This window comes from Hordeum vulgare, chromosome 4H (genome assembly GCF_904849725.1).
Source record: "Hordeum vulgare subsp. vulgare chromosome 4H, MorexV3_pseudomolecules_assembly, whole genome shotgun sequence".
NCBI classification, from domain to species: domain Eukaryota; kingdom Viridiplantae; phylum Streptophyta; class Magnoliopsida; order Poales; family Poaceae; genus Hordeum; species Hordeum vulgare.
In genome coordinates, this window is record NC_058521.1 from 504,977,537 (window position 1) to 505,049,625 (window position 72,089).

At 44.6% G+C, this 72,089-nt stretch overlaps 4 protein-coding genes across 4 annotated transcripts; 3 read left to right on the forward strand and 1 right to left on the reverse strand.

Moving 5' to 3' along the window:
• Window positions 1-14,311: 14,311 nt before the first annotated feature.
• LOC123446708 lies at window positions 14,312-15,470 on the forward strand. Its single transcript, XM_045123265.1, has one exon. The coding sequence runs from the start codon at window positions 14,411-14,413 to the stop codon at window positions 15,287-15,289; it is 879 nt and encodes a 292-aa protein (XP_044979200.1). The 5' UTR covers window positions 14,312-14,410; the 3' UTR covers window positions 15,290-15,470.
• Window positions 15,471-20,472: 5,002 nt separating this feature from the next.
• Window positions 20,473-21,619, forward strand: LOC123446709. Its single transcript, XM_045123266.1, has one exon. The coding sequence runs from the start codon at window positions 20,495-20,497 to the stop codon at window positions 21,398-21,400; it is 906 nt and encodes a 301-aa protein (XP_044979201.1). The 5' UTR covers window positions 20,473-20,494; the 3' UTR covers window positions 21,401-21,619.
• A 2,748-nt stretch (window positions 21,620-24,367) lies between these two features.
• On the forward strand, window positions 24,368-25,687 carry LOC123446711 (proline-rich protein 4-like). The gene is made up of 2 exons (XM_045123267.1): window positions 24,368-24,597; window positions 24,828-25,687. Exons 1-2 carry the CDS (start codon window positions 24,444-24,446, stop codon window positions 25,388-25,390), a joined length of 717 nt encoding a protein of 238 aa, XP_044979202.1. The 5' UTR covers window positions 24,368-24,443; the 3' UTR covers window positions 25,391-25,687.
• A 3,483-nt stretch (window positions 25,688-29,170) lies between these two features.
• Window positions 29,171-46,123, reverse strand: LOC123449166 (zinc finger BED domain-containing protein RICESLEEPER 1-like). The gene is made up of 4 exons (XM_045126272.1): window positions 46,009-46,123; window positions 44,301-44,600; window positions 31,424-33,531; window positions 29,171-29,552 (listed from the first exon to the last, which is right to left on the reverse strand). Exons 2-3 carry the CDS (start codon window positions 44,596-44,598, stop codon window positions 31,427-31,429), a joined length of 2,403 nt encoding a protein of 800 aa, XP_044982207.1. The 5' UTR covers window positions 44,599-44,600; window positions 46,009-46,123; the 3' UTR covers window positions 29,171-29,552; window positions 31,424-31,426.
• Between the last annotated feature and the right edge of the window lie 25,966 nt (window positions 46,124-72,089).

Here is a 72,089-nt window from a genome sequence, read left to right on the forward strand (position 1 = left end):
ATCTCCTCGGGTTACCCCACTCCACCCTCTTCGGCTTCGAGGAGTTTAGCTTCCTCGGAGGCAGTCCCGTGAAGGGTGGGAGCGCGGCCAGGTTCACAGCGTGGGGCTCGGTAATGTAGAATAATGACCCACAAGTATAGGGGATCTATCATAGTCCTTTCGATAAGTAAGAGTGTCGAACCCAACAAGGAGCAGAAGGATCTAACATGTGGTTCTCAGCAAGGTAATATCTGCAAGCACTGAAATTATCGGTAACAAGTTGTTGTGTGGTGAGATGATTCTAGCAAGCAACAAGTAACAAAAGTAGCAACGGTGCAGCAAAGTGGCCCAATCACTTTTGTAGCAAGGGACAAGCCTGGACAAAGTCTTATAGGAGGAAAAATGCTCCCGAGGACACACGGGAATTTCTGTCATGCTAGTTTTCATCATGTTCATATGATTCGCGTTCGTTACTTTGATAGTTTGATATGTGTGTGGACCTGCGCTTGGGTACTGCCCTTACTTGGACAAGCATCCCACTTATAATTAACCCCTCTCGAGCATCCGCAACTACGAAAGAAGAATTAAGACAAAGTCTAACCATAGCATTAAACTAGTGGATCCAAATCAGCCCCTTACGAAGCAACGCATAAACTAGGGTTTAAGCTTCTGTCACTCTAGCAACCCATCATCTACTTACTACTTCCCAATGCCTTCCTCTAGTCCCAAATAATGGTGAAGTGTTATGTAGTCGACGTTCACATAACACCACTAGAAGAAAAACAACATACAACACATCAAAATATTGAACGAATACCAAATTCACATGACTACTATTAGCATGACTTATCCCATGTCCTCAGGAACAAAAGTAACTACTTACAAAGCATAATCATATTCGTGACCAAAGAGGTAATGAGTAGCATCAAGGATCTGAACATAAACTCTTCCACCAAATAATCCAACTAGCATCAACTACAAAGAGTAATTAACACTACTAGCAACCTTACAAGTACCAATCGGAGTCGCGAGATGGAGATTGGTTACAAGAGATGAACTAGGGTTTGGACATGAGATGGTGCTTATGAAGATGTTGATGGTGATGAGTCCCCTCCGATGAGAGGAGTGTTGGTGATGACGATGGCGAGGATTTCCCCCTCCGGGAGGGAAGTTTCCCCAGCAGGATCGTCCTGTCGGAGCTCTAGATTGGTTCTGCTCAAGTTTCGCCTCGTGGCGGCGGCGAATCCTCGAAAAAGCCTCCTCCTAATTTTTTCCGGACAAAACCCTTCATATAGCAGAAGGGGGAGCCAGAGGGCTAGTTGGGTGCCCACAAGCCCCCTAGGCGCGGCCAGGGGGTGGCCGCGCCTAGCAGGCTTGTGGCCACCTGCTCGCGCCCCTCTAGCACTTCTTTGGCCCAGTATTTTTTATAAATCCCGAAAAAACTCCTCGTTGATTTTTACGGCGTTTTGAGTTGCACAGAATAGGTATCTCAACTTTGCTCCTTTTTCAGACCAGAATTCCAGCTACCGACATTCTCCCTCTTCAAGTAAACCTTGCAAAATATGAGAGAAAAGGCATAAGTATTGTACCGTGAAGTGAAATAACAGCCCAAGAAGAGATAAGTATCAACATAAAAGCATGATGCAAAATGGACGTATCATAGAACCACTCCTGCTGCCACATCTTCATCGTCTCCACATAAGTATCTTTCAGCCACACTGCCTTCTCGCGATTCGTGATCACCGCCCAGCCGCATTCAGCGAGTTCACCGCCTTGCCGCATTTAGCGAGGCCATCTCGCGATTTTGAGATGACTATGATGTAGTATGATAGGATGGTATTCTCCTTTGAATGTTTCAAGTGGCTTGACTTGGCGCATGTTCATGCATGTAGTTGAAACAAAATCAACATAGCCTCTATGATGTTCGTGTTCATGGTGATTTATATCCGCTCATGCTTGCATTCAATGTTAGTCAAACTCATTGCATCTTGATGACTGTTGTCGCTCTCTAGTTGGTCGCTTCCCAGTCTTTTTCTAGCCTTCACTTGTACTCAGCGGAATACTGCTTGTGCATCCACTTCCATAAACCCAAAAGTTTTTCCATGAGAGTCCCCCATACCTACCTATTTGCGGTATCTACCTGCCGTTCCAAGTAAATTTGCATGTGCCACTCTCTAAACCTTCAAGAAATAATCTGTTTTGCATGCCCGAACCGCTCATGTGGTGACAAGGGGCTATTGGTATATTCCATGCTAGGAGTGTTATCCTCGACATGTGTTTATTCACTGTCATTCACGAGAAAGGGGCCGGTAATTGGAATGCCCAGTTCCACGCTTAACTCGAAAACATAACTGTAAAACAAGACTCCCCCTGGATTGATGTTAGTATGGACGGTACCCGAGGATTCGGCTAGCCGTGGAGTGTGATTGATTGGTGGGGGGGGGTTAAAACTTTACTTTTCTGTTTGGGAACCGCCTATAGCATGTGTAGCATGGAAGATATTGAGAACTCTTAGTCATTGCATTGACAATGAAAGCATGCCACCCAAAATTATTATCTTTGTTTTCAAAGCTTGAGCTCTGGCACCTCTGCAAATCAATGCTTCCCTCAGCGAAGGGCCTGTCTATTTATTTTCCTGTCGAGTCATCCTCTTCTTTTACAAGCACCAATTAGAGAGCACCTCTGTCATTTTTATGCTTTGCTTTTGATTGATATTGAGTATGACTATGACTGGATCTTCGTTGCTATGAATTACAATGTTTAGTCAGCCCTTGATCTTTGAAAGTGCTCTGCATTTATGTTTTGCGGTCTCAGAAAGAGCTACCGAGATACCACCTATTCATATTGCTTCATGCTTGTTTTGATTGAAGTGTTGGTATTTGAAACTCATTATTATTTACTCCTTAGCTGATTATGCCATTGATATTAGTTTACCGTGAGACCTTTGTGTCATTTGCTTATGTGGTTAACTTGTGATCTTGCTGAAATTCTGGTTATGAGTTAGACATAGTTGCAACAACAAGATCAAACAGAGTTTGTCAAAGTTTTTCTTTCTCTCTCAGTTTGTCAACTGAGTTGCTTGAGGAGAAGCAAGGTTTTAAGCTTGGGGGAGTTGATACTTCTCCATCGTATCTAATTTTCCAAACTCTTTTGCCCTTGTTTTGGACTCTAGTTTGCATGATTTGAATGGAACTAACCTGGACTGACGCTGTTTTCAGCAGAATTGCCTTGGTGTTATTTTTGTGCAGGAATCAAAGTTCTCCAAACGTCCTGAAAATTTACGGAGATCATTTTTGGAAAATATGAAAAATATCTGCGCCAGGATCCACCTGAGAGGGTGGGCCAGTGGGCCACAAGCCCTAGCTCCGCCACCACCCCCTGGTGGCAATGGGCAAGCTTGTGGGGCCCACACAGCTCTGCCGCCCCCAACCTCAGGTCTATAAGCTCACTTTCGTCCCAGAAAAAATAAAAAGAGAAGATTTCTTCGCGTTTGCGATACGGAGGCGCCGCCACAACCTGTTCTTCATCTAGAAGGTAGATCTGGAATCCGTCTTGGGCTCCGGAGAGGGGAAATCGTCGCCATCGTCATCATTAAGCTTCTTCCCTCTCCAATTCCATGAAGCTCTTCGTCGTTCGTGAGTAATCTATTCGTAGGCTCGCTGGGCGGTGATGAGTAGGATGGGATCTATGATGTAATCGAGTTAGTTTTGATGGGGATTGATCCCTAGTATCCACTATGTTCTGAGATTGATGTTGCTACTACTTTGCCATGCTTAATGCTTGTCACTAGGGCCCGAGTGCCATGATTTCAGATCTGAAATTATTATGTTGTCACCTATATATGCGTGTTTTAGATCCGATCTTGCAACTTGTAGTTACCTACTATGTGTTATGATCCGGCAACCCCGGAGTGACAATAAACGGAACCACTCTCGGTGATGACCATAGTTTTAGGAGTTCATGTGTTCACCAAGTGCTAATGCGTTGGTCCGGTTCTTTATTAAAAGGAGAACCTTAATATCTCGTAGTTTCCTTTTGGACCCCGCTGCCACGGGAGGGATGGACAATAGATGTCATGCAAGTTCTTTTCCCTAAGCACGTATGACGACACACGGAATGCATGCCTACATCACATTGACGAACGGGAGCTAGTCACATATCTCTCCGTGTTATAACTGTTGCATGATGAATATCATCCAAACAAATCACCAACCCATTGCCTACGAGTTTGTCCTACTGTTGTTGTTACTTGTCTTGCTCTGCTGCTGTTACTTGTCTTGCTCTGCTGCTGTTACTTGTCTTGTTTGCTGCTACTGTTGCTACTACTGCCGCTTGCTACTGTTGCTACTTGCTACTACTGTCGCTACTGCTGTTCCTTGCCACTGTCGTTACTCGCTACTTTGTTGTTATTACTTTGCTTGCAGATACTAATCTTTCAGGTGTGGTTGAATCTGACAAATTCAGCTGCTAATACTCGAGAGTATTCTCTCACCTCCTGTTTGGCGATCAACAAATTTGGGTCGAATACTCTACCCTTGAAAATTGCTACCATCCCACGCGCTGGTGGGCCGTCAACAACATTCTTCTAGTTTCTATTGCCGGAGAGTGCTAGCAGCATTCTTCTGGTGCCGTTGCAAGGGAAGGTCTGCTGTTATGGAGTCAGCATTTTTCTGGCGCCGTTGCCGGGGAAGCACAGCTGACATCATCCCTCAACCTGCAACAAAGAATCACTCCAAAGTTCCTATCTAGCGGAGAAAAATAAGATGAAATTGGTGTAGGTAGTAGAACCACCTCAAAGTTATTCTTTCCAATCAATCTTTTGAGCTATTCCTATAGGTGTCACAAACAGCCCTAGAGTTCGTACTAGAATAACACACATGATACATATCAATCAACCCTAATGTCACCTAGATACTCCAATGTCACCTCAAGTATCCATGGGTAAATTATGCGACGTGCATAAAAAAGAGATCTATTATATTCAATCCAACACAAAGAACTTCAAGGAGCACCCCAAGATTTCTATCGGAGAACATAGTATGAAAACGTGCAATCAACCCCTATGTATAGATCCCCAAGGTCACTCGAATCGCAAGTTCATGCCATAACATATATCAAGTGAATCACTTGAATACCCCAATGTCACTATAGGCATCCTCATGCAAGACATACATCAAGTATTCTCAAACCAAAGTATTCAATCTAGCATAACGACATCTTAAAGGGAAAGATTTAATTCATCACAACAAGGTAGCAAGGGAATAACATCATATGATCCAACTAGATTAACAAGGCACATGATACATCAAGATCGTGCATCTCAAGAACACGAGAGAGAGAGAGAGAGAGAGGCTCAACACATAGCTACTGGCCCTAAGCCCCGAGGATGAACTACTCCCCCCTCATCACGGCCTCCGTCAGGATGATGAAGATGGCCACCGGATATGATTTCCCCTCTCTGGCAGGGTACTCGAAAGGCTCCATGTGGGTTTTTCATCGATATAGAGAGTTGCGGCGGCAGAGAGGTATAGGAAGATATGTTGCGGCGTATCTCTCCAATAGGAGAGCCGAAGCTTTATATAGGGGTATAACCGGTTGGATCACAACCAACTAGAGATATACATGAGAGAGAGATAGAGATAGAAAGTTAAATACAAAGGGAGTTATAACTATACAATATCCCTATAATATCTCATGTCTAACACCCTCTCTTAATCTAAGCTTCTCAAGTTTAGATTACGCTTGAATTCCTCAAATGGTCTCGTAGCCAGGGCCTTTGTGAAACCGTTGGATACTTGATCTCTTGAAGGAACAAACCGTATTTCCAATTCCTTGCTTGCAACCCTTTCTCGAACAAAGTGATAATCGATTTCAATATGCTTGGTCCTTGCATGAAAGACAGGATTTGCAGAGAGATATGTAGCACCAAGATTATCACACCAAAGACATGGAGTTTGTATACAACATATCCCAAGCTCCTTGAGCATTGCTTTTACCCAGATAACTTCAGCTGTTGCATTTGTCAATGTCTTGTATTCTGCCTCAGTACTGGATCTAGAGACAGTTGGCTGTTTCTTGGCACACCATGATATGAGATTGGGTCCAAAGAAAACTGCAAACCCACCTGTAGATCTTCTATCATCCAGACAACCTGCCCAGTCAGAGTCAGAAAAGGCACTGACAAGTGTGGAAGGAGATTTACTGAAGGTGAGTCCAACATCCAAGGTGTGCTTAACATATCTCAAGATGCGCTTAGCAGCAGTCCAGTGAGCTGAAGTAGGTGCATGAAGAAACTGGCAAACCTTATTGACTGCAAAGGAAATATCAGGTCTGGTGAGTGTCAAGTACTGAAGTGCACCTACCAGACTTCTATACTTTGTGCCATCCTCTGAATTCAAAGGAACCCCTTCTGCAAGGGATAATTTTTCTGAGCTAGAAAGAGGTGTTGGTGACGGTTTGCACCCTTGTAACCCTGCCTTGCTCAAGAGATCAGATGCATATTTGACCTGAGAGAGATGAAGGCCCCCTTCTTTATTTCTATTGACCTCAATACCAAGAAAGTAATGAAGATCTCGAAGATCCTTTAGAGCAAACTCTGAATTTAAATCTTTTAGAAGAGCGGTAATAGCATCATTGGAGGAGCTAGTGACAATAATATCATCCACATAAATAAGGACAAAGATGGCTATCTGTGACTTATTGTAGATGAACAAGGATGTATCAGACTTGGAGGGAATAAAGCCAAGGGTGTACAGCTTAGAACTCAAACGAGAATACCATGCTCGTGGTGCTTGTTTAAGTCCATATAGAGATTTATCAAGCCTGCTGATATGAGATGGTTTATGTTTGTCTTCAAACCCAGGAGGTTGCTTCATATAAACTTCCTCTTCCAGAACACCATGAAGAAACGCACTATGCACATCTAGCTGTCTAAGACTCCATCCTCTGGACACAGCAACTGATAAAACAAGGCAAATGGGGCAGCTTTAACAACAGGACTAAATGTGTCCTCATAATCCAGTCCATACCTTTGTTTGAATCCCTTGGCAACAAGTCTGGCTTTATAGCGATCAATGGTACCATCAGATCGGCGTTTGATGCGGTACACCCATTTGCAATCAATTATATTTTTACCTTGTCTAGGAGGAACAAGATGCCACGTGTGATTTTTCTGAAGAGCATGAAACTCCTCTTCCACAGCCATGCGCCACTTTGGATCAGCCAATGGTGCATCAACGTTGCGGGGTTCATCGGGTAAAATAGAGGCAACTAGGCCATACCTAGTTTTGTAGTTCGTCCATGGGATAGTACCATCTTGGAGGCGTGTACGGGGTGCTGCAGAGTGTGACGCAACCGAGGATCCAGCCGGTGGCAACTGCTGCTGGTGCGCCAGATCTGCGGTGGCAGGGTCAGCCGACGCGGAGGCGGGTGAAGCCGCAAGGGAGCCAGGTGATGCCGTAGAAGATCCAGACGAGGCGACCAGATCAGCCTTGGAGTCAGCAACGGCATCAGACTCGGCGGCGCGTCGATCTGGCCCGCCTGGCGCAGAGGACACGGAACCCAGCGGTGCGGAAACCGGTGCGGGCCGCCGGTTGTACACCAGGGGGATCAGCGCAGACCGCACGGGCGGTTGGCGTGAAGCGGACGCGGAGTCCTGCACGGCGGACAGGCGACACGTGGCGTCGGAGGAGGGGCGCGGAGCAGGGGATGGTGGAGTCCCCGTGGCGTCCCGACGCGGCAGCGATCCCGACGTGGATGCTGGTGGGGCTGGTGCATGCATGCAGGGCGGGGCCTGGTGCAACTGCAAGCCCGAGGTGGATGTTGTCGGTGCTGACTGGCGCAGGTGTGGCGATCCCGAGGAGAGCTACAGCAGATCATCATTGGAGGCGCTGTTTTGTCCTGCAGAAGCTTGCTCAGGTGGTGCAGAAGATAAATTAGTCATATTTTGGTCAGTACAAATATCAGCACCCGCACACGAGACACTGGAAGGGTTAGACAGTAGGAGAAGAATTTCTTTTCGAAGGAGTGCACCAGCATTGGGGTGAAGACGTGAAAAGGGAAACTGTGTTTCATCAAAAACGACATCTCGTGAGATGTACACACGACCAGTAGACATGTCAAGGCACTTGACACCTTTGTGATGTGTACTATAGCCAAGAAAAATGCATTGTATGGATCGATACATGAGTTTGCGAGTATTATATGGACGTAGGTTGGGCCAACATGCACAACCAAACACACGAAGAGCTGAGTAATCGGGTGTTGTGTGGAGAAGGCATTCTGTGGGAGTTTCATGAGAAATAGTGCGACTCGGCCACATGTTAATGAGGTAAACAGCAGTAAGAAAAGCCTCATCCCAAAATTTTAAAGGCATAGAGGCGGAAGCTAGGAGTGCTAAGCCTACTTCGACAATGTGGCGATGTTTCCTCTCAGCAGAGCCATTCTGCTGATGAGCATGTGGGCATGAGACATGGTGAGATATGCCAATCTTTTGAAAAAAAGAGTTAAGCTTCTCATACTCACCACCCCAGTCGGACTGAACTTCAAGTATTTTGCTATCAAATTGGCGCTCTACAAGAGCTTGAAAGTTATGAAACACTTGAAACACATCTGAACGTTTCTTAAGAAGGTAGATCCATGTGTATTTGCTAAAATCATCAATAAAGCTGACATAGTATTGGTGTCTACCAACAAAAGTGGGTGGTGGACCCCATACATCGGAGAAAATAAGTTGCAAAGGTTTAGTAGAGATGCTAAGAGACACAGGGTATGGTAATTGATGACTTTTAGCTCGTTGACATGAATCACAAATGGTTTCTAGATTTCTCTCACCAACAACTGGGAGATTATTTGTACTAAGAATATGATGAACGGTAGCAAACGAAGGATGACCTAAGCGACTGTGCCACCTTTCAGCAGAAAGCTTGATGGCACCATAGACTTGTTTATTTGCTTGGCAGTAGCGGGGAAGCAAAGCATAGAGGCCTTGGACACAAACACCTCTATGAAGAATTTTCTTCGTGACATGATCCTTGATCAAGAAAAAGAATGGGTGAAATTCTAGAAACACATTGTTATCAAGGGCAATACGATGAACAGATAATAAGGTTTTGGAAGCATTGGGAACATGAAGGATTTCATTGAGAGCAAGGTTTTTGTGTGGGGTTTTGATAAGTGAATGACCAATATGACTTATCTTCATACCTGTACCATTGGCAGCAGTGTAGACTTGATCATGGCCACGGTATTTCTCCGGCATTGACAGCTTCTCTAACTCACCAGTGATGTGGTTTGTGGCGCCCGTGTCCATGTACCAATTGGTGTCAACACCATAGGATACATCTGCTGCGGCTGCAATCTTCTTGCTCTGGGAGTTAGGATCATCGGTATAACGCCAATCACAGTCCTTCGCAATGTGATTTGATTTCTTACAGATTTGACAACGGGCCTCATAGCCGTCATACCCTTGGAAGGGGCGCCCCCTGTTGTTGTTGTTGGGAGGGCGCCGAGTGTTGTTGCCTCCAGCCGAGGTGTTCTGGTGATAGTGGCCACCACCACCACCACCATAGCCTCCGCCTCCTCCATTGTTCTGATGCTAAGGACCACCAGAACCACCTCCTTGGTGATAGCCACCGCCGCCACCGTTGTAGTGACCACCACCCGAGCCATAGTTGCCTCCACTAGGGGTGCCATAGCCGTCGGCGTTGCCGTGGGGAGCACCTCCACCGCTGCCCTTCTGGTTGCGGTAGCCGCCCCTGTCTGCGTTGGGGCGACCGCGGGAGGCCGCGTTGGCAGATGACTTGAAGCCACCAGCACCACCACCGTGGAACATCTCGATCCGCTAATCGAAGTTCGCCATGAGGGAGAAGAGTGCGTCGATGGTGACAGGCTCAGTACGGACGTCGAGGGCGGAGATGATGGGCTGGTAATCCATGTCCAGCCCCGCGACGATGAAGGAGATGAGCTCCCCCTCTCCGAGTGGTTTGCCCGCCGCCGCGAGCTCATCGGAGAGGGAGCGCATGTGCCCAAAGTAAGCCGAGGCCGACTGAGTACCTTTTTGGGCGTTGGTGAGGGCAGATCGGATGTTGTTGACGCAGGACAGGGAGACGGCAGAGAACATGGCTGCGAGGGCAGCCCATATGGCATGTGAGCATTTGAGGGAAGCAACCTGGACAAGTACCTCCTTGGACAGGTTGCGAAGGAGATAGGCAACGATCTGCTGATCCTGGATCAACCAGGGGGCATAGGCAGGGTTTGGAGCAACCTGATCCTTGTCGTCTTTGTCTTTGGTGGAGATGGTTTTGGAGGGTTCTTCTAGGGTTTGATCGATATAGCCAAACAAACCAGCGCCCATTATCTGGGATCATGCTTGAGCTCTCCAAAGGACATAGTTCGTCCTGGAGAGGGGCTCGGAGGTGTTGTAGTTTAGGGCGGCAGAGATGGGAACAATGGAGGATGACATGGCGGTGGGAGATGGTGGGGATGGATGGAGATTAGCTAGATGAGGTGGAAGGGCCTGCTCTGATACCATATAGGAAGATATGTTGCGTCGTATCTCTCCAATAGGAGAGCCGAAGCTTTATATAGGGGTATAACCGGTTGGATCACAACCAACTAGAGATATACATGAGAGAGAGAGAGAGAGAGAGAGAAAGTTAAATACAAAGGGAGTTATAACTATACAATATCCCTATAATATCTCATGTCTAACAAGCGGAAGTTCTCTTTTTATTTCTGGGGTGTCTGGTATATATAGGATTTTTCAGAGTTGGAATCACGCCAAACGGAGCCACGTGGGCCTCACAAGCCATCAGGGCACGGCCTATGGGGCGTGCCTTGTTGGCTTGTGCCCTACAGGTGGCTCCCCTTCGGTGGTTCTTCACTCCAATATTGCTTATTTCCTCGAGAAAAAATTATAATAAAGTTTGAGCGATTCCAAGAACTTCCATTTTCTGCACAAAAACAACACCACGGTAATTCTTGTGAAAATAGCGTCAGTCTAGGTTAGTTCTAAATTAATCATATAAAGTGCATCAAAACAATATAAAATTATTGTAAACATAGACAAACATGGCAATGCATACTTCATAAATTATCCATACGTTGGAGATGTATGAGACGTTCACAATAGATTTAATTGGTCCCAGACTTGAATCATGGAACACTCTATTGCTGAGATTATCCACGATGCAATTATAACAAGGAGCTGACGAATTTTGTTGGAGTCTACATGTGAATAGTAAATTCACGTTCAACTCTATGTATAGTGATATGATCTAGTGAGATGTGTCCGTCGATAAGAATAAGAGGATTTGGAAGATGAAGATACCGCTTAAAAGTAAAATCTTTGCATGGTATATTCTCCGAGGAGTCATTCTTACCAAAGATAATCTTATTAAGAGGAATTGACATGGAAGTACGCAGTGTGTGTTTTGTCATCACGACAAGACAATAAGACACTTGTTTTTCCAATGCAAATTGGTTCATTCTATATGGTCATTCATCCAAGCAGCTTGTGTCATGTATCCTTCATGTATTGTTGCTAATATATCCGGCAACTTGTTACATGGGATTGAGCACATGTTTAGAATTCTTGTTGTTATTTTGTCGCTTTGGCTATATAGAAATAATAAACAATAAAAGTACTTCTCTAATGCAGGATATGCAGAGAACTGAGATATGTGTACGGAGATGTGTACACGCTTGGAGGCCACGGCGAGGGTCTGAGGGATACTTCTACCCGACATGAATGGCAGCATGATCTTCGGATTGGACCTCCTACGTCTTAGGCGTTATACAAACAAAATATGATTAAGTGTATTTCAGCTATTTTCTATTTCTAATTTTTGAGACATGGGCTTTGTTATGGTTGTGTGCATATCAGTTATGTAGAGGCCAAAGTAACATAACCAACAGTCTTTTGCTTCAAGAGTTGAAGATCAACCCGCTTCGTCCCTCCCCCGCTCCCGTCCGTGGTGACCCGGGGACTCCAAATTCGGCAGCCGCCGGCCCTCCCATCCTGCTACCCCCTGTTACCGCTAGCCTCTGTCGCGGTGGCGGCGGGCCCCGTTCTCCTAAGGCGAGGGGGATCCCGGCCGGTGCATCTCATGCGGCGGGCTGCGGGCACCGGGGTGACGGCCTCGGATTCGGCTAGCTGGTGCGGCTCCGGTGGTCGCTAGGGCAGCATGGGAGCTGGCAAGGATGCGGTGTGGCTGCTGCCTGCTGCCTCGGGGCACTCGAGTTCAAGCTCTTTGCAGCGCGTGGACGATGTGGATCTAGCTTCGGGCGTCTTCTCCATTTTCCCCTCCGCATGGCACGACATGATGGTCTTCGGCAGGGTGGCAGCGGTTGCCGTGGTGGCTGGTGGACCTGGATCCGCCCACGCTTGGTCGGATCTGGCTCGCCGGTTGGGGTAGGTATCGGTCGTCTGCAGCCTCAGGGCGGTGCAGTTGGAGGCAGCGACGACTCAGCCTCTACGTCGATGGGGTGGGGAACGCGGTTCGGTTGAGGGTGAGCCGCGAATTGGTTGTGCACAAGGCATGGCGTGTGGTGGAGGGGCTCAGGCGTGTGGCTCTCGGGTGGCGGCTTGGCCCATGGTGGGTGGCTGCTACGGCGTGGCGAAGGACTGTCGTGGCGCCCTGGTGGGCCCGTGGTGGAGGGGCTTGAGCGGCTTGTACAACGCTCGAGCGGCGGCTTCGGCCGTGAGGGACGTGATCGGTGTGTGTCTACACGGTCTGGCATCGCATGCACGGGGGTGCGGATTGTCCATGACAACGAAGAAGTGCGCTACTGTTGTCGATGGACTCCGTGAGGTGCGACAGATCTTGGTGCTTCTTCGTCGATGGGCAACTTTGATGGTGGTGATGTTTGTTGGGATTGCCGACGACAATGCGGGATGATGTGTGGCGATGGCGGTGAAAATCTTGTCTTGGCCTAGTGCCGTGACCAGCGACGGCGGTAGTTGTGGCCATCGTTGACCTTCATGGAGGCATCGCTGCTTTGTTCTCCCACCCCTCATGCGCGGATGTGGCCATTTCGGCCTCTCCGGAGGAAACCTTGATCTACGATCGGACGATGGCGGTGCCTTGGTGTCGTATTCCCTCTTGGGGGCTTCTCTTGGGAGCTTGGCGTCGGCGAGCGGGACCAGTGGATGGCGGTTGGCGGCGGGTGTGGCGTCCAGGCTTATGTGGCAACGATGATGGTGGGAGCGATGTCGGCGACGCGGCGATGGTTGCGGTAGTCGGCTCTTTTTCTGCGTGTCCATGGTTTTGCCTCGGTTTGTTTGTTGCTATGAGTAGACGTTGCGGCGGCGGGGCCGTGTGGTATACGATGACTGGCTGTAGGTGGCCCGTTCGATGATCTCCCGTGGCGCTAGCCGTGCCTGGTTTTGTCATTCAAAGTTCTTCGTCAGAGTTGGAGTTGCGTCGACTGGCCGCAGGTAGTTGAAATTTTGGCATAGCTCTTCATGCAGCTTCACATATCCTCTATAGGATGGGTTGATTCGACGATCGCCTACGGCGGAGTCGGAGTCGTTTGCTCAGAGTGTAGGGATGGCGATGACTCCTCTAGGGAAGGAGTGATGACGATGACGCGTGCGTGCTGTCTCGTCGAGACCCTCTTTGTCGTGGTGTGCGTGAGCTTTTTATGTGTGCCGCTCAACGTTTGTTTGCTCGGTTTTTTATAATTACCTGGGCAATCTGATTTTTACTCGGTTTTTCTTAATTAACTGAGCAACTTTTTTTCAATAAATGCAGGATAACTATCATTTCAAAAAAAAAGTTACACACAGGCATGATGTAATGCTTAAATCTTTTAAAGAATAATAAAACAACCTTTATCATCAAGAAAAAAAGGAAAACTACCATACGTGGAAAAACCTCTATAATTCTCCCCCACTCAACTCAAAGAGGAAAGAACGGAAAAAGCTCAAAAGGACCACACACAAAAAGCCCATAAACAACGAAGGAAGAATCCCAACTAATCACAGATTGTACAAAGCTGATCGGATGGCTAAGATAGTTGACCAATATTGAAAAAATTCTAAAAAAGATTTAACATTTCTTAGTATACTCCTTTGAAAATAAATAAATAAGTATTAGGATGTTGAGTTATTTCCCGCAAAAGAAAAAGGATGTTGAGTCATCGTCAAACTTGTTGCGTGGAAGTCCAAATTCTGACGCTGGCAGATCGACTTTGTGGTTTGTGCTCGTTTGCGTTACTAATATCCCACTGATATATTGGATCTGGTAACTTCAACTACTCAACCATGCCTTTCGCACCATCGCCCTGTACAACTTCATTGCCAAGTCTCCCTATAAAAAGCACACACCACCTCATCCCCATGCACAATGCAAGCACACGCAGAGACACCAGAACCAGCTTTAGAAGTTGCATCTGACCAGGTAGCGAAACCCAAACCCCAGCAGCAGCCATGGAGCTCGTCTCATACATTACCATGTGCCTCTTGCTGGTGTTTGTCCTCCCTTCCCACGCCACAGCGACGGCGCCAACGGGCATGCTTGAGCGGGAAACCAAGCAGCAAATCTTGGCGAGCATCCCGCCGCACTGGCAGGAGAACCCCGTGTTGTTCCTGACGTCGCCGTCCGGCAAGTACGCGGCGCACTTCATGCGCAGCCAGACCGTGCCGGGCGCCGGCGGCCTCGGAGCCGACTTCTGCTACGTCGAGATTCTCGACACCACCGAGCCGGGAGCGGAGGGGCGGAGCGTGTGGGAGTCGGAGTGCTTGGCGGTGAGCACCGTCAACACCTGCGCGCTCGTGTTCTCGTGGAAAGGGCTGGAGGTGTTCGACGGGAGCAACTCAGTGTGGCACACGCACGACACGGAGTCGGTCGACAACAACTTCCTCAAAACCCTGCAGCTGGTGGACGAGGGTGACATGCGCATCCTCGACAAGGGCGGCGAGCTCGCGTGGAAGGCTAGCGACGAGCCGCGCGCGGCGCAACACTGCGGGATGCCCGGCTCGCCTGGCCTGGTCTCGGCAATGCCGCCCTTCGCGGAGCCGGTTGGGCATGGAAGCAGCAACCTGCCCTTTGGACAGGAACCAGAAGGCAACGGCAATACCGGTGTAGCACAGCCCACTCTGCCGCTGCCAGAAGCGGCAGGGTTCGGTGGTGCCGCTGGGCAGGGGCATGCAGTGGAGGACGTGGGGCAGACGATTGGATTTGGCAGCCAACCATTGGTGGACAACAGCCCATACGACAGTGGTGCGCCGAAGCATGGATGCAGCTTGCTTGGCATCGGAGTTGCATTGGGTGTCAGCTCTGCCATTGTCATGGCACTCAATCTCTGATTTGGGTGCATGCGCTCTTGCGGCGTTGTGGCGCTGGTGATTTCTCGAATTTCTTCTTATTATTTCTGGCGGAATCAGCCAGGGATGTGTTGTGAAGTGTGGTTTCTATCATGCTGAGCCTCTCTTAGGCTCTCACTGAATATTTGAGACATAATAATGTACTACCCACTGTAACTTTTTATCGGGACCCTTTCTTAGAAGATGTTTGAATATGATGGATATTTCAATTAAATAAGAGCCGAGTTATGACATCCCCGTCTAGGCAACATAAGATGTACAACTATCCAGCGTCCAACGTCATTCTTATCATTGCTAAAAGGATAGTGTTGTAGAATACTTCATGTGTACCTAAATAGTTATAGTTAAGAATGTACCAGCTGAAGGCAAGCCTTCTAAATAATGTGTTATACAGTTTAACCGAGTCAGTTTCGAGATCTTATGGGTTTCAACTCTAGCCTACCCCAACTTGTTTGGGACTGAAAGGCTTGGTTGTTGTTGGTTGTTGTTGACAGTTTAACCGAGTCCTCTAAAATGTGATGACATATTGAGTTAGATGCACTAGCTAGTTCACCCCTAAGTTTGAATTGACAGAGCAAAAGGGGTAATATAATTTGGACAACACGCACCTGTATAAACAATTCAGATAATAGTTACAATCTGATCTAGAAGAACATCAATTTGATGTTTTATAAGGATGAATTTTACTTACAGATTTGCTAAATCACATCTAGATGAAATATAGTTATGTTATATCTAACTACCGTACAATTTACATATCAAGATTTATATTCTTTGGCTTCATTTTTGTCGGTAGGCGTTCTTCATGTACGTGTCCCTCACGTGAGGGGTCGGTGTCGTGGTGTTTAGGCCGTTGTTTCTTTTTCACAGCCTGTGTATTGTTTGACTGGGCTAAACATGTGTTATATCAACATGGGCTGCGGTCACAAGGGTTTTCTTTTCAATTTTCTTCTTTTGTTTCTTTTTTTTCCTTTTTCATTTTTTTCATTCATTTGTTCCAAATCCATTAACTTTTCAAAATTCATGAAAAATTTTTATTTAATTTTATTTTCTATTTTCATTTTGTTTTATTTTTTTCCTTTTTAGTTTTAAATTCATGGCTTTTTCATATATGTTAGTCAAAATCAACAAACAGGAGGTATCTTTTTTCTTTCCCTGGTTACAAGTTCATCATCAACATGAAACTAGAGCCCAATCTATTTTTGTCCTAGTTGTAATTTCTACTACACCCCTAACATGCAATTAAGGATGCATCTTTTTATCTCAGTTACAATTTCATCCTCAATACGTAATTGGAGCCGACCAATTTTGTCTCGGTTGCAACTTCATTCTCAATGTATAACTTGGGTCCAACCTATTTTTTGTCCCACTTAAAAGTACACCCTTGACGTGCAACTGGACCCGATCAATTTTCTAGTTTCAACTCCACCTTGACATGCAATTTGGGTGCCCCCACTTTTTGTTCCAGTTGCAATCCCACCCTTTATTCGTAACTAGGCCCCGATATTTTTTGTCCTAATTGCAAGTCCACCTTCGACTCACAATTGGGGCGTAAACTTTTTTGGCCCCAGTTGCAAGTCCATCCTCAACTCACAATTGAGGCCCAACCTTTTTTTGTCTAAATTGCAGGTTCACTCTCGATTCGCAAGTAAGCCCCGATCTTTTCTAGTCCCAATTCCAAGTCCATCCACGGCTCGCAATTGGGGCCTAACCTTTTTTGTCCTAGTTGCGAGTCCATCATCGACTCGCAACTCGAGCCCGACCTTTTTTGTCCAATTGATAGCCCACCTTGACTCGCAACTGGGTCAACCCTTTTTGTCCCGGTTACAAATCCACCATCTACTCGCATCTAGGACCAATCTTTTTTATCCGAGTTGCAACTCCACCCTTGACTCGCAACTGGGGTCTAACCTTTCTTTGTTTCATTTGCAGGTGCACCCTCAACTCGAACTAGGGCCCAACATTTTTGTCCTGGTTGCAAGTCCACTCTTGACTAGTAACTCAGATCTAATCTATTTTTTGTCCTAGTTGCAAGTCCACTCTCGACTAGCAACTCATATGTGGCATTTTTTTGTCCCAGTTTCAAGTCCATCCTTGACTCGCAACTGGGATTCGACCTTTTTTTGTTGCAAGTCCATCCTCGATTCGCAATTGAGGTCGGGGTTTTTAGTTGCAAGTTCACACTTGACTCGCAATAGGGGCCCAAACTTTTTTTGTCCCAATTGCAATCCCATCTTTGACTCGCAACTCGGGTTTGAACATTTTTTTGTCCCAATTTCAACCCCATTCTAAACTGGCAACTAGAGGTCGGCCGTTTTTTGTGCCACTTCAAGTCCACCCTCAACTCGCAACTTAGGCCCAATTTTTTTATTCAGAATTGCAATTCCACCCTCGACTCACAACTTCAGTCTAACAAAATTATGAACATTTGCCAATATCATGAATGTTTTTCCACATTCCATGCAATTTTTAATTTAATCAACATTTTTATCTGCAAATTTTCTAAATTGTTTAATATATTTAAAATTCATGACCATTTTTTTAGAATTTGTCAATGTCTTTTCATATTCATGAAAAGTCTTTAATTTATGCACATTAAATTTTAAATCTTTGTAGTTCAGCATATTTCAATGTTTGATGAATAGTTTTCTAAAAAATGTTTTTTATTTTGTGATGTTTTTATGAATAATTTGTAATCTGCAAATATATTTTTTAGGTACGACATGAGTCGGGTCTAGCTCGCCCAAAAGTCCTAGCATACAAATAAGTGTTGAGTCGAATGAGTTAATTAACTATGGTATGATTCGGGTCTGGGTCCGGTGCATTGTTAGTTTAGTCTAACAAAGAGTTGGCCACCGGCTTCGTGTTACTTTTTTTACGTACTTCTTGTATCCAGAGGCAACTTAATCAATTGGGGGCACAGGGTTTTGTAAGCCTCGGCTAGTTGTAAGACTCTCTAGAGCAATAAAATGAAGCCAAACAACAATAGGCATTCTAAGTTGCTGAAGTAAAATGAAAACAAAAGAAAAAGGAAATAGAGAAGGCCAACTCTCAATTGTTGCAAAGTGAGGAGCCAAGCAACTCAAAAAAAAGTGAGGCACTGAGCACCAACATCAACAGTTTGCTTCGCCGAATATCCGGTCGTCAATATGCTACTCCCTCCGACCCAAAATAAGTATCGTAATTTTAGTACAAAACTGAACTAAAACCACGACACCTATTTTGGTTCGAGGTAGTAATTTTGTGTTATGTAGTACACAAATATATGTCCATACGTTTAAAAAGTTAAAGACAATCAATGGTGTCCCAGTTCTCATGAAATCACATGCTACACACAACTAGTTCTGATAATTTCTTAACATGGTTAATCTCCATTGTGGAGTTCCTTTTACTATCATGGCACATCATTTAAGTTTCTATAATTTCTTACAAATGGTTAATCTCCATTGTGGAGTAACACATTATTTATCCCAAAGAACTAGTCTTAAAAATCCTAGCCCAAGAAGTTACATACATAGAAATAAAAACCGGGGGCTACTTATAATGTGGCACCTAGTGGGATATTGTTTTAAGCCCTCGTCGAAACGAACACACTGATGAAGATAGGTCACTAACCAAATCAACTGCTTGTGAGATAATTCGTTTAAGGAGTTCGAAATGGAAATTAATGTGATGATATCGGCATGTGGTGAAAGATTTCTACAAGCATACATACACTCATATTGAAAAGTGACATGACTTTTCCCGCCAAAAGAAATCACAGGACTGGAAAACTAACTTCCATATGTAGCCCACATATATTTGCCCCTTATATTGTATATATATACTACTAAAATTAAATTGTGAATACTATTTCTATGCTAGATAAATATACAAAGAATATGCTACACATTTACAAGAAAATAACTATAGCAAGGTAAAATAAAAAAATAGTACAATTGCATAACTTTTTATACTAAGGTGCAAGAGCTTTAAGATGGACAATTGCACAATCTTCAACTATATATATATAGTTGTGCTCCTATTTAAAATATAAATAAAATAAAATAATATACTCCCTCCATTTAAGGTCACTATAAAATATACATTTTGCATCAAGGCCACCAACAATAATTAAGGCAAACATTAATGATATTTTCTCGTACTAGCAACCTATTTAATCTTCATGCATGCAGTCATAATGACAATCTGTTACTCCCTCCGTCACGATTTAGAAGGCACGCTTGAAAATCTCTGGGACCAAGGTAGTCATCGATTGGTTGTGAGATGTAACAGGTGTAGATGCTAATGCGCCTAATCAACTGAGAAAATACTAATACTAATGCGTGAGCAGCAAATTGGAAGGGCGCATGCATGACTAGTACTAGTACTAATTAATAAGAGTAATTGCTTTCGCGCCTTAAACCTTGTCTATTTTGGAAACACACTCAAATTTAACTGTGTCTTCTAAACAATGATGGAGGGAGTACTTCCCCCACTCAATTTTCTTGCATGCATGCGGTGTATTAATGATTTCAGTAAACGAAAAACAAAAACTAGCTTTTAAAGCATGTATTAACTTTTAATTTGATACATGTAATATGAGTTTGTGGCCTTGTATATAAAAATGAAGGAAGTATGAAACAAAAAAGAAACCTCTATAATTCTCCCCCACTCAACTGAAAGAACAAAGTCCAAAAAATGCTCAAAAGGATCACACACAAAAAGCCCATAAACAACCAAGGAAGAATCCCAACTAATCACACATTGTACAAAGCTGGTCGGATTGCTAAGATAGTTGACCAATATTAATAAATTTTCTAACAAAGATTTAACAAAATTTAGTATACTCCTTTGAAAATAAATAAATAAGTATTAGGATATTCATTCACCATCAAACTTGTTGCGCAGAAGTCCAAATTCTGTCGTTGGCAGATCGACTTTGTGCCCGTTTGCTTTACTAATCTCCCACTGATATATTGGATCCGGTGACTTCAACCACTCAACCATGCCTTTTCGAAAAAGAAAAAACGACTCAACCTTGCCTTCGCGCCATCGTCATGTACTCCATTGCCAAGTCTCCCTATAAGAAGCACACACCACCCCATCCCCATGCACAATGCAAGCACAAGCACAAGCACAAGCACCAGAACCCCACTTAGAAGTCGCATCTGACCAGTAGGTAGCGAAACCCAAGCACTAGTAGCCATGGAGCTCGTCTCATACATTGCCATGTGCCTCTCGTTGGCCTTTCTCCTCCCTTCCCACGTCGCAGCGACGTCGCCAACCGGCATGATAGAGCGGGAAACCAAGCAGCAGATTCTTGCGAGCATCCCGCCGCACTGGGAGGAGAACCCCGTGTTGTTCCTGACATCGCCGTCCGGCAAGTACGCCGCCTACTTCATGCGCAGCCAGACCGTGCCGGGCGCAGGCGGCCTCGGAGCAGACTTCTGCTACGTTGAGGTTCTCGACACCACGGCGCCCGGCGCGGAGGGCCGGAGCGTGTGGGAGTCGGAGTGCTTGGCCGTGAGCACCGTGAACACGTGCGCGCTCGTGTTCTCGTGGGAAGGGCTGGAGGTGTTCGACGGGAGCAACTCGGTGTGGCACACGCACGACACGGAGTCAGTCGACAACAACTTCCTCAAAACCCTGCAGCTGGTTGACGAGGGTGACATGCGCATCCTCGACAAGGGCGGCGAGCTTGCGTGGAAGGCCAGCGACGAGCCGCGCGCCGCGCAACACTGCGGCATGCCCGGTTCGCCTGGCTTGGCACCGGCAATGCCGCCATTCGCTGATCCGATCGGAAAGGGGAGCAGCAACCTCCCATTCGGACAAGACGAAGGAGGCAACGGCAACGGCAACAGCTACGGTTCCGCCGGAGGAGTTGCACAACCCGAGCTGCCGTTGGCGCCGCTGCCGCAAGCCGCGGGGTTGGGTGGCGTTGATGGACAGGGGCAAGCTGTGGAGAGCGAGGGGGAGACTGTGGGCTTCGGTAGCCAGCCGTTGGTGGACAATAGCCCATACGACAGCGGTTCACCGGAGCGTCACTGGGCTGGCATTGCTAATTTGGGTCTCGGCCTTGCCATTGCCATTGCCATGGGCCTGGGTCTCTGAATTTGGTACCCGTGGCCTCTTCCATTTCTCTCACGGGGATGGATACTGGTGCCTCTTCGATTTGTTATTTAACTTGGTAGTATATCTATTCTGGCGCAATAAGCCAGGGGATGTGTGATTTTTATTTTTTGAGTGGAGGATGTGTGTGGTTTGGAGTTATGCTTTTCATGATTCTGATTGTATTTGTATTTAATATTAAAAAATGATCACTGTTATTTATTTCTCCTTGTAAAAACAATTTCACCCTGCTGTTGTTGGCTATCTTCTCCTGCGCACGCTATGTTGGCTAGCCATCAACATTTCTTGCATGTGTATACACTGAAGCTAGCTCCCCACCTGATTTGGGAAGGTTACAACCTTCGTAACCTTCCTTGAACCCTCTTTTTTATTTATTTCTCTTTATTCTGGTTTTCCTTCACGTTATGTTTTTCCTTTTCCCATTTTTATTTTGGTTTTCCTTATTTTTCATTTTTTGTATCTCTTTTGCTTTCATGTTTTTCTATATTTTTTCAAATCCGTAAAAAAAAAATCCAAACCCACTAATGTCTTAACAATTCTGAACTATTTTGAAAATCATGCATATTTTGAAACTTTTATGATTATTTTGGAATACTTGAAATGTTTTTGAAATAGAGGAATAATTTTCAAATACATCACCATATTTCGAATTCATGAACATTTTTTAAATATGCGAACATTTTTTGAATTGCCAGCATTTTTTAGAACTTAAAAAAAAATCTACGAATATTTTCTGCATTCCCGCACATTTTGAAATTTGGGAACAGCGTTCGAAATTCATGAAATATTTTTTTACAAACATTTTAGAATTTAGGAAAAAAATAACTTTGCGAACATTTTTTGAATTTAGAGAGTGTTTTTTGAAATTTCTTTTAGTATTTGTGAATATTTGTACAAAAGTCACAAACATGTTCTGAATAAACAAACATTTTATTTCAAAATCATATTTTTTTTGCTTTCCGGAACATTGTTTTTCAAAATCGTGAACTTTTTTGAACAGGCAAACCTTTTCTAAATCACAAACATTTGTTAATTTCAAAATTATGTTAAAGAAAAAACAAAAAAGCAAAAGGGGAAAACGAAATGAAAAAATAGGCATATCATGCCCAGACATGAGCCGGCCAAAAATAGATGCCCATTTCCTTGCTTTCAGGAAGACGTCGATAGATTAGGTGTGGAGTCTCTTCTACTCCCTCCGTTTCTAAATATAAGTATTTTTAAAAATTTCAATATGAACTATATAAGGATATATATAGAGGGAGAATATCTTGTACTCTCACAACTAGGGTGCTCCAGGTGCTCCTTACTCGGTAGAACATTTTTAAATGTCCAAAAAATTCTGAAAAAAATCCAGCTATCGATGTATGTTGTCAACAAAATTCAAATCAAAATTTAAAACATTGCTCGAGATACAAAAATGACAAAATTGAAGTCAATGTGATAATGGGCCAAATCTGAAGCCTAACTTATGTTGTGTATTATTGACAATCGAATTTGTCATTTATGATTCTCAAGCTATGTTTCTAATTTTGATTTCAAATTTTGTGACAATATAAATTGATATTGTGTAAATGTGCTAGATTGTTTTCAGAATTTTTTGAACATTTAAAAATATGCTATCAAGTTTGGGGCACTGGTAGCACCCCGGGGGTTGGGGGAGTACCGGATATTCTCGCTATATATAGACATACTTTAGAGTAGAGACCCCACTTCTACCTCATTTCTTCCCTACATGTAGGAGAAAAGGACCGACCATCTTCCGTCCAAAAGAAAAAGCGACCGATGTGAATGTTCTGTGCTACAACTAAGTACCACCGTCATTGTTGCTGAAGTCCGCCAGTGACTCTAGGCAGGGCGGAGTTTGCCAGAGCTTGCCACCCGTCACCGCCACGGATCGACGATCTAGAAGGGCAATTATTTCCCCTTTTTAAAGCAAAAAAAAATGAGTGGGTAATTTTAGGGGATGGTTGGAGTGACTACCCAAAAGTCTCTAAAGTAGAGTGCGCCCCTAAAAGATGTTTATGAGACAAATTTAGGGGACTAGTTGGACTTGGTCTTTACGCTCTACTCCTCTCTCCATGATCAATTTTCTTCGATCCGTCGACTTTGAGTACCTGAAGGCAGAGTATGTGAATTTCTCGACCGATCATGCGCATAGCGGTGATGGTGCGCGTACGTTTAAACATTCATTTGCAGTTCCAAGAAAGTAAACACCATTTGCAGGACCATAACTGTCACACCGCGGCGTGAAGCGCCAACACGGCGATGCTGGCCACGCAGAGGTACGCAAATCCCGGTCAGTATTCTTTTCCGTGCTCCGGCCGTCAGTCATGGCACGCACATGGCTGCCGCAACCAACCTCTGTCCTCATACATAAACCATGCGCCGTGCGTTGCTTATGATCCACCCCGACAGATGAAGCACACCACATCAGTGAAGAACCACTCCAGCTCTCTCTCTCTCTCTCTCCCTCCCTTCTGAAAAATTCAAATTTGACACTTATTTTCAAAAACGGAAGCACAAAACACATGACTGGTCTGTCCAGGAGTCCAACCACCCACTAAAACGATTGAACGAGAGATCCATCAGGCGCGATTTTCACAAACGATATCACCTTCATCGGACATGCGGTGGTTAATTTCTCTGACAACGACGCAAAATTGAATTGAGCGTAACTACTGTACAGGTCGATCGATGGGGAAAAAGGGGCAGAATCACGGACGGAAATGATCGTTGGATACGTACCAAGTAGCGAGTCGTACCGAATACTGACCATCCACTGTCAAATCCGCAAGCCCATTGCTGAATTTTTCCTCTTGCCGCCGAGCTGTTCACATGAGCACCAGCCAGTACCAGTACCAGTCCCTGCTGCAATATCAAGAGCCGGCTCCCACCACACTGTCACAGCGCCCTATATATACCCATGCACACCAGCCTCTTCACCTCATCCATACTCACCACTCGCCAGTGTTCCTTTTACTGCAGAGGCAGCAGGCCAGCAGCAGCAGCAGCAGCAGGGTCTTCCATGATGGGGTCTCGGCTGGCGCTTTTCGGTGTTCTCGCTCTGCTCCTAGCCGTCAGCTTCGGTGCGGCCGAGGCAGCGCCGGCCGTCGTGGTTGGCTCCGTCAAGTGCTTGGATTGCTCCCCCGACGACGTCAGTGCTGAAGATGCCCTCAAAGGTACGTGTCACCGCTCGGATACGTTTTCCGCTCTAGCTATGAACACTTTGGTCTTCTCTCAACAGGGAAAACATCAGTAGAAGAACAACATCAATTTCTGGTATATAGTGGTAGTTTAATAAGTAACTGGATGCAATACTAGATTAACAAATAATGATACCACAAACATGCACAACATTACATTAACAAGCTGCTAAAAGAACAAAATTCTTCACACCGCCGCGTTGCAGGGCTTCAGGTTGCCATCAAGTGCAGGTCCGGCGCCGGCGAGACCTACGAGACGCAGACGGTCGGGCGGCTCGACGACAACGGCGCCTTCAGCATCCCCCTCCAGGCGGGCCTCCTGCGCGAAGACGGCAGGCTGGACCGCGACTGCTTCGCCCAGCTCCACAGCGCGCCCGGCACGCCGTGCGACGGGCCGGCGCCGCCCAGGATAGCCCCAGCCAAGCCCAGCACCCAAGGCGTCGCCGACGCCAACACCTACCTCGCGGTCGCCGAGGACACGGTTTTCTCGCCGGTCGCGTGCGCGTGCAAGAAGAAGAAGAAGAACTTCATGGTCGGCCCGCCGCCGCCGCCTCCGCCCAGGCCGGAGCCCTCGTACGGGCCCCCGACGCCGACGCCGACGCCCACTCCCACGCCGTCCTACGGCCCTCCTTCGACTCCCAAGCCGCCCGCGCCCGAGGATGACCCCAAGCCGTTCTTCCACAAGCACCCCAAGATGAAGAAGATGATGCACAAGAAGAAGCCGTGCCCGCCGCTCGGCGAGGAGGACAAGCCCGAGCGCAAGAACTGACCTGCCAGTCTGCCACGACACATGCAGTGGCGGCTCGCTTGCTTGCCCGTCGAGTGCCATGCATGGCCACAAGGAGGGGGCGTCAGGCGCTGCGACATTTGGAGATTGATATGTTTGTGCTGTGCTGTTTGTTGATTCATCACTTGTGTTGTTGATTTGTTAGTGCTTTTGTTGTTGTTTTGGTTAGTTCCTGCTATTGTGCTGGCATTGCTGTTTGAGTTCGCTGCTTCGTTCGTGGAATAAAGGAAATGTATGATCTGTGGCATAACATTGTTGTCGCCATTGTTTTAGTTCCTGTCATTGTTTTGTTTTCAACTAGAGCTTTGCATTTGCGAACTGGCGGTTGTTGAACGGGTTTATCCATAACGGAAGGAGGTCTGTATCCTAAACCGGCCAGAAATGAGCTAAAACGCTGATCCAAACATGGAACGACAGGTCGCAGGGCAATTAAAGAGCACTTTGCTGTTTTAGGGAGGGGGGGGGGGGGGGGGTCACCTCAGTCCTCGTGATGGATTCTATACAATTAGTTGTCCGTGCAGTGTATGTTCTATCTTTTTTCATATGTTATGTCATCCTCGTGATGGATGTTAGTAGTGTTATGTCATATGCACTTGTAAATCTAGAAAATGCCCCGCGCATTGCAGCGGATAATTTTGTCGACTTCTTTGAGACATATTGTAATGGTGGTAATAGATTTTCTTGTAGCTTGAAGCTTCACAACACATATGATAGGTAAGAAAATCAAAGTTTTTTTGGAGTCAATTGTTGCATCTTGATTACTGGAAACAACTGAAGAAAATCCATTGTGGATCGACAACGTGCAATATATATGGTCAATCCGGAGGTTCTAAAAATCATTTAGATAAGTGAGAAGTTCTTTTGTAGACTCGTTACTTTTAGAAGCTGAAGCGTGAAATCCACTCCAGGAAAGATCGACAACCCAACTTGCAATACAGAGAAAGAAATACTTAAAAAATGGAAAATGCCAGAACAGCAAGCTAGTTGCCTGTCATACAGTGCCGGCTTATTTCATTGCTGCACCTTTTTTTTATGAATTGGCAGTGTTGTGCCGATATATTAAGAGGGATAATGTTGTGTTACAAGGTTCAGTCAAAGGTAGCCTGAACCAACAGAACAAAGATAAAAGAAAGAATTAGTCCGGTTCCGATGGTGGATCCTTTTCGCAATCTGAGATCCAGTTCATGGAAGTTGTAGGCAGTAGCAGCCTAGCAGGTCTTGTTTGATGAGGTGAAAAACTCCATTAGTTGGCAGTGTTTTCTGATCGAATACCCTTCTGTTCCGTTCCTTTCATGGATTGTAGACCACCGTCCTAGACGATGACCTAAAGGAGCAAACGAAGTCATTCGTCTATGAAATCACCAAAGTGAACGCCTGGATAATATCTGAAGTATATTTGCCCTAGATAACTTAAATAAATTATTGCATAACTTTATTAGAAATCATCTCATAAATATACATGTATGCAATATTTTGGTTGTATTCATGATAGCCATGTCATCATCACATTTCCACCAGATAGGGAGGGAGGCACTGCCCCCCCTCCCCCCCCCCCCCCCCCACACACACACAAAACTACACACAGGTCCACCATTCCAACGGAAACGAATTCAATTTGTACTCGGGCGGCCTCTTCATGGGTGCCCGCCAAGCGATGACAGTGATAGGCTATGCTGCCACCCAATCCATGATGACTACTGGATTCTTAAGAACTCTTGGGGTAAAGGATGGGGAGATGACGGCTATATGTGGGTGAAGCGTGACGTGAACAAGGTCTGCATTGGGGCCTGCAACATCCTCACTAGATAACCATGTGCACCCACAACATCTTTCTTGTTTGTATATAGTATTACACACAAGGTGCGGATATAGTATTACACACACAACATCTTTCTTGTTTGTATCCTTAATTATCATCTAGATAACCATGTGCACCCATGAATTTTTGTATGTCGATATTGCCCATGTACGAGTTGATGTGCTAGTGCGGACAGAGAATTCTCCCTTTTTTCTAGAGAAGAGACCATTGCTCGGTCTTAGAATGAGGCCATTAAGGTTTTGTGTTTGCAACAAATGGACTAGCAAGAAATCAAAAAGTTCAATACAATACCAAATAAGGCCTGACACATTGACGCAGCGCATGCGGAAACAAGATGAACTCTCACGGGGCACTATGAGAGCTAGATATAACCATGAAACCATGTCGAACAACGCAGCACAGACAGCTCCCCTAGCTCTTATGTTGTCCCATCACAAAGCAGTACGAAGGTTGTGGCTTTTCGCCAATTGGCAATAAGTTGATCAAGTAGCAGTAGGCCTTGCTGTCTCCCTAGAGGTTTCCATAGCTGCAATACCACAACATGTTTATAAACAAGAAATGGCAGGTGCTTGAATATACGCCCCTTCATAAGAGCCTTGTTGTGAGAGGTCAGAGGTCAGAGATCCAAGAGACCAAGAGGTTGTCGCAACGCCGAACAACACAACACAACCCTCCTATTCTTGCCATGGGTCCACGCAATGAGATGTTGAAGTTCGTAGAAACAACCTATTGCCTCTCAGATAACACTCCAGATGAACCTCACAGTGATACTGACAAAGAATATGGTTGTTGCCTCTCGGATAACACTCTAGATGAACCTCGTAACAATACACCAACAAAGAATATGGTTGTTGCCTCTCGGATAACACTCCAAATGAACCTTGCAACGATACACTGTCAAAGAATATGGTTGTCGCCTCTCGGATAACACTCCAGATGAACCTCGCAACGATACATCGACAAAGAATATGGTTCTCACCTCTCGGATAACACTTCAAATGAACCTCGCAACGATACACCAACGAAGAATATGGCCACAAGTTTCATCCTGACCACATTAGCGCCACTAGGGATCTTGTTCCTAGTGACTTGCCATAAGATTTTTATTTTAGTTTAGCCGGAATTTTGGCTTTCCAAATTTCCATAACCTCATGTCGGGGCACATATTTGAATCTCTTCATATGGGGATCATATATATGGAGCGCTCAAGTTAACACACTAAGCTATCCACCACAAACAACAGCCACACACCTGGGCGATCTCATCCCACAGGTATTGCCATTCCTCCACCTGGCACCTGGCCACGAGACTGATGTTGTGGCGGCACAATGGAATCGACGACAACATCCTCATGACTAAGGCCTTGTTTGGAACCATAATAGATTATGAAGATAGATTATATAATCTGATTTATAAAAATAATCTAGGTGGACATGTTTGGAGGCCAGATTATATAAGCTGTAATCCAGGTTTTACATTGCATAATGACCTGTCTGTCCTATTTATTTTTTAAAGAGAAGGGTGACGATGGTAGAAATGTAATTATCTCCAACTTTACAAGGGTAATGGATCATTAGCAATCCATAATCTGATTTTAGCTAGTATAGAGTAGATTATGAGTTTTTAATAATCTATCCATCTAGTTTTTATAATCTACATCATTAGCTCTCCTGTTTGAAGACAGAATAGATTATAAAAACTGAATTATATAATCTAGGTGGTTCTAAACAGAGCCTAAGTGCCCAGTGAGGTCTGGCGCAATTGACCACTATAGGGATCGATATTGTGGCAGCAAAATGGGATCGGCGACGACATCCGTAGATTCTCCCGGCGAAGGACAGACAGAGTGGATAATGACATTCAGATGGTTTTTGCAACTCTCCTGATGCTTCACCTGCGCTCTGCACACACAGTCGTGACATCCAACTCGAAAAAGAACAAGATAAAGAACGTGATCCTAATATATCAGCTCCACCAGAACCTTCCCCAGCTCCAAGGGTAACTAGTAAATCAAACAGCGAATGGCTTCCGTACAATATACACAAGTTATCCTCGTCAGGTTAAAACGGGAGTGAACCATAGTCACTGTGCACGCGTGCATCTGGGCAGGAGCCCCAGGTCTAAACACAGGAAGCAACACAGCATGATACACCCCAAGAACAAGCTTCCGCGCCGAGCCGATGTGTACATTTGTTTGAGAGGGGAGTGAAGAAATGTTGAGTCCGGCACGGAAATAGTAAGTCGTCTTAGCAACAGGATCCTCCAACGTTAGAAGAAGAATGGGTATTTGTACAACGCATAGCATTCTGTAGCATAACATGTAGCCTGCAAAATTATTGGTGAGAAACCTCATGTTAGATAAACATCATCACCAGAGAGTTAGGAAGCATGATTTAATGGCAGCACTTGTATGCAACTGTATGGTTTTAGTAGAACAATACTTATTTGTGCAATCTAGCCACAACTTAAAACATGTGCCAGAATAAGAAGTTTCATTTGGTTGGTTGGCCAAAGGACAAGGGTGGGGGTGCTTGACCTATACATTATGAATATCTCTTTGCTAGCCAAGTGGTTATGGAAGTTACTCAATGACACTGGGCCTTCACTCAGTTCACTGGGCCCTGGCAGGAAATTATGTCCAAAATGTATTTAAGCAATTGCTCGCTAGGCCAAGTCAACGCAGGACTCTCATTTTTGGCAAGAGCACACGAAAGTTTTTTTCAAGAAAACGCAGAAGACTAGCATTTCGATGCATTGTAGAAAGAAGAGTTTGTAGAAGCCTAAGAAGGGCAACACCTGGAGAATACAACTCAGACACCCCTGGCCACTAGACAGGAATCGCCGAAAGCAGAACAGACAGACGTCCCACACCTACCGTCGCCCATTACCTGGCCTCCGACTTGAACGTGTCAAATAGGCAAGCTAAGCTGAGCAAGGGCATATGGAAGTGAAACCTCTCTTTTGGTCATGCAGTAGGATTAAGGTGGGAGATGGGAGGAAAACTAACTTTTGGAAGGATATCTGGCTTGGCAACACCAGCCTTGTTGATTCCTTCACTAGGCTATTTTCCACTTCTACAAACACGCGGATTATTGTGAATGAGGCGATAGGAAGTGGTTTACATTGCTTATGATTTCAATGAGATCTAGTTGGGGAAATAGACGTGCAATGTAATGGCTTGCTGAACATATGTGAGGGTGCGGTCCTGAACACTGACCCTGATAATTTTACGTGGATGCTGTCTTTTGATAACGACTTCAGCATTAGATCTTTTTACTTGGCAATGCAGAACGTTGGAAAGTCCCATTTAAGTTTCTTTGGAAATACAAAATCGCCCTGCAAGTCAAAACTTTTCTCTGGTTGATGCTTAAGAGAAGCATCCTTGCCAGATGTTCTGCTGCAAAGGGGAGGCGTATGCCCAAAAGCTTGTCTGTTGTGCGAAGGTGGTGACTCAATGGACCACTTATTCTTCGCCTGCGTCTTGGCTAGGTCTATTTGGAATGCTGTCAGCTGGAGCAAACTGCGCACCCGTAGCGCCGACCATTGTATTAATATTTGGCTAAGAGGGTTCGGGGGGGGGGGGGGGGGGGGGGGGGGTATGAAGAAACTTCTAACTAGCCGCTGTGATGGGGCATCTGGAAGGCTGGGAATTCAGCTTGTTTTCAATCTTTATGGCCCTGTGATCCCACCACGGTGGTGTCAGGTTTGTTATTGGCTTAACTGGTGGAGCAATCTGCAGGTGAAGTCAACCACATGGGAGGAGCTGTGCTTCTGCGTAAGGCTGATGGGACGCGTCACATCTGAAGTGTTTCATGCAGGGACGAGCTGGACGCCATGGATGAAGGCACAGGGATTGGGCGTTGTTTTCTCCAGTTTGCACTGCTTCACTGCTGCAGTAGTCTCTCCTTCCTAAGGACACTCAGTGTTGGGTCTTTTGTTTTTGAGGTGGTGTTGTGTTGCTGATGTTGCCGTGTTATGGTAGATACTGTAAGCATGATTTCTGTTAATAGAAAATGGAACCAAGGCTCTTTCATTCAAAAAAGGAATGTATGAGACTTCTACAAGTTTCTGTGGTGTTTCTCTTACGAGTCAAGATGCAAATTAAGCTGTGGTCTAAGAAGATTACACCTGCTTCTTTTTAGGGTCTCAACGAAGCCAGCAAGCATGTAATAGAACAACCAAAGTGCAGAACTTACCACCTATCCAATCCAATCTCGGGTACACACAAGCGCTTCAATTGTCTTGATGTTTAATGTGCTCCATTCCTTATGAATTACTGGGCCTTCACTGCTGAATGCTGCCTGGCAGTGAACAGAAGATGATGGCATTGCCAAGACATCCTGCGCCATTGTTGAGAGGGTTGGATACTTTGCAGAATGACTCATCCACCAGTTTAGAATATCGAAATCATCCTTCCGTGGAAGAAGACCATCTTCAAGGTAGCTGTCAAGCTCCGACAATAGTTGACTGCTTGTCTGTGCAGTAAGATGATGATCCCAATCTTCCAATGAATCACTGTCAAATCCATCTATTTCAACATTGTGAACTCCGCAATTTGCAGTCTGAACATTCGGCTGATCCATAGGGGTGCAATATTCATGAAACAATTCCCTCACTATTTCAGCTAAATCATTTACATACTTTGTTGCATCAGCGCCAAAAGCTCGTTTAAGACGGAAATCAATAAAAGTAATTTTGAATCTTGGATCAAGAACAACAGGCACTGACAACCACAAGTACGACTTTGCCCAATATTCATTGAATGCTTCCTGCATCTCTCTAATCATGCTAGCAACGTCGGAGTGCTCAGTACATGCTTCTTCTTCCAAAATCGTCCGAACTTTCCATACTTCATGGAAGTGCATATTTGCTGTCAGGCAAACAGGCCCAGACATTACTTCAACGACTCGATAGAAAACCCTCAAAATCTTACAGAAAGGCTCAACAATCTTCATTTCTTCCACAGATACAAATTCTTCAGAGGGAAGTACCTTCTTGGAATGCAAAAGAACCTCAAGTCTAAAGTAAATTTTATGCCACCATTTTGCATCTTCATGGGGGCACTTCATACCAACATCTTTAGCAACTTCCAAAAGTTGCTGCTGAGTCAGCAATGAAGATGCAAGTGCTTGAATAAATCTCTCTAGCAGATCACCGACGCGGTAAAGCAATGATTGCCCTTTCGAAAGAATGTTGTCAAGCATATCATCCACACAAGCAATATTGTATAGCTCACCTCTAATAGGAAGACAGTTCCTCTGTATAAGCATGTCCTTCAGCTTTGAGATACTTCCGCTGTTCCTTATTTCGCTTACAGATGTCATGCAGAAAAGCTTCCTGTCAAGATTCCACTCTCTTATAGCTTCCCATATGACATTATACGCCCCAACCTCAGATTCTAGCACACAAGCCTCCTTACAGTGTATCATCCTTTCCAAATTAGAAGGTGAGGACCAGAGCACACCAAACTTGATTATTCTCCTTTGAAGCTTCCATTCAGCATCAATAAAATGCGCGGTCAAACACAAGTACTTTATTGTGGGCTCAGCTCCATGAGGGACCCACACACTTGCTGATAACGAAACTCGCCGTGACGAAAGTGCGATTTTCTCCTTAAGGTCAGACTTCTCTTTCTGAAACAGCAGAGTTGAATATTCTTCCATATCTAGGCTTGAAGCCATGTTAAACACAGGGTTAAGGCCCTTCGCAAATCGTTTCATTTCTTCATGCTCCACAATTGACAGGGGATAGCCATGCATTATTATCATCCTAGTTAGCTCTTGATAACATGCTTCTTGATCAAACTTCCTGATCTTGATATCTGGAGTACGAGCAGACGACTTATCTTGTTCCATTGGGGTCATGTTGTCTGCTGGTAAAGCCAGAATATGCTGATTTTGACATGTTTTGTCACCAGAATTATAACCCAAGTGGAACCTGCTAGCATATTCTGCAATCTGAACCCTACCATTTGTCAAGGCAGGTAAAAGTTCATCCTTCACCCTAGATTTAAAAATTGGTACATTGGACGGGAAAAGCCCACCTTTCTGATGATTTACACTAGTTCCAGCCTGTGCTGGACAAGTCTGAGTGTGTTGGTTTAAATCGCCTGTAACTTTTTCTGCACTAAGCCGCGTGTGGCAATGGACACAGTCAGCACCCTGGATTCTCCCCTCAACATAGACAGGTGTAAAGTCCATCCATACCTTTGATCTGAATCTGCCGTTCTCACTATGATTTACCATGTTCATGTCATCAAGTGGCTCTGGAAGAATCTGGTTCACAGGATCAATGTCATTCACACCTATGCATGAAGTACGCATAAGTTAGTCAGGATATACCATTAAGTTTAAAGATATAACTTGTAATAAAGCTGCTGCTTGCACCCTTAATTTACACAAAAGTGGTAAACAACAAAATCTCTAAAGTAAAGCACAACACATTACCCATAACTAATGATAAGGATCAAATCTTATGCTAAAAAGCACGGATACGAGGACACGGACACGGCGATACGCATACGGGGACACGGGATACGGCATTTTCCAAAAACAGCCACACCGGGATACGGAGAATATATAAATTAAAAATACACCATGCAATAAGGAGTTCAAGACAAAAAAATTAGTGAGAAACTGAGATGAGATCAGAATACTGCCCCATTTGCTGTCTCCTTTTTTTCATGTGCTTGATGACTGAATTAATTGATCCTCCAGGCCCATGTCATTGGAACTTGCAAAATACATCAAATGCTAGTATTAGAAACTTAAGAAAACATACTCTTAAGTGGTACAGAACATGATGAAAACAGTAAAGAAGTTTGCTCTCCCAATGTCCAATGTTATTGCTCCCAGGTGCAGCATGGTTTGGCAATCTCAAACTCCCAATGTGACGCAGTGTTACAAAAATAAACCATAGTACAGACTAGACAGTAACAGACAACAAGACAGCATAACACAGTCCACTAATAACATGATAAATAGGAGCTCTTCATGGACGATTGGCTACCGGCGGCGGCGCTCCCAGATGTCATGCTTCCTAACAGCAAGCAGCAACGACAGTCAACACTCAACAGGAGCATGAAGGAAAGAACCCAACCACAAGCATTCAAGCGAGCACAACAGCATGCAGCTAATAAAAAACCGAAGCAGCAACAGCATGGCCGCATGGGGAAGCTAGCAGCAGCAGCTCAACAGCAAAAAAAATGAGTCAGAAAGAGATGAAGAGATCAAGGTTACCTGCTTGAGCATGGTTGCCGTCAGGAGGAGAGGCTGCTGGGCTTGGGGAAAACAGCGGCAGTGGCGCAGTCGCTGGAACCTGGAGCAGCTCGTCCCTTTTGTGGCGCTCATGCGTGCAAACCTGCCAATAATAGGGTTTGTATCGGGCTGTTACTGGGCTCCAGAGGCCCCACCGTGTCCACAGTGTATCCCTATTTAGTTTTTTGAAAATTCGGAAAAGATGGGATACTGCAGGATACGCGTATCACCGTGTCCACCCATACTAGGATGCCGATATAGCTGTTTTTGCCGTGTCCGTGCTTTTTAGATCTTATGTATAGTCGTGTAAAGAATCTTATTTATAATTTAATTATAGCTTGCCAAACAAAATGTGAATTTGTAACCTGTAAGCGCTGATCTAGTGGATGAACAATGTGTATGTGCCGGGTATCTTGAATGTAACCATGTATTCAATTTTCTCATTAAGTTGGCAAGTGCAGCAAAAGGATACAACTTGTACAATCAACATGACTGCTTGAAGTATGCCATCAGTTGTTGAGCTGAGATATTATTAACATGCCCTTAATATCACTAATGTATTAGAAGCTTGACTGCTTAATGCATGGCACCATCTAGGACTATGCATATGATAGCTGTAGGGTTTTGGCTTTGCCTTGGCATTGTTCCTTGGTTTTGTTAGCTTTTGGGCATGGATAGTTTAGAGCTTTTGCCTTTTGGTTGTTCTTGTTCTGTCAGTTTACCCTTGTAAACTTTTAAGCCTTCTCAGTGTTCTCCTTCTAATGCAAAATTACACGCGTTTTTGCGCATAGATCATGAACCACTGAAAGTTTGGTTACATCGGTACAAACTGAAGAGGATTTGTTTCTGCCGAACTAACCAGACAGGTCCAGACCATCTAGCAGCGTCGTGCTCATCCAGACCATATTGACCAAATTAACCAAACTCGTACAGCATCCAAATTTGTATAAATAGGCTAAAATCAATATGAACTCCGCCTATGTTGTCTCAACATAGCCAGTCCCAGGCACGGGTAAAGGAGGAGGGTTGTCATCGGCTTGGCGATCCAATGTCAAAACTCAGCCACTCTTATGGAGATGAAACCCAAAAGAACATCGTTAGGACGTAACCCTCTTAGCAACGTGCCATATCAGAACCCGGGTGTGATGTCAAATGAGCAAGGGCCAGGCCGTCACCCCCTTGGTTGCACGCCGTATCTTGATCTGGATACGGTGACAGGTGAGCAAGGATCAGGTCGTCACATCCTTCCTGGCACACTACATCGACGCCCGGGTGTAGTGAAAATGAGCAAGGGTCTTCGCATTTGACTCGACGAGTGCGAAGGTAAGGAAGCTAGTCGAGCCTAAGAGGAGCTGCTTAGGTAGCTGGAACGAAGGGTCCCTGACAAGTAAGCTACGGGAGCTAGTTGATACAGCAATGAGGAGAGGTGTTGATGTCCTTTGCATCCAAGAAACCAAATGGAGGGGACAAAAGGTGAAGGAGGTGGATGATACCGGCTTCAAGTTGTGGTACACGGGGACAACCGCAAACAAAAATGGAGTAGGCATCTTGATCAACAAGAGCATCAAGTATGGGTGGTAGACGTCAAGAGGCATGGGGACCGGATTATCCTGGTCAAGCTGGTAGTTGGGGACTTAGGTTTCAACGTTATCAGCCCCGCAAGTAGGCCACAATGAGAACTCCAAGAGGGAGTTCTGGGAATGCCTGGAGGACATGGTTAGGAGTGTACCTATTGGAGAGAAGCTCTTCATAGGAGGAGACCTCAGTGGCCATGTGGGTACATCTAACACATGTTTTGAAGGGGGTGCCAGGAGGCTTTGGCTATGGCATCAGGAATCAAGAAGGAGAAAATGTCTTAAGCTTTGCTCTAGCCTACGATATGATCGTAGCTAACATCCTGTTTAAAAAGAAAGAATCACATCTAGTGACTTTTAGTAGTGGTCAACACTCTAGCTAGACTGATTTCGTCATCTCGAGAAAAAAGACGGGCGTGCTTGCCTAGATTGTAAGGTGGTAGCTAGAAAGAGTTGTGCCCCTCGGCATAAGCTTGTGGTGGCTGACTTCCGCTTTCGGATTCGTGACCACCGGGGAAAAGCAGGTCAAAGCCACTAGAACGAAATGGTGGAAGGCTTTCAAGGAGAGGGTCATCAAGGAAGGCCCTTGGAAGGAAAGAGGTGATGCAGCCAATATGTGGATGAAAATGGCGACTTGCATTCATAAGGTGGCTTCAAAGGAGTTTGGAGTGTCCAGGGAAAGTAGAAAAAATGAAGCTGAAGATACCTGGTGGTGGAATGATGATGTCCAGAAGGCTATTGAGGAGAAGAAAGATTGTTTCAGACGCCTACACCTGGATAGGAGTGGAGGCAACATAGAGAAGTACAAGGTGGTAGGGAAGGCCTCAAAGCGAGTTGGCGTATGAGGACCTCTACTAGCGCTTAGACACGAAGGAAGGCGAAAGAGACACCTATAAGATGGCCAAGATTCGAGACTGGAAGACGAGGGATGTCGACCAAGTCAAATGCATCAAGGACGAAGCAGATCAGCTCCTGGTGAAGGACGAGAAGATCAAGCATAGATGGCGGGAGTACTTCCAGAAGTTGTTCAATGAACAGAATAAGAGCTCTACCATCGAACTTGTTGAATCGAGAGAGGTACCTAGGTCGAGCTGCTGTCTGGTAGCACACACGAGGAGACTCTCATGTGGCGGCTTGGACTGGGAATGGGAGGGTTGGATGCCTGCTTCTAGGTCAATCCCTCCACATGGGCTTGGGCCCTAAGAGATAAGAGGATGGGCTTGGGCCCATACTGGTTCAACACTCCCCCTCAAGATGGGTGGTAGATATCTATCATTCCCATCTTGTCACACGCCAAGTTATAGTCCTTTGTTCTTAGTCCCTTTGTCAAGCAATCTGCAAATTGTCGCCCAGAGCTATAGCTGACTGATTGTCACACCACACCTTCAAGGTTCCCTTCCTCAGAAGTTTCAACTCGCTCAGTAGGTACTTCACCCAGAGCATCTCACACAATCCTTGAGATAATGCTCTATACTCAGCTTATGTCGTTGATCTAGACACAACTGGTTGTTTCTTGCTTCTCCATGACACCAAATTTCCTCCCACAAACACGCAGTAGCCAGAAGTTGATCTTCTATCATCTTGACAACTGGCCCAGTCAGAGTCACTATAGCCATCCACCTCAAGATGTCCACTCTTCCCAAACCACAGCCCTTTGCCCGGAGTCCCCTTAAAGTATCTCCGAATTTTGTGCACAATATAAAGATGCCCACTCCTTGGTTCATGCATGTATCTGCTCACCACCCCCACGACATATGTAATGTCAGGCCTGGTATGACACAAGTATAATAACCTCCCAACCAATTTCTGATAATCACTAGCTCTCCTAATTGTGTTGTAACTTGGTGATTTTGTTCAATCGGAGTAGGGGCAGCACGACATCCCATCATGCCCATGTCACTCAAGAGATCCAAGGTGTATTTTCGTTGGCACATAGAGATTCCCTTCTCTGTCCAAGCCACTTCAATACCAAGGAAGTATTTCAGGTTACCCGGATCCTTTACCTCGAACTCCTTGCTCAGACAACCCTCCAATCTCTCTATTTCCTCCTTAGCATCTCCAGTGATGATAATGCCATCCACATAAACAACAAGAATGGTGATCTTCCGACCAGAGTGCTTGTAGAACATAGTGTGGTCACCGTTACACTAACCATACCCCATATCACGGACGACACGTCTGAACCTATCAAACCATGCCCTTGGTGATTGCTTCAGTCCATACAAGGATCTCTTCAGCTTGCATACCTTCCCCCGTAGTCTCCGAAGTACTAAAACCTGGTGGTATGTCCATGTACACTTCTTGTAACTCACCATGCAAGAAGGCATTCTTGACATCTAATTGATGCAACTTCCACCCAAAATTAGCAGCACAGGAAACCAATATCCTTACTGTGTTCATCTTTGCCACGAAGCAAATGTCTCATCATAGTCAATTCCATAAGTTTGACTATATCCTCTGACGACCAATCTGGCCTTATACCGTTCCACCTTCTCCTCAGGATTTTGCTTCACTGTATAGATCCACTTACAACTCACTGCTTTCTTTTCTGCCGGCAATGTGGTTAGCACCCACATCTTGTTTTTCCTCTGTGCTTCCAACTCTTCTATCATCGCTGCAGCCTTCCAATCCTTTGGAATTGACACAGTTTGTAGGGGGACAACAAACGCCTTATATGAAGGTGACAAAGCCTTATAAGACACAAAATTGCCAATATCAAGATCATCACAAGCATCATCCTTTGGTAGAGCCTTCCTTGCTACTTCACCCTTTCTTGCCGCTTCACGTGTAGCCTTTCGCAACGCAATGGGCAGCTCCGCTGTGTCAGATGAGCTTGCCTCACTGCCTCGCTTCTCTCCCTGCACTCTTGCCTCACTGCCTTACTGCTCCCCTTGCACTCTTGCCTCACTGCCTTGTTGCTCTCCCTGCAAGTATTCGTCTGCCATTGATCCCGAACAGGAATCTGGAGAGCACCAATTTTAAGTATATCGACAATCGGCTCGGCATGGACCTGCACATCATCATCAATGAGAGTACTAACCGGAATTGTACCCACAATTGGTTGGACTTGAACTTGCACATAATTATCCGTGTTAATGTCCACAGAATCACCCGGAACATGAGACACATCCTTCTCCCCCTCTTGCACAGGGTTTAGGTGGTCTAACTCTGCAAACAACAGACCGAGATCGGTAGGCTCACCATAGAATGGCTCAGACTCCCTGAAGGTAACATCCATACTCACAAATCTACGTTTTTCAAAGGGACACCAACATTTATACCCCTGCTGACTAGAAGAGTATCCCAGAAATACACACACTACTCAAGGATCAAGCTTTCCAACAAATGGTCGGTGATCACGAACAATGCAAGTACTACCAAACAGCTTTGGAGAAACAACAAACTTATTATCTCCAACGAGCAACTCAAAAGAGGATATCATACCTAGTATCTTGGAAGGTGTCCGGTTGATCAGGTATGTGGTTGTCATAACTGCTTCATCCCATAAGAACTTAGGCACATTCATCATAAACATCAAGGTGTCCGGTTGATCAGGTATGTGGTTGTCATAACTGCTTCATTCCATAAGAACTTAGGCACATTCATCGCAAAAATCAACGACCGAGCAACCTCAAGAATATGACGATTCTTCCTTTCGGCCACTCCATTCTAAGGTGGGGTGTCCGGACATGAAGTTTGATGAAGAATCCCTTGGTCAGCCATGAAAGCCCCAAAAATATTATTCACATACTCTGTGCCATTGTCAGTCCTGAGCACCTTGACCTACACCTAAAACTGGTTCTTTACAAGAGCATGGAAGTTCTGAAAACAGCTATACACCTCATCCTTGTGACGCATCAAGTAAATCCAAGTCATACGAGAATAGCAGTCAATAAAGGTAGCAAAATACTTCTTTCCATTCATTGACACTATTGTGCTAGTCCATACATCCGAATGAATAAGCATAAAAGGAAATATGCTCCTAAGCCCCTTACTCACATATGAGGTTCGTCTGTATTTTGCTATTCGCAAGCATCACATGTCAACTTGCCCTTGCCTACTCCACACGTAACATCCGGATATATTCTACTCATCTTATCAAAAGATACATTACCCATCCTACAGTGATAGATCATCGCCTGCTTCTCCTTGCCATCCATGGTCGCAGCACACACCAAGTTCGGTTGCACCTCCTGGTTCATGTACCAGAGCCCCCTAAGCATGGTGCCAGTCCCAACCGTCTGGCCCGTCTGGCGCTCCTGAATCAAGCAACCAAACTTGTCAAGGATCACACGACAGTCTATTTGATCAATGAGAGCACTGAAAGAAACCAAATTGACAGGAAAAGCTGGCACATGTAAAACTGGCGATAAGAAGATGGTTGAAGTGCACTTGACTGTACCGACCCTACGATAGGCTGATTTGTAACCATCGGCAGTTTGTATGGTAAGACTCAAACATACAGGAATTACCCGCAATATGCTTAGATGCTCCAGAGTCTAGGACACACTCTGAAGTACTCTCATTAGCAGTAAAAGATGCCTTTGTCGAATTACCTTCATCGGTGGAGGCCCAATGAGCAAAGTCTTTGTAGGCAGCCTCATCAACTTCCTCGCCCTGTGACGTCCCTGTGTCTCCTGCAACGGCCATGTGAGCCCTCTGAGCTCCTAAGTGTCCTGAGTAGCCACCTCTGCCCCTAGAAGCCTGACTCCCTGAGGTCTGTGAGAATCCACCTCTGCCTCTAGCATTCCTGCCTCTACCAGTTCCCCCTCTGTTGTATCCCCTGCCTCTGCCACGAGTTGGACATTCCCTCTTTCAGTGTCCAACCTCCCACAGATGTGACATTTGTTGGGATCTCCCCACTCCATGCGCTCAGTGACTGCAAATGTCGAAGCTGGCACATGCTTCACGTATGCATGCTCAAGAGAGAGGCGAACCTCCTCTTGAGGCATCGCTACAATAGCTTTGGCAATGGTAGGCAGACTAGGTTGGTGCAGCAAGGTTGTCTTCCTGCCATCAAAGCAACCTTTGAGGCCAGCCAAAAGTTTCAGCACACGCCTGCGTGCCATCCACTTGTGCCCGGACTCGATTAAAGCTACATCATAGAGTTCCAGAGGATCACAGTTATCCTGGTCTGCACACAGAGCCTGCAGTTTTGCCACATATGCCATCACTGACATGCCATCCTCTTGGCGCAACAACCTAATCTTGTCCTCAATCTGAGCAATGAGCATGACATTGCCCTTGCCAGAGTATTGGCTGGACAGAACCTTCCATATCTCAGTAGGTGTGGATAACCCCTCCACGGAGCGTCCAATGGAGTGCACGGCAGAGTTCAACAACCACACCATCAATACAGAGTTGATGACCTTCCACCTCTTTCCCTCTGCACTACTCAAGTCTACGGGTTCTGCAACGGTGCCCAACAAATATCAATAAAGCTCCTTCTGCTCAACAGCCCACAAAGCCCTCCTCGACCAGCTCAAATAATTTGTTGCCCCCTCTAGCCTCATGTCCAGGGGCAACATTTCAAGCTTCTGAGCCCCTTCCTGTCAAGGAATGATGGCCCCTGAGTTGGAGTTGGACTCTGCAAGGATCTTAGCGAGCTTCTCGAAAGCCTCGGCAAGAGCTTTTGGTTCAACCATCTTTGGTTGGGAGTAGCCGCTGCAACTCCAAGCAGCAGCAGAAACTCCTCAAACGGCAGTCACATCCAAGCACCAGCACAAAGCAATCTCAGCAGCAAATGCAGCAGAACAACACTAGCAGTTCCTTCTTACACCCTCTCAGCTCACAGCCGCAAGCACTAGCAACAAGACTCAGCAAGCCTTCTTTCTTCAGCAGCAACAGCTTCTCTAGCGGCAACTCCAGAGCAACTAGCAGCAACTCCTGGCCTTCAACAGCAGCCGACCCCTTCTCCTCTTGTCCTCCCGCAACACAGCAGCCCACTAAGCAGCAGCACAACAGCTCTCCTCCTCCTACCTCTCAGCTGACGAGCCGCACCTCCCAAATCTGCCGCCGCCTCGCCGGACGCCGCCCAGATTCGCCGTCACCTTGCCGGACGTCATCGCCGTCTCCTCAGGCCCTACCAGCGTCACAGCACCACCGCCTCGCGCGCGCGCACAACCCCGCACATAGTCGTCCCTCGTCACGCCTGGCCCTGCCGGACCCCGCCGGACCCCGCCGACAAGCGGCTAAGCCGCCGCAGCCACAACCTGGTCAGATACCATGTTGACGAGAGAGAGAGAGAGAGAGGTACCTAGGTCGAGTTGTTGTGTGGCGGCTTGGACTGGGAATGAGAGGGTTGGATGCTTGCTTCTAGGTCAGTCCCTCCACATGGGCTTGGGCCCTAAGAGATAAGAGGATGGGCTTGGGCCCATACCGGTTCAACAGAACTGGACGACTCCTTTGATGATAACAGCAAGCGTTTTGTGCGCCAAATCCAGGAGGCTGAGGTCAGGGAGGCTTTAAAAAGGATGAAAGGAGGCAAGGCGATGGGCCTTGATTGTTTCCCCATTGAAGTGTGGAGCGGCCTCGAACATAGCGATAGTACTGGTGACTAAGATTATCAACCTCATTTTTCGGGCAAACAAGATGTCGGAAGAATGGAGGCTAAGTATATTAGTACTAATTTTCGAAGCTATGGGAGAGTCATTGATCACCGCTTAAGAAGAATGATAACAAGCGTGACCAAAAATTAGTTTAGTTTCATGCCTGGGAGGTCGACCATGGGAGCCATTTTCTTGGTACGACGACTTATGGAAAGATACAGGGAGGAAAAGGACCTGCATATGGTGTTCATTGACTTGGATTAGCTTGCCATAAGATACCGGTGGACCTTGGAGAAACACAAAGTCCCAACAAAGTACATTGCCTTCATCAAGGACATGTATGATAATGTTGTGACAAGTGTATGAACAAGTGATGGTGACACTGATGATTTCCCAATTAAAATAGGATTGCACCAAGGGTTGGCCCTTATCTTTTTTGCTTTGGTGATGGATGAGGTCACGGGATACATAAGGAGATATCCCATGGTCTATGCTCTTTGTGGATGATGTGGCGCTAGTCCATGATAATCAGATGGGGATTAATAGAAAGTTAGAGCTATGAAGACAAACCTTGGAATCGAAAGGTTTAGGCTTAGTAGAACTAAATCCGAGTACATGAGGTGCGGTTTCAGTACAACTAAGCACAAGGAGAAGGAGAAGGAGCAGGTTAGCCTTCATGGGCAAGTGGTACCTCAGAAGGACACCTTTCGATATTTGGGGTCAATGCTCCAGAAGGATGGCGATATCGATGAAGATGTGAGCCATCGAATCAAAGCCGAAAGGATGAAGTGGCGCTAAGCTTCTGGCATTCTCTGTGACAAGAGAGTGCCACAAGAGCTAAAAGGCAGGTTCTACAGGACGGCGATTCGAACCGCAATGTTGCATGGCGATGAGTGTTGTCCGACTAAAGGGCGACATGTTCAACAGGCACGTGTTGAGATGGATGTGTGGCCACACAAGGAAGGATCGGGTTCGGAACTGATGATAAACGGGATAAGAGTTCGGGTAGCACCGATGAAAGAGAAGATTGTCCAACATCGTCTGAGATGGTTTGCCATATTCAGCGCATGCCTCCAAGCATAGCAGACGGCTAAAGCGTGCTGATTATGTCAAGAGAGATCGAGGTAGACAAACTTGACATGGGAGGAGTCCATAAAGAGAGACCTGAAGGACTAAAACATCACCAAAGAACTAGCCATGGACAAGGATGCGTGGAAGCTAGCTATCCATGTGCCAGAAACCATGAGTTGGTTGCGAGATCTTATGGGTTTCAGCTCTAGCCTACCCCAACTTGTTTGCGGCTAAAGGCTTTGTTGTTGTTGTAGGCTAAAATCAATAAGGTCCGGTTTCTAGTAATTAACGGTGTCTCATTCGGAGAAACAGATTAAGATTGAACTAAATGTCGTAAGAATATGGATAGTTGCCTGTGTACAAGTACAGAAATAGTCGTCTTCTCTTGTCACATAGTATTTCATAGATGGATGCTATATTAAACTATGTTTGCACCAACTTTAACAAAAGCATGTAGCTAAACAGCAACGTATGCAAAAGTGGACCTAAAACAACACAAAATTTACATACAGCAAGCATCATATGCAAAGTGGTTCCACCAAATGGGAGCATAATACACCATACACATGCCTCGGTAACTCAAGTACCTAAATTATGACGCATAAAAGAAATAAATAAACATACCATAAGGGAAGTTTGTATCATGCAGCTCGCTCAGGTCAAATTCCTCTTTTGCTCGACAATTATTATGATGTCGCCACAAATGGCTCGTTCCATTCGAACGTCCATCAGCTCCTTTGCAACTCATGAGAGTATGGCAGTAGTGGCATTCCGCGCTCTGGATCACTCCGTTTATATATATAGGCTTGTACTCTTCCCACACCTTAGACCTCTTTTTTCTGAATCTGGAGGCAGCAGCTCCATCAGAGTCTATCCCTAATGGCATATTAGCATCACTGTCATACTCATCCATGTTTTCCATAGCTGCAGTTGATACAACACAGTCAATTTTTAGCAAAGAATATGATTAAACTGCAGAGTAGATAAATAAGAAATAAAGCAAAAGAGGCAACCTCACCTACAGATATAACTTTGAACACAGAGAAGTACACATTTTTGTAAGCATGATTTTTTACAGGGAAGCATAAAAGAATGTGGTAGGTTGCCAGGCAGATGACTAGCCCTCCCCCCCCCCCAACCCCTAACAGTTGCAGGTCTTCGACCCTACCTCGCATCCTCGCCACAGGCCTTCGGCCCCTACCTCACATCCTTGCCATGGACTCCTGCCAGCCAGCCAGCCACAGAGGTGGGGCCTTCCCCTGCAGCCCTGCTTGCCTCATCCGACCCCACATTCTCAGTGGATGGCTGAGTGCGGCCACACATCTTCCCTTGGCAGGTGTGCCTGGTACCCGCGCTGCCAGGTACATCCTGGTGGCACTCTGGCATGGCGGCAGCAGTGGCCTGTAGGTGATGCCCACTTCAACACGGCAACAGCCGGCAATTTCTACTTACCTCTCTGGGTGGCAGCCAACAAGTGGCAGAAAAAAAAGTGCCTACGTGTGCACTTAGGGGGTGTTTGATTAGGCTTAACTATGGCTTTTGGATTTTGGCTTATAAGATAAAAAATAAATCACCTGTTTCCCTGCCTGGTTGCGGCCAGAGTCGACGAGCCAGAGTCGACGATGTCAAAGCCTCTGTTCACCATGTTGATCCTCTCGCCGACAACGCTTGGCGGCGACAAACGAAATGTTGATCCTCTATGCAGAGTGTGGACTTCGGGGGTACAATGTGTGTTGCTATCAGCGTATACTGGACGACACCTCCCGAGTTCTGACCGGGTTCTGCCGTCCACTAGCCGACTCCTCTAAGCACAATGGTGTAGCCCTGGAGTCGATGTTCTGGATGTGTATGGCAGCTGTCATGAAGCGGCCTTCGAAGCGCTGTGCTTGGTTTACTCGCTAAATTAGGCAGCCAAAAATACTAGCCAGTCTTGAACGCTAGCCGACCTATGGGACGACCACAACCTCAGTCGGAGGCGGGTGCAGTGCTCATTGTAAATCATTGTAAGTTTGGTCGCTCGCACTTTCTTCTCAATGAAATGACGCGCTGCGTGTTTAGGAAAAAAAAAAGGATGGCAAGCCGATCGCCATTAACTTTTGGTTCGAGCTTTGCTAACAGTTCCACACTTAATTTGTTACGGTTTCCCCTGCAACTAACACTCACTTATACCCCAACTCTCTTACTAGAGGGGAAACAATCAGAGAAGCGGAACATATCAACGAAGATTAGCACACATCCATAGCAGCAAATAGGAGCCGACAGGTACGGAATTCGGAGGAGAAAAGAAAGGGTACTGGGATCGAGTCGCTTACTGCTCCCCCAACTCTCTTACTAGATGAGAACGCAGAACAAGTGAGGAAATCCAAATCAGGGCAGAATCGGGAGAGCCGGAGATCGACGTCGGCGATGCGGCGGCAGCGGCGCCGGCGCCGGTGCAGAGAGGGGTCTGGGTAGGGTTAGGGCGTGGAGTTGGATGGTCTGTGGGTATGTGGGTTCGTGGGTGGCGAGCTCCAGGCCCGACCCAACTTCCAGATATGGGTTGGTTCAGGGCCCGTGTATCCACTGTACCCAGGTTTGGGGTTAAGCTTAACTTCGTCCCTGTAATGGTGCCGGTCCAGTAATAAAAAGCATGTTTGCCTCAAACAACCAAAAAAAAACTAGCTCTGTTTACAAGCCTCAGAAAGTGGAAAAAAAAACTCAATCAAATCTTACATTTCTAAAAAGTTGATCTCGGTCCTCTCGACATGTAAAGTGTCCACCTCAATGTCCAACTATATTATTTTTCTTGAATGCAACCTATCCACATAAGCAAGTATGTCATGTCATCATCTAGGTGTGTTCAGTTACCAAAGCATGTCAGGTCGTCACCTCGATGCGTTCCGCTACCACTGACATGGAATACATACCGAACGTCCAGCCATAAACACCACAGACCCCTCTCTAACCCGAAAGAAAACAAATCGATCAACGTGTTGGGAAATCGGGTCCATCACGAGGGTGGCAGCGGACGCGTGCGATGCGCACAGCGTAGCCCCTCCCGGTTCCACACTTTATGTTAAACGGGTACTTATCCCTTGACTCCTACCTCCATATAAATATATAAGGAGCAATTATTGTAACATAAATCAATCGTTAATAAAGATAGTCTCCTCCGTGCTTCTATATGTTCATCTACTTTGTGTGTTTGAGTACTTCATCTATGATGCTAGCTCTCGCTTGGCAACCTTGGATCGGACTCGTCAGCGAAGTTGCGGAACATGTTATCAGCACGGTTCGCTCCATCAACTCTTCACCAAGCGTGCGTCAAGCATGCATCAAGCACGCGCGAAGGTATAAGATTTGATCCCTCTTCTTGTAAAAATGGAACACGACTCAATTTTTGTGGTTAGTTCGTTTTTTAAATTTATTCTACCTATGGTGTGGATCTTCCTTCCAAGAACTGACTGATGAATACGTCGTTGGCCAATGTCGATGTTCTTGGATCAAGAGGGATTTGTCGACTACACTATACAGGAGTCGGTACACATCGTGACACGGATGGTCAGGATACCGCCGCAAAGCACATGATGTGCCACACGCCGTCAAAATTCCGGACGAACATGACGAAGCCTTGAACCCCGAGTCGTTCGTTGCCTGCATCATGGACGTCACTAGCCTTGTTGGTCGCGACCACGAGCACCTCGACGTACTTCGCACCTCTCCCCATGCGTCACGGTGACGCGACCTTGCTGGTTGCTCACGTGTGTTGCGTCCGTGCTCGCTGCGCGCCTGCATGCTCTGCCCGGTCGTGACCCCGCTAGTCGATCATAAGTCTACAATACATCTATAAATTTTTATTCTTTCATGATGTTATATATCATTCCAGGATACTTTTTAAGCATTTACTTGTTGTTTTATATAGGGACAATTTCATTTCTGCCCTTAACTTGAGCCCACTACTTAAATTTGCCCCTTATTTCAATGTGTGCTCAAATTTGCCCCTCTATCGTCTTGTGGCCTTATAGAAATGCCCTTTCATGTCGTTTCCATCGAGTCAAAGCGCTTTGACCAGTAACTCACCGTCTTTTAGACATTTCTGCCCCTAGTGCTTACATGTGGGCCCTATTTGAGCACTCTCACTCTCACTCTCTTCTCTTTCTTCAACCTCCCGACACTCGCACTGGATAGGAGCACACGCGTGTAAATGAGGCAATTGGCATGGGGTGGTGCTGACGTAGCAGGCATGTAAGGCTGTCGGCGGGAAGCTGAAGTGGACTGAAGTGGCCGACAGGCATGGGGTGGTCGAGACGACCGGTAGCAGTGAGCTCGAGCGGCGGTGGCGGGCGGCGCTCGGCGTGAGAGGGTCAAAGAGCACGAGAGCTCAACAAATAGAGGCCATCGGCATCCAATCGAGCTCACACACATTTCCCCTCTGCCAATTTGGTGCTTATCCCTCCCCTTCCTCATCTCTGACGATGAGCATCGCCGCCCATTCGAGATTGATGTCATCGCTTCCGGCGAACCCTCTCCATGGCCCTAAGAGCCCCTCCTCGAGCTCCCTCTTCCTTCGCGCTCGTAAATCTTGTGCTTAGGAGGTCCCCGACGAGCTCCCCGTGGCATACGTCACCGTCCATCGCCTGACTCCGTCGGGAACTGGATCCGCTGGCCACCCGTGCGCCCAACTAGGGAGCGAGGGAGAGCGTCAAAGAGACAACGCGGGAGAAAGGGTTGCGATGTCATGGGAGGCCAGCAGTAGAGGCGGCGTCCGTTTGGCACTCTCGTCGAAGTTGGGAAGGAGTGGTCGTCGGCATGTCATCCACATGGAGAGAGAGGGGTGAGAGATAGATAGATGAGGGGCCCACATGTAAGTGTATCTGAGAGAGGGGTGAGAGAAAGGGATTTTTTTCAATTTATGTTTTGAGAGTGGGTCCCATCGATAAGTGGCACATGAAGATAGGGGCAAACATGTCAAAGAAACGGGAAGATACCGGGCAAAGCCCTTTGACGAGACGAAAACGACATGGAAGGACATTTATATAAGGCCACATGACGACGAAGGGGCAAATTTGAACACACTTTGGAATTAGGGGCAAATTTGAGTAGTGGGATCGAGTTAAGGGCAGAAATGGAATTGTCCCTATATATATATATATATATATATATATATAGGTGCCTGGACACCTTGACTAGAAACCGTTGGATTACATTAAGATGCGTGCATCTATAATTAGTATTAACAATAATGGATCAACCAATTAGCTCTTTATTAGGAAATAATTATTGCTTCAAATGGATACTAAATGCCTAGATTAGACAAGATAGATAAAATCAGCAATTAATGGTTAATTAAGTCCATGCATGCTCCATGGTACGTGCCCAAATTTAGTTCTTATACGTGCATTTATTTTTTCTTTTTGTCCATAACATAGGAAGTTATATAGACATTTAGATACGTAGGTATATCATCATCTTGGATATAAAAGGTATGGTTACCTTTTGTAAAAATACTCTGGTATGTCATCAAACATATACTTGTATTTAAAAAGGATATTTTTTGGGTATGTGCATACCCATTGTATTTCTCTATATACCCTTAAATGTGTGATTTTTACCCCGGGTATTCAGATATATATGTATGTCATAATTCACGTAGTTGAGTATATACATAGCCATATTTTACTTTATATACATTGACGAGATACCTACAATAGTTTTTTACCCTTTTCCATATAGTCGGATTTATACGTGTACAGACACATTGGGTATATTGTTTCAACTTTAACTACATTTGGTATGTACTAGAAGATTTATGTGAGTATGTCGTGTAAATTTGTGGGTATACTAGGAGTTCATTGAGTATATTTTACATGGTCGGACTGATATTTTCAACATATTTTATGTAACCTGGTATATACGTTGTTATATTTTATATAGTCGGGTAGATACGTATCCGAATTTTACAAATAAAATTCACATCAAGGTATGCACTATTTGTTTGCGGGTATTTGAGTATATACACTTAAAAATATGTTAGACCGTGTTTATAGATATCTAAAGTCTAGAACAAATTATTGGGTATATACGTACCTAAGTACGAGTGTTCAAATTATTTTTAACGAGATTACGGTATAATTGTTTATTAAGGAAATAAGTCATTTATGAGGTAGTCAATTGCATGTATTTGTTTTGGAAATCCATCTACAATCAATGACCGTGACTACTAGGACATGCAAGTAATAAATGGAAAGTGAATTATGTAAAAGGCACTAGTGATTATTTGTATGTAGAAAATGCACTAACGGGTTGGATCCAAACAAGGTGCCCAGGCACCTAGGTGCCCCATGTAATTTACCCATATATATATATATATATATATATATATATATATATAGGAAAAATACATCCTACCACCCAGGGGTAGTTACCCCACATGTTCAATATACTACCATGCGGGACAAATTTTATCTACCACCGGTGGTAGTTACCACCACTTGAGTTTTGTATGTTGTATGTAGTATCTATCAAATCGAAGAGTATGTATGTGTAGTATGTAGTATATAATCATGTTTAGGTAGTATATATACTATTTTTGGTAGTATGTGTCATATTTTGTGTATGCTCTTTCTTACATACAAATATATATGTATTTCACAAATATAATAAAAACTATGGGTCAACTTGTAATTTTTTCATCTAACTCACTTTGAAAAATCTTATATATAGTATATGAACATAATAAAAATGATAAATTCATATATATACTCACGCGTGGTAGTATATGGAACATGTGGGGTAACTACCCATGGATGGTAGGATATATATATATATGTATATGTATCACTAACCTATTAACCTAGTGCCAAGTGTTGCTTGATGTTTTGTGCATGTTTTTGGCCTTTCAAGAATATTGTACCAAACGAAGTCCAAATACCCTGAAACTTTTTAATATTTTTTCTAGACAAAAATAAGATCTCGAAGCTTTGGAGGAAGACCGGAGGGCACACGAGGTGCCGCCAAGCCAATAGGGCACCCAAGGGGGTGGTCGCGCCCTGATGGCTTGGGGGCACCTCCCAGCTCTCCTGGTCCTGATCCCTTCACTACAAATTCTCATATATCCTGGAAACACTAGAGAACCTCACGGAACATTTTTTCCGCCACTTCTAGTCTCTGTTCCGCCATGTGTCCATCTCGAGCTCTGTTCCGGCACCCTGTCAGAGGGGGGATCAATCACGGAGGGCCTCTACATCAACCTTGTTACTCCCATGGTGACGTGTGAGTAGTTCACCACAAACCTACGGGTCTGTAGTTAGTACCTAGATGGTTCTCTCTCTCTCTCTCTGTCCTTCATTTCCAAGATCACTGCGATTTTCGTGGTGATCTATCTTATGTAATCACTTTTTTCGGCGTGCTTGTTGGGATCCGATGAATTGTGGGATTATGTTCAGATTATTCATGAATAAATATTTGAGTCTTCTCTGAATTCGTATATGCATGATTGTTATAGCTTCGTAATTCTCTCCAATCTATCGGTTTAGTTTCGTCGACTAAATTGATTTATCTTAAGTGGGAGAGGTGCGTTGTAGTGGTTCAATCTTGAAGTGATCAATCCCGGTGACATAAAGGGACATGACACGTGTTGTATTGCTTCCATTAAGGGTAAAATGATGGGGTTTATTCATATTAATTGAATTTACTTTGTCTGCATCATATCATCATCCTACAAGCATTACTCTGTTTTTACTTAATACTCTAGATGCATGTTGGATAGCGATCGATGGGTGGATTAATAGTAGTAGATGCGGAAAGGAGTCGGTCTACTTGCTTATGGATGTGATGCCTATATACATTATCATTGTCGTGAATAAATATTGCATAACTATGCACTTTTCTATCAGTTGTCCAACGGTAATTTGTCTATCCAACATATGCTTTCTTCAAGAGAGAAGCCTCTAGCGAAAACTATGCCCCCCGGGTCTATTCACAAATATATTTACAATAACCCTAAATACCTTGCGGCCATTATTTACTTCCTTTTTATTTTAAATTTATATTTATCAAACTATCTATCTATCACTACTTATCGCTTGCAAGTAATGAGTTCAAGGGGATTGATGATACTTGTGATCTGCATTGGGTTTTCCCCCGAAGAGGAGGGGATGATGCAGCATTGTAAAGGTATGTATTTCCCTAAGTGATGACCAAGGTTATCGAACCAATAGGAGAACCACACAATTTCCCGTCTTCAACGCCTACACAGAAAAGAGCACACACACTTGCACCCAACACGGGCAAGAGGGTTGTCAATCCTCTTGAACTCGTTACTTGCAAGCAATAAGTAGTGTAGATGGATAGTTTGATAAATATAATTTGAAAGTAAAAAGAAAATAAATAATTGCATCAAGGTATTTTGAGTTTTTGTAATTATATTTGTGAATAGACCCGGGGCCATAGTTTTTGCTAGAGGCTTCTCTCTCCACTAGTGTAGGCGGTTGCTATACAAACGATTTTTACCCCTTTCTGCGATGTAATTATAAATTGTCACCTTGCTAGTGTGAGCGATAGGGGGGCTATCCCACACGATACTGGTAAATTATCGGTAATGCCTTCGTCCAGAACGTGTGCGTTTTGGAGCGCCATCACAAATAGACATATTATATAAGTCGTTTGAGATGTGCTTAGCATCCCACACTGTGAATCCCAAAGATACATTTCCGTTTGTATTGTACATCACACACAATTTTCTGCATAACATCGTGTGTGATTGGGGTGGCTATCACACATAGTGCCTAGAAGAAACTGTTTGGCATAGGGTGGCCTAACACACACAATTGTCGGATCGGAAGTCGTGTGTGATTGCTCACTGATCCAACACGCCAACTTTCAAGAAACGGTGTGGGTTTGTTGAGGTAATCCCTCACGGTGTTGTCTGAGAAACCGTGTACAATTGGAAACCCCAATAATCAACCTAATTGTTCTATTATTTATAATCATGTTAGTAATCAAATTGACACTTCATATCAAGCACACAATGTATTTCATATCCGTATTATGGCAACCAGGATCTCACAATTGAAATACATCAGAGTACATCATCATATAGCATATACTACCTAGCTACGTAATTATACAATAGGACCAAGTTGCAGATGCAACATCTAAAACCTTTGGAAAGTAGCATCATATACGGTAAATATAAATATGTATCTCGCCTAGAAAACTGTTGAAGCGGAAGTCAAATATTGAGCCTTCATTGATATTGAAGGTCCTTGCAACTTTTGGCCAGTGTGTGTGGATGGTTGCTAGCCCATCCTTCATCCTCTTGAGGAATACTTCAAGATTATATCGTGGGTGTTGTATGAATACCTTCCTCTCCTCCTGACAGTACAGGTGGTTTGAGACGTACTCATCGATGAACTGCTTTGGAAACGACTGGAAACAAAGATATGCATAAATTTTGTTTCAAAAGATTGAAATGTTGCAAAGGGAAAAAGGACACGTAAAAGAGATAGTACCATCTTGTAGTTCATTGTTGCCTTGTTCATTGTGCAGACAAACACCTTTTTGTTTTTCGTTGCTAGTTTCTTTATCTTAACAATCTTTCTGAGTTTCTTGATTTGACTCATATTCATGGACACCTCATTTCTCCACATGCAAAATGGGTTGAACTATGGGTCTAAACCTCTTATAGCAGGACATACATCTGCAAGACCAGATTATTATAAACCTAAATGTTATAATGGTTCCTACAATTGCACAATAATGTGTTATTGAATGTGCAAACCTCGATGGTAAACTTCAGTGCCTCCCATTGTTCCCCGTGTAACGTATTTAAGATAGATATTGATCAGGTATAAGTGAGATTTGGCGTGTTATCAGTAAATATGTTATTGGAAAATAAATGCATTACACATCCAACATATTAATTCGAGACACATGCAAAAGCCAATTGTGCTAAGAAGTAAGAAATATAGCAACTGTAAGTTTCACATGTATTAAGTATATCCAAATTCAATTTACTTCTTGGTATGTCTCCAATGTATCTATAATTTTTGATTGTTCCATGCTGATATATTATCATTCTAGGATACTTTTGGGTATTTATTTACCAACTTATATTATTTTTCAGCACTAACCTATTGACCGAGTGCCCAGTGCCAGTTGTTGTTTTCTGCTTGTTTTTCACTTTCCAGGGTTTAAATAACAAACAAAATACAATTGACCTGAAACTTTTTGAAAAAAAATTATGGACCAAAAGAATACCAATGAGTATTGGAAGAAGGCTAGGGGGCACCCCGAGGGCCCCATAAGCCAACACGACAGGGCCTGGGTGGGCGCCCTGATGGCTTGTGGGCCCCTCGAGGATCTCCCAACTTCGTCCTCTGGCTTATAAATTCTCATGTATCCCAAAAACCCTAGAGGCAGTCCAGAAATGCTTTTTATGCCTCCACAAGTCTCTCTTCCAACTGGAGGCCATCTCGAGCTCTGTTCTGGCACCCTATCGAAGGGGGGATCGATCACACAGGGCCTCTTCATTAACCTTGTTGCCCTCATGATGATGCGTGAGTAGCTCACCATAGACCCGCGGGTCCATGGCTAGTACCTAGATGGCAATCTCTCTCTCTCTCTCTCTCTCTCCTGATCTTCAATATAATGACCATCACATCTTCGTTTTGATCCATATGATGTAATCCTTTTGTGTGGTACGTTTGTTGGGATCCAATGAATTGTGGGTTTATATTTAGATCATTCATGATAAATATTTGCGTCTTCTCTGAATTTTAATATGATTCTTATGTGGGTGATTATGATAGCTTCGTAATTCTCTCGATCTATTGAAATAGTTTCTTTAGTAAGAGAGGTGTGTTGTAGTAGGTTCAACCTGGCGAGTTTCTATATCCGAGTGACAAAAGGGGACAAGATGTGTCTTTGTGTTGCTTCTACTAAGGATAACACAATGGAGTTTATTCATATTGCTTGAGTTTACTTTGTCTACAGCATGTTATTGTTCTCCATGCATTACTCTGTTTTACTTAATACTATAGATGCATGCTTGATAGCGATTGATGAGTGGAGTAATAGTAATAGGTGCAGGTAGGATTCGGCCTATTTGTTTATGGACTTGATGCCTATATACACATGAGAATTTCCATGAATATCGCATAACTATCTGCTTTTCTATCAATTGCCCAACAGTAATTTGTTTACCCACCGTATGTTGTTTTCATGAGAGATGCCACTAGGGAAAACTATGGCCCCGGGGTCGATTCACCATATATTTACAAAACCTTCAATACCTTGCTGACATTACTTTTTTTCATTTTATTTTGCAATTTACAATTATATACACATCTCACTTGCTTGCATATAACGAGACCAAGGGGATTAACAACCCGCAACCGCTGAAGACAGTTGTTATTGTTATTCCTATTGGTTCGATAAACCTTGGTTTCATAACTAATGAAAATACTTACCCACACTGTGATGTGGTATCCCGTTACTCATCACGGAAAAACCCAACGCAGATCACAAGTACGAGGAAGTATTTTTGGCGTCCTTGCCAGGGAATATCATCACCAACTACCAAGTAACTTCACATAAATTTCCATCCACTTGTTCTTCTTTTTATTTGCTATTATATTTTTCTTGCTTCATAAAAGTCAAAAATACAAAAATATTTATCTTTGCTAGTTTACTTGCCTAGCTATGCTATCTTTATCTTGTCACACAAAAACAAAAAGTAAAAGCAAAAGTTTAGGATAAATGGATCCTCATCCACTTGCTAATCTTTTAAAACTTGTTTCTTATTATAAACCAGTAGCTCATAATGAAAATGCTATTGGGATAAATTTAATGAATGAAAAAGCATGATTGCAATTTGGTTACTATAAATTATATGAATATAAATTGTGCTAATGATCATGATTGGGGTGATAATCATGATTTTTCTTGTGATCTTGAGAATTCCGAGCTTCATGATCAATCTATTATTGACAAGTATATTTGCAACACTACTGAAAGTGGGTTTGGAAGAGCATCAACTTTAGGTAATAGTGGTCCCACTACTTTGGATAATGATCAATATTATGAAATCTTTGATAAAAGTGGATTTGGAGAGGTCATGACTTTAGTTGATGTTAATCCCACTATCTTGGAAGACTATAAAACTTTTATGCATGTGGATCATGGAGAAAGTATTTTGCATGATATCTATATTATTTAATATGAAAATGAACCTACATGTAATTATTATGAGATAATCAAATATGGTTATAGAATTTCTCATGTTACTCACGTACCTCTCTTGATGTTCAATTTGTTAATGCTTTCCTACATGAATATACTAGATACTTCTTCTCTTGATAATTTGTTTACTTATAAAATGCCTATGCGTAGAAAGTATGTTAGAATTAGATGTTTATTTTACATGATATATGATGCTTTCTTTGTGCTTCAATTATAATCTGTCATGTGAGCATCATTGAAATCTGGAGCCTATCTCGATGACTATAAAGAAAGAGCTTGTTGGGAGACAACCCAATAGTTATCATTTAATTTTGGTGTGTTTCTGATAACATGATTTTTGCTACAGTAATGATCATGTTTTTATGTATTAATTAGTGTTTGTGCCAAGTATAGTCTTTGGGATGATTTGTATGACGAGTAGAATTGATACGGTGCAAAAACAGAACATTTGACATTGAGTGCAGAATTTCTCTGATTTTACTGTAACGTATTTTTAAGCAGATTTTTTTACAAAGTAGTGATACACAATTTTTTCAGATCGTCCTAATTTTTTAGAATTGTTTTAGTTACATAAGTATGTCAATTGAATGTATATTTACATATTGTTCTGTTTTAGGCAGATTCCGTTTTTGCTTGCATAGTTTGGTTGTTTTGATTATGCTATGGATTTTATTGGGGGTATAAGCCATGGAGAAGCTATAATACATCACCTTATGCTAGAATAAAATAATAATCAACTTATAACAGTACCTAAAGTATTTGATATGTTGCTTATACTAACGGATCTCATGAAGTTTTGTTGAGTTCTATGTGATTGAAGTTTTCAACTTTTGGGTATTATCCCGATGGACCAATGTCACACCCAAGATGCGACCATATCCTTAATTTGGCACGAGGGCCTCGTCAGGGATAGAAGCGCATCTCGTCGTGTCGCAAGAATGGGTATCGTTACAAGTACATGTACTAAAAAGAAGATATATATATATATATATATATATATATATATATATATATATATATATATATATATAATTGGCTTACACTCGCCACAAGCTACATCAGAGTCACAACAGTACAATACATAATCATCATGAAGAAGAGGAGGGTTCACCTACGGACGAAAACAAACGAGAAAAGAAGAACGACGTACATCCTTGCTATCCCAGGCTGCCGCCCTGGAACCCATCCTAGATCGATGAACAACAAGAAGAAGAAGCAACTCCAAATGAACAATCAACGCGCTCGCGTGAAGTAACCTTTACCTGTACCTGCAACTGGTGTTGTAGTAATCTGTGAGCCACAGGGGACGCATCAATCTCATTTCCAAAGGTATAAAGACTAGCAAAGCTTAATGGGTGAGGCATGGTTAAGTGGTGAGGTTGCAGCAGCGGCTAAGCATCTATTTGGTGGCTAACTTACGAGTACAAGAAATAAGAGGGGGAAGATCTACGCATAACGGACGTGAACTACTGATGATCAAATGAATGATCCTGAACACCTACCTACGTCAGACATAACCCCACTGTGTCCTCGATCGGAGAAGGAACTCACGAAAGAGACAACCACGGTTACGCACACAGTTGGCATATTTTAATTAAGTTAACTTCAAGTTATCTAGAATCAGTGTTAAACAAAGTTTTCACGTTGCCACATAACCGCGGGCACAACTTTCTGAAAGATTTAACCCTGCAGGGGTGCTCCAACTAGTCCATCATAAATTACCACAAGCCACATAGAAATCCTCGATCACGAAGCTCGCGATCTCGTCGGAGTCCTTAGTGGAAAACCTCAACTCTGAGATTACCCAAAGCATCACCGGAATCCCGATGCACACGATATCTCGTCAAAGGTAAAACTAATCCAGCAAGGCCGCCCGACGTGTCGACGATCCCGATAGGAGCCGCGTATCTCGTTCTCAAGACACGACGGATAAGCACAGCGTACGATGGCCTCATAGAAATCTCCCGAGTTACCCCGTGTTGGCCCCGCAAACGGCTCTAGTTTTGGACCAACACCAACAACACTGCCCCCCTGTATTATGTAGAATTACTCCTCGGGTAGCGCTAAGTCCCTATGCATTTCAGTTTAACAGAATTATTATGTTGGCCAAATGTAGAACCAATGTTGGGCCTTGCCAGACCAGTTTTAATCTAAAACGAATTATCAAGGAGGTCCCCATAACAACCCCGATCGTGTTAGGAGCGCTCAATTATGCAACATAACACCGGTAGCCGAAACTAAGGGGGCAAAGGTGGAATAAAACACCAGGCTAGAAAGGCCGATCCTTCCACCTTTTACCAAGTATATAGGTGCCTTAAATTAAATAGCATTTAATAGGGTGATATAACAAGGAACCATGTTTTCACATGGAAGCAACTGCACCTGCAACTAGCAACGCTAACAACATGGTTAAGCAAGCAGTAACATAGCCAATCAGTGGTTTGCTAGGTCGAACAGGTTGAAGGTTATCATGGCATTGTTGAGAGGCTGATATTTAACATGTGGTAGGCAACGAGACATAATCGATAGAAGCAATAAAACTAGCATGGCAATGATAGTAATGGTATATGGGGAAATGGTGATCTTGCCAGAGATCCCGCTTGGAAGAAGAATGACTCCGTGAAGCAGACGAACCGACGTAGTCGAACGGGTCCTCACAATCCGACACGCTTGCGAAACTCTAGCGAGACGAAGGAAACCGGAAACAAGAATCAACACACGATATTCACCACACAATGCACAACACAAAATATGCATGAGCAGCTAAATACATGCAAGACACGGCATGACAATTCACGTCAAACAAACACTACACATTAAGTGAAGTTCAGTATGCAACGAGTTGCATATTGACGAAACTCCACATACAAGTTATTTAGTTCTATCCCGATTAGGTACTCGGCAATATTAAATGGGATTAAACATGGCAAGAGGTGAAGCGCAATTAATCTACCTATCTAGGCATTTTAAATGAGGTCGAAAATGACATATAGCACCTCCGAGACGACCTCACATGTTAATTTACAATTCTGTCCAGATCTGAACTAACACCTTTAATTGGTTTTTAAACAGAAAAACAAATAGGTTCACATGATTCTACACGTTGATACAAGCAATTTACACATAGAGATCATCTCCAACGGAGCTACGGATCAAAAGTTACAAGCACCGCAAGATATGATGGCATGAATGCAATATGTGTGCAACTACGACACGAGCACTTCAAAACATACAACCAACAAGAGAAAATGAAACTACACGAGATTCTAAGCAAGTTTCGTGTAGGACACGAACAAAACGAAGCTACGGTTCAAAAACTACGAGCAAAACAAGAAATCACCACAATCTACCAAAATCAACCACATAGCATTTTCTACACCCCACAACTACGGGCTACACAACTCAAATATAATCAACCAAGGCATGACACGAAAGAGGGTAAGAAGCACTACAACATACAACGAACAACAACTAGCATGGCATCATGGATCACTAGGGAAAGAAGTCACAAAATGGCTTCGCACACACAGTTTCAGACTTAGTGAAAATAACACTTCATGAAAGTGCAGTTTTCGGTCTAAAGGCATATTGACAACAGCAAAACCATAATCTACAGGACTCCAAATGGCATGAAAATTCACAGTATGCTAGAGAAACACAAGGGCTACAACTAACTCCATTGGACCAACCTCAAAAGAGCTACAGATCACAAGATACAAGCAAGACAAGACAACAACAAAATATAACAAAATTCCAGACTTAGAAATATTTCAGCACCTCCAAATCAGCACTATTTCTAGCAACTTGAGATCAAGCAAACCACACTTAAACATGCATTTCTATTCTAACTAAAAATACCAGGGGCTAGACTAAACATCAAAGAACAACTCCCTAGTTGACAACTTAATCAAACGAAGGACGGAATAAATCCTACGAAAAAGACAAGAGGGCAACATGGCAAAATATTGCACGAACTAACTTGCTCAAAAGATAAAACTAATTGCACAGAAAAATCCCATGGATTTTTCTACCCCGAAAACATATAAAATATGTGGGGTGGCACAACAAAAAGTATCGCCACATGTAAATGCGAGAAAAATAACCTATACACGGGAAAATAAACTAGCGGCAATCCCTACGCGCAAAAATACCAATGACCACGCTAAAATACATAGCAAGAGGGTTCCTAAAACATGAGCATTTCTAATACGACATTCGGGCTATACAGTCTTGCGCGAAAAATAAATACGGCGTCTATCCTATCTAGACAACACGTAAACCTAGGCATACGGCATGCTAAACAACGTCAAACAAATATGCAAGTTATAAATTCGTAATCTGCGCAAAAATCTACACAAGATCCATATATAGATCACCTCAATACGACATATGGTTTAAAAGTTACGGGCATTTGAAATAAGTAGTATATCCTGAAAAAGAATAAATCGCAGAAAAAACTATATATTCAAATGGGCCAAAACCGCAGGCGCATGAAGGCTAAAAGACGCGCAAGGCGTTGGATAGGGCGCGGGCGGCTCACCTCGGGTTGGGCCCGGTCTAGAGAGGAGGGGCGGAGCGGAGCTGGGCCGACCGAGGAAGCTGGGGAAGGATGCGGCCCACCCGAGGCAAAGGGGAGGTGGACCGGCCTTGCCACCTGGGCCTTCGGCGGCTCGGCCTCGCTGGCCATGGAGTGGCCCACAGGAGTTGGCTCGGTCCTGATCGGGATCGAGGGAGGTGCGGCGGCGGCGGTTGCCCGGCAGGGCTCGAGGCAACGGGAGGCCGGCCTGGCCTGGAACGGACGGGCGGCGGCCGGATCTGACCCGCCATGGCTGAATACGGCCATCACCGGCGGCGGAGAGGGTTGGGCTGCGCAGGACACCGAGGGCGGCATAGCTAGGGCGCCATGGCGGCCACGATGGGGCTCGAGGCGAGTTGGCGATGGAGACCTCGTGGCGAGCTCTGGTGAACCTGCTCCGGCGAGGAGGCTCGGGCTGCTGCGGGACTAGATGGCTCGGGCAGGGGCGCCATGGGGAGGGAGCTCGGGCCTCTCGCGACCGCTGCGGGGCGATCCGGGCCCGGGCGGGCCGGCTGCGGGCTTGGTTGCCCCCCCCGGCGGCTGGCGGAAGGGAGGAGAGAGAGAGGCATGTGGGAGTGGCGGCTAGGGTTAGGTGGCGGCGCGGATCTCGAGGAGGAGGGGGGTTTGGGTGCCTTAAAAATAGGAGGGGTATATATAGACAAGCGGGGGGGGGGGGGCTAGGTTTAGCGAAATTCCGCCCCGATTTCAACCGCGCGCTCGGATTCGACTAATTCCGAATGCGGGAACGGTTATGAGGTCGTGTAGAGGGATATCCGGGGACGAGAGGGAGAACGGGCGGCGCGGCAACGAATTTTAAAACACCGACAGACGTCCGACGGTAGACCGAATACGGTGCCGCTACGGTCGACCGTTCGGGTACCAGACGAACTCCGATCGCGACGAAATTCGACAGACGGCCTAGCTATAACTAATCATGACCGCATGCCAAGTTTCACCTCGATCAGAGAAAGTTTTCAACACACTTTTAAAACAGGGTTTTGACGATGCCGCGGGCGCGTGCGAGTGCGGTCGAACTCAGAACGGACAATGACGAGAACCGGCAACTACTAACAGATGCAAGTTTTGAAAACTGGTGGCAATGAGATGCCGATGCAATGTTGATGATGCGCATGATGCGATGATGATGCGACAAAAGAAAATAGACACACGACGAAAATGGAAAGAAAAGGGGAATCTTGTGGAACGTCGGCATCGGGCTGTCACAGAGGCGCCCTCGGCCGTTGGATCCAAGATCCGACGGTCCAGATCGGGTGAGCAAGGCTGGATCAGATCGGGGGGAAGAGAGATGGCTGCTAGGGTTTCGGGAATTGCACGGTTTTCGAGGGAGGGTTAGGGGAGACCTAAAATGGAAGGGGAGGTGTGTTTAAATAGGAAAGGGGGGCTAGGTTAACCGGAATTTCGTTCCGGATCCAACCGCGGGGTCGGATTCGACTAATTCCAAACGCGGGAACGGTTACGTGGCCGTGTAGAGGGGATATCCGGAGACGAGAGGGAGAACGGGCGGCGCGGCAACGACTTTTTAGAACACCGACAACCGTCCGATGGTAGACCGAATACGGTTCCGCTACAGTCGACCGTTCGGGTACCAGACGGTCTCCGATCGTGACGAAATTCGACAGGCGGCCTACCTATATCTAATTACGACCGCATGCCAAGTTTCACCCCAATCAGAGAAAGTTTTAAACACACTTTTGAAAACAAGGTCTGACGATGCCGCAGGCGCGTGCGGGTGTGGTCGGCCTCAGAACGGAAAACGACGAGAACCGGCAACTAACAACGGATGCAGGTTTTGAAAATTGGCGGCAACGGAGATGCCGATGCAATGAAGATGATGCGCATGATGCGATGATGATGCGACAAAAGAAAATAGACACACGACGAAAATGGAATAGAAGGGGAATCTTATGGAACGTCGGCATCGGGCTGTCACAACTCTCCTACACTACAAGAGGATCTCGCCCCGAGATCCAAGAATGAAAAGGTGAGAGGATGAGAAGAACAAGAGGTAAAAATTAGTTGCTTCTTTGACAAACGAGTGAAACCAATGATCCTTGAAGGTTGCAAAGAGATGAGAATGATATGAGAAAGAAGCAAGAATTCACGGAAAATTTCTGCAGCACTTCGGTAGGAAAATGGGATAAAAAATTCGATAAGATGGAAGAACTAGACAAAATTCATAACAAACAACTAAATAGAGTAAGGGAACACCATGATCTTGATAGAACAACATGATAGACCCAAAAGAGCAACATCACAAAGCCTCCGGAACAATAGAATAGGAACTAGCTCATACGGAAGAAGAGAATGAAGAAAAGAATGACAACTACTATCTCAAATGAATTTGGCAAGCATCCTTGCAAGAAGAATTGAACGGAGTTGTTGGAAAAACAACAACGAAAAGAACAAGACAGTAGTGGGCTTATGGAAACCTTTTCAAACTAATGAAGTGACAACCAACCACTAACAGAAAGAAGGATTGATTGGGAGAAACAAGATATGAACAATTTCTTACACCAAGGGGATACATTGAGAACTTGGATTAATGACAAGCACCACGATAGCAACAATCCATAGGAAAAGCTTTAGGTGAAATCCAAACCAAGATAGCTCAATGAATAAATCATGGGTTGAAAATATCTCATGATCATAGAATTGGTGGATTTAATTATCTCATACTTGAAAAGAAAACTCTTCGAGACTCCTACACTAACAAGAATGCTATAATACTACCTCAAAGAATAAAGGAAGAACAATTGCACATATAAATGCAAGAGAAAGGATACTTGAGGTTCTCCAACAAGAATCCTGAAGAACACTTGAGAATGGATTGAAACCTTGATGAACCACCATGAATGACCTCCGTATACAAATGAATGATGCAACGATATGAAGGTAGAAAAGAATAAGATTATGACCTTGCCAAGATTTAGATGAAGCCTCACAAAGAGATACTTAAAAGAACTTGGAACTCCGGAAAATAAAGATAGGCACTTGAGAAAAGAATTGATATCATGAGCCCTCCGGAAGAAGAACTGAAATCTCTTGGAAGAAGGAAGGACAATAATAAGAATTATGTTATGCTCATCCTTCATCAAGTTTAATTGATGACAAGCAACGGATTTAGCATAGCACTTATTCTTCTTGACAGAACCTTGAAGAGATAGAGAGATAAGCACCACTTGAAGCATAATTGAATGAAGCACCACCAAGAATTCACAATAGAATGGGAATACCAAGAATTAATGGAGATACATGAGAATGATGAGATCATAAGCCACCTGAGAGAAAACTTGAACAAGGCGCCGGAATAACCGAGAGACGAACGAAGATACAACAATTGAGAAGAATTGAGGATGAAAGCTGCAAGGTGAGAACGAAGAATCTTCAGAAATGATGGCCTTCGGAGGATCGAGAATGAAAACAACTCAGAAATGCACCGGATAGCAAGAAAGGGATTACTCATGATTGACAACAAATGAGAGGATAACACGAAGCTGAGATGGAAATCTTCACAAGAATGGAACAAGACTGAGAGAAACACTCCTTCGAATTTGCAAGATGAGAATGATGACGAGGAACAACACCAAGAATAGCCGAGACACTCCAGAATAAAGAAGAATGAAAGGTTGAGCCAATATGAGAATTAATTCAAATAGATCTTGACGAAGGGATATGACTGATGAAATTCATACTTACGTCATAGTTGAAAAGAATTAAAGATCTCCGGAAGATTACAAGAGCTATAACAGATCCTGGGAAAAACCTGTGGGTTATGGTCCCACTCAAAGAAATCACCGTTGAAAAGATTACTAGAATGGGAGATATTGCACCGGTACAAGAAAACTAGATGAGGTTAGCACCTCAAAATAACTGAAGGATTGAGAACCAAAACTTCTGAAATATCTTTAACACTCCGGATAGAAAGAGAGAGGAATTAATAAACAAGATAGGCTGAAAGAATTTCCAACGTCAGAAAGAATTTAATGGTTGAAAAGGATATGATGACCATGGATAACTGAACTCAATTCACCGGTAAGGATGACAAGAATGAATAAAGATGAACATGAAGCTCCTAAGAATATTTACAACGAATCACCGGATAAGAGAGAAAAGAACACACAGCGGAAGCACAATGAAAAGAAAACTCTTGGATGAAAATTGAACCACTGAAGAAAAGGGTGGGAGGGCGGGAAAAACAAAGACAACATGGGACAGATGATATGAACTCCGGAATAAAATGAGAGAATGATCTGCAACAACTGGAGAAGATTGAATTTAGTTGCAGAGAAGCACACCGGTTGAATGGAATTGATACGACGACTCCGGTTGACAAGAATTGATAAGACGATTGATTAAGCAAAAGAATTTGCATTCTCACATAAAAATATGAGAAGACCTCTGGGACAGATCTGAAATTACCATTTGACATTGAAGCAACTTGAATTACCACATTCCAACAAAACAAAGGGTGTGGCTTATGAAAAAAGCCAGAACAAACTCATGAGAAAGATTTCGTCTGATATTTTCGTGGACAGGATCGCACAGCCACGATCCTTACAGTAGACATCAAGTGCAAGGCAGTGCACCCGACATACGAAGTGTCCCCGAGTCGTAGCAAGCTACAAGGACTCTTTAAGACACAACGAGAACCGTTGTAAGTCGACCGTCAAGAAACAAATCCACTAGATGTCGAACCCCAACCTAACATCATGCATTTGTTGGAAGAATGTCCTATAAGTAACTACTTGAATTCCCACCTATGAATTCCCGAAATATCTGGTCATGCAATCTGGTACACGGATACAAGGAGTAATAATCACACACCTCCTATACTAACTCGTCACCTGTATCACATCCGTTAACACACAACCAGAATCTCGGACCTTCGTCTACTACAGACCCTCGTGATCACAACGATACAAAGTATGGCAGTACTCCCGAACAATCTGCACTAGTACTGGGGACATCGGGGTTATCTCGCCACTACTAGTATTGAAGCAATTACGAACATCCTTCGTTCTTAGATACTAAGAAATCTGAATGATAACGATGTGCTCAAGAATCCCCTGGAGCTCAACTCCCCGGAAGAAAATCAAGTCAGACAGGAGAAACCAAGACAGAACTCCGTCACATCGGCATCATATAGATTCCAAGAATATCCGCGTGATCCTAAAAAAAATTTGAGTGAGAAGAGGAGTAGAATAAATTATTACGTCAAGATTCCTCACCAGAGCATAGAAGAGGAGAAAAAAGAATCCTACTCTCCGATATATAACTAGACTCAAAGCAGTTTTTCACTAGACTCGACTCGACCAAGTTCGATCAATCAAGGGGGCTCCAAGGTCGGTACTGCTGTGATACCAACTTGTCACGCCCAAGATGCGACCCTATCCTCAATTTGGCACGAGGGCCTCGTCAGGGATAGAAGCGCATCTTGTCGTGTCGCAAGAATGGATATCGTTACAAGTACATGTACTGAAAAGAAGAGATATATATATATATATATAGAATTGGCTTACACTCGCCACAAGCTACATGAGAGTCACAACAGTACAATATGTAATCAACATGAAGAAGAGCAGGGTCCGACTACTGACGAAAACAAACGAGAAAAGAAGAACGACGTCCATCCTTGCTATCCCAGGCTGCCGACCTGGAACCCATCCTAGATCGATGAAGAAGAAGAAGAAGAAGCAACTCCAAATGAACAATCAACATGCTCGTGTCAAGTAACCTTTACCTGTACCTGCAACTGGTGTTGTAGTAATCTGTGAGCCATAGGGGACTCAGCAATCTCATTTCCAAAGGTATCAAGACTAACAAAGCTTAATGGGTGAGGCATGGTTAAGTGGTGAGGTTGCAGCAGCGGCTAAGCATATATTTGGTGGCTAAACTTACAAGTACAAGAAATAAGAGGGGGATGATCTACGCATATCGGACGTGAACTACTGATGATCAAATGAATGATCCTGAACACCTACCTACGTCAGACATAACCCCACCGTGTCCTCGATCGGAGAAGGAATTCACGAAAGAGACAGTCACGGTTACACACACAGTTGGCATATTTGACTTAAGTTAACTTCAAGTTATCTAGAACTAGTGTTAAACAAAGTTTCCACGTTGCCACATAAACGCAGGCACGACTTTCCAAAAAGATTTAACCCTGCAGGGGTGCTCCAACTAGTCCATTACAAATTACCACAAGCCGCATAGAAATCCTCGATCATGTAACTCGCGATCTCGTCGGATTCCTTAGTGGAAAACCTCAACTCTGAGATTACCCAAAGCATCACTAGAATCCCGATGCACAAGATACTTCGTCAAAGGTAAAACTAATCCAGCAAGGCCACCCGGTGTGTCGACGATCTCGATGGGAGCCGCGTATATCGTTCTCAGGACACACCGTCTATGCATAGTGGACGGTAGCCAAACCTCGAGTTGCCCCGAGGTGGCACCGCCGACTGCTAGTGGGTGGACCAACACTCAACACTGGCCCGAGGGTTGATTAAATTATCCTCGGGGTCCGGAAAGTCCCTATGCAATTTTGTTAGGTTATTAGGCAAATGTAGTACCAAAGTTGGGCCTTGCCAGACCAGCTTTAATCTAAAACGAATTATCAAGGGGGTCCCCATAACAACCCCGATCATGTTAAGAGCGCTCAATTATGAAACATAATACCGGTAGCCGAAACTAAGGGGGCAAAGGTGGAACAAAACACCAGGCTAGAAAGGCCGAGCCTTCCACCTTTTACCAAGTATATAGGTGCGTTAAATTAAATAGCATTAATATGGTGATCTAACAAGGAACCCATGCTTTCACATGGAAGCAATGCACCTGCAACTAGCAACGCTAAATATAGGGCTAAGCAAGCAGTAACATAGCCAATCAGTGGTTTGCTAGGTTGTGAACAATTGAAGGTTTCATGGCATTGTTGAGAGGCTGATATTTAACATGTGGTAGGCAACGAGACATAATCGATAGAAGCGATAAAACTAGCATGGCAATTATAGTAATGGTATCTCGGGAAATGGTCATCTTGCCTGAGATCCCGCTTGGAAGAAGAACGACTCGGTGAAGCAGACGAACCGATGTAGTCGAATGGGTCCTCACTTTCCGACACGCTTGCGGAACTCTATCGAGACGGAGGAAACCGGAAACAAGCATCAACACACGAGATTCACCACAGGATGCACAACACATATGATGCATGAGTAGCTGAATACATGCAAGTCACGACATGACAATTCACAACACTCAGCACTACACATTAAGTGAAGTTCAATATGCAACGAGTTGCATATTGACGAAACTCCACGTTTATTTATTTAGTTCTATCCAGAATAGGTACACGGCAATATTAAATGTGATTAAACATGGCAAGAGGTGAAGCGCAATTTAATCTACATATCTAGGCATTTTAAATGAGGTCGGAAATGACATATAGCATCTCCGAGACGACCTCACATGTTAATTTACAATTCTGTCCAGATCTGAACTAACACATTTAATGGGTTGTTAAACAGAAAAACAAATAGGTTCACGTGATTCTACGCGTCGTTACAAGCAATTTACACATAGAGAACATCTCCAACGGAGCTACGGTTCAAAAGATACGGACACCGCAAGATATGATGGCATGAATGCAATATGTGTGCAACGACGGTCACGAGCATTTCAAAACATACAACCAGCAAGAGAAAATGAAACTACACGAGATTCTAAGCAAGTTTCATATAGGGCACGATCAAAACAGAGCTACGGTTCAACATCTACGAGCAAAACAAGAAATGACTACGATCTGCCAAAATCAGCCACATAGCATTTTCTACACCCCACAACTACAAGCTACAAAACTCAAATATACTCAACCCAGACATGAGACGATAGAGGGAAAGAATCACTACAACAAACAACTAACAACAACTAACATGGCATCATGGTTCACTAGGAAAAGAAGTCACAAAATGGCTTCTCACACACTATTTCAGACTTAGTGAAAATAACACTTCATGAAAGTGCAAATTTCGGCCTGAAGGCATATTGACAGCAGCAAAACCAGAAGCTATAGGACTCCAAATGGCATGAAAATTCACAGCATGCTAGAGAATCACAAGGTCTACAACTAACTCTATTGGACCAACCTCGAAAGAGCTACAGATCACAAGATAGAAGCAAAACAAAACAACAACAAAATATAACAGATCTCAGACTTAGAAATATTTCAGCACCTCCAAATCAGCACTATTCCTAGCAACTTGAGAGCAAGCAAACCACACCTAAACATGCATTTCTATTGCAACTAAAAATACCAGGGGCTAGACTAAACATCAAAGAACAACTCTCTAGTTGACAACTCCTTCAAACGAAGCACGGAATAAATCCTACGAAAAAGACAAAAGGGCAACATGGCAAAATATCGCGCGAACTAACTTACTCAAAAGCTAAAACTAATTGCACAGAAAAATCCTATGGATTTTTCTACCCCGAAAACATATAAAACATGTGGGGTTGCAGCACGAAAATATTGCCACACGTAAATGCGAGATAATGTCCTAAGCACGACAAATAAACTAGCGGCAAATCCCTACGCGCAAAAATACCAACGTCTACTCTAAAATACATGGAAAGTGGTTCCTAAAACATGAACATTTCTACTATGGCATTCGAGCAATCCGGGCACGCGCGAAAAAAATAACTACGGGCAAAACAATATAGACAGTACACGTATCTAGGCATATGGCTTGCTAAACGACGTCAAACAATTATGCAAGTTTTATAATCGGATTTTATGCGAAATTCTACACCAAAACCATATTCTACACGCCTCGATCCGGCACAGGTTTAAATAGTTACGGGCAAAAGAATAATCGTCTAATTCCTGAAAAAGATATATTCTCAGGAAAAATCCTAATAATCAAACGGACCGATCTGGGGGCGCAAAATAGCTAAGCAGCCCAGGGGCGCAATTTAGAAGGATTGGGGGGCTGCATACCTGGGCCGGCCTGGAGGGGCTGGTGGAGTGGGCCGATGGAGGGCGCCCTGGCGTGGGGAGGCCGAAGCTGGCCTCGGGGGAAGCCGAGCCAAGGGGGGGCGAGCTGGGCCGAGGCCCACGCGGCCAGGCGAGGCAGGCCTGGTCGGGCGAGGCGGCCCAGGCGAGGCGCTGTGCCCGGTCGTCGCCTCGTTCCTCGATCAGGAGGCCGTGGCGACGCTGGTTAGCTGCAGGAGCCGAGGAGGCACTGGCGAGGGCTGCCAGGCCGCAGCAGCCGGCGAGAGGATCCGCCTCGAGCTGCCTGGATCTGCGCAGGGTGGCTGCGGTGGCCACCGAGGAGATCCCGACGAGGCTGGATCCGACGAGTAGAAGGGGCGCGACGGAAGGAATGGAACCGGCGGCGAGGTTGCCAGGAGGCCGGCGGGCAGCCGGATGCGGCAGCGAGATGCTGCGACTGTGGGGCATGGGGAGCTCGGGAGCAGAGGAGGCGCAGGAGCACGGGCACAGGAGGCGCTGCCATGGGAGGGAGCTTGGCGAGGAGGAGGGAGGCGCCCTGGGCCGTTGGATCCGCGATCCGACGGTCCAGAATGGGTGAGCTAGGCTGGATCGGATCTGGGGGAAGAGAGATGGCTGCTAGGGTTTCGGGAATTGCACGCTTTTCGAGGCAGGGTTAGGGGAGACCTAAAATGGAAGGGGAGGTGTGCTTAAATAGGAAAGGGGGGCTAGGTTAACCGGAATTTCGTACCGGATCTAACCACGGGGTCGGATTTGACTAATTCATAACGCGGGAACGGTTACGAGGCCGTGTAGAGGGGATATCCGGAGACGAGAGGGAGAACGGGCGACGCAACAACGATTTTTTAAAACACCAACAACCGTGCGACGGTAGATCGAATACGGTGCAGCTACCGTCGACCGTTCGGGTACCAGACGGACTCCGATCACGACGAAATTCGACAGGCGGCCTACCTATATCTAATTATGATCGCATGCCAATTTTCACCCCGATCAGAGAAAGTTTTAAACACACTTTTGAAAACAAGGTCTGACGATGCCGTGGGCGCGTGCGAGTGTGGTCGGCCTTAGAACGGACAACGACGAGAACTGGCAACTAACAACGGATGCATGTTTTGAAAATTGGCTGCAACGGAGATGCCGATGCAATGCAGATGACGCGCATGATGCAATGATGATGCGAAAAAAGAAAATAGACACATGACGAAAACGGAATAGAAGGGTAATCTTCTGGAACGTCGGCATCGGGCTGTCACAACCAAGGAATGAGGAGCAGCAAAATCCTAAGATTCGGCTGCCCAAGGCCCCCCAAGGTAATATTCTAGGAAGACTCAAGCGTCTAAGCTTGGGGATGCCTCGGAAGGCATCCCCTCTTTCGTCTCAATCCATCGGTATGTCACTTGGAGCTACATTTTTATTCATCACATGATATGAGTTTTGCTTGGGGAGTCGTTTGCTTTTGTTTACTTTTACTTTGAGTTTACCGCAATCATCGTTTGTTGGACACACCTATTTGAGAGAGACACACCATCATTATAATTTGTTGGAATACTCTATGTGCTTCACTTATATCTTTTTGAGCATGGTGGCTTGTAGATTTTATAGAAATATTATGCTCCCACTATTCACTTATATTTGTTAGAGAGTTAAATAAATACTTACGGTAACTTGCATGGGTCATAAGACTAGACCAAAAATAATAGGTGTTCAATGAGTGATAATTAAAACCAGCATGTAGCACATATAGAGAAATGATGGATTAATGATATTGATGCGGTGATATGAAAAAGGTGTGAGTGCATTATTATTAATTCAGAGAGGTGTCAATATTAAGAGATGTTAACTTCTTGTTTGTCTAAAAATTTAAAAGGCTCGGTGATGATGTGTGAGCATTTATATTCCTTGTTGAAATCCTAGTGTCGTTTCAGGCCGGGCGTGCGCGATGGTTAACTCCTACCAACACCCTCCCTCGAGGCATGAGAGTAGTACTTTGATTTGTGATAAAACTAATAAAACTTTGCAATAAGTATATGAGTTCTTTATGACCAATGTGATACCATGGACATACCAATGTGCTAGCCTCTTCGGTACCGTGCATTGCCCATTCTCACCTCGAGGATCGGTGCAACTTTCACCAGTGCATCCATACCTTGTGACATGACATGCTTTGTTGCACATAAGCCTCATTATATATTTCTCAAAATAGACACCATACCTACCTATCATGGCATTTCCATAGCCATTCTAAGATATATTGCCATGCAAATTCCATCGTCACTTCACATGACTAGTTCATTCATCATCATATTGATTTGCATGATCATATAGAGATGACATAGTATTTGCGGCAAAGCCAACGTTCATCATATTTTTTATACATGTCATGCTAGATCTTTGCACATCCTGGTACACTTCCAGAGGCATTCATATAGAGTCATACCATCCTATCAGTCTTCATATTGAGTTGTAAGTAAATAAAATTGTGATGATCATCATTATTAGAGCATTATTCGAGTGAGGAAATAAAAAACGGGGAGGCAAAATGATCCCACCATGATAATAATAAAATGAATGAGAGAAAAAGAGA

What these genes read in the sequence shown, in the direction of transcription:
- LOC123446708 (XM_045123265.1), top strand. Translation starts at nt 14,411, where the DNA reads ATGGAGCTCGTCTCATACATTACCATGTGCCTCTTGCTGGTGTTTGTC.
- LOC123446709 (XM_045123266.1), top strand. Translation starts at nt 20,495, where the DNA reads ATGGAGCTCGTCTCATACATTGCCATGTGCCTCTCGTTGGCCTTTCTC.
- LOC123446711 (XM_045123267.1), top strand. Translation starts at nt 24,444, where the DNA reads ATGATGGGGTCTCGGCTGGCGCTTTTCGGTGTTCTCGCTCTGCTCCTA. An exon ending in TGCTGAAGATGCCCTCAAAG is followed by an intron (nt 24,598 to 24,827) that starts GTACGTGTCACC and finishes GCCGCGTTGCAG; the next exon opens with GGCTTCAGGTTGCCATCAAG.
- LOC123449166 (XM_045126272.1), bottom strand. Translation starts at nt 44,598, where the DNA reads ATGGAAAACATGGATGAGTATGACAGTGATGCTAATATGCCATTAGGG. An exon ending in TGATACAAACTTCCCTTATG is followed by an intron (nt 33,532 to 44,300) that starts GTATGTTTATTT and finishes CTTCATGCATAG; the next exon opens with GTGTGAATGACATTGATCCT.